The 59,761-nt window shown below is 47.0% G+C and overlaps 1 protein-coding gene across 1 annotated transcript; it reads right to left on the reverse strand.

Moving 5' to 3' along the window:
- Positions 1-765: 765 nt before the first annotated feature.
- On the reverse strand, positions 766-12,413 carry STC2 (stanniocalcin 2). Its single transcript, XM_061188481.1, has 4 exons — positions 12,215-12,413; positions 10,009-10,151; positions 6,996-7,207; positions 766-1,909 (listed from the first exon to the last, which is right to left on the reverse strand). The coding sequence occupies exons 1-4, from the start codon at positions 12,363-12,365 to the stop codon at positions 1,507-1,509; spliced, it is 909 nt and encodes a 302-aa protein (XP_061044464.1). The 5' UTR covers positions 12,366-12,413; the 3' UTR covers positions 766-1,506.
- Positions 12,414-59,761: the final 47,348 nt, after the last annotated feature.

The following is a 59,761-nucleotide window of genomic DNA, read 5'->3' on the forward strand; positions in this document are numbered from 1 at the left end:
CACACAACGCGCCAAACCGAAAATAGTGTATTCCCTATCTGGTCCTTTATAGAGAAGGTTTGCCGACCCCTGCTCTAGAAGGACCTGGCCCAGCACATCCATCCATTCCTTGCAATACTGGGCTCCTGTCTGAGTACTGGCTGCAAGAAAGGATAAGCTTTAATTTGTAGCCTGTTGGGAAAGAGAAGTAAAGGCTTATCTCTGAAACCTCTTCAGTAGCCACAAGACATCCACTGCTGACGCTTTCTGTTCTAATCTTCTCCCTGTATCTTTACTTCTGTCTCTCCTCTCTGCCTTTCTTTTGTTTACTCTGACTCCTTTTCTTATTGCTAAATTTTCAATCTGGATCTGGGAAATCTCGTCCCTCAGCGATTTTCAGCAGTCTCCTCCATTTATGCAAAAGGTCGGCATTCCTTGGTGAAAATTACTGAGTAGTCCTTCTGTGTTCCCCTTTTCCATCCTCCAGCACGGAGAGGCCAGCTTTCCAACTTGGCCTCATGGAATCCAGGGTACGGTGCTTTATCTGTCTTGGCTGAGGGTCAAGGTGAGATACCGAAATGCAAAAGGAAATCTGTCAAATGCACTCCTCCTGTGTGCATTTTCCTCCAGGTGTGGCTTTGCCCTAAGTGGCAATGAGCCCACGTCAGGCAGTCAGATGTACGGCTACACTGCTCTTTGATTCCTTTTAAAATAGCACTAAAAACAATTCAGCCCCCAAAGATGGGTTGTTTTTTGTTTTCCCTTGAGCTGGTTTTAATGACCCAGTTGCTTTGTTTGAAAGCTATTTATTTAGACGACAGATATGGAGATGTAACTGGATAAATAAAAAAAAAGTGAAATCGAGACTTGAAGCAGTGGTTAAAATACAAACACACAGGGGCCACTCCCTCGGACAGGGTGCCCCAGACAGAACAATGGCTCAGAAATTACACTTAGAACCCTCACCCGCCCCTTCCCAAGTTGCTCCAAACCTCAAGGTCCCATGCAAGAAACTGGATTTGGTTTGGCGCCAAGCACCCACACGGCCCCTGCTTCCTCTCCACCCTTCTCCTGATTCCCAGGGAGATTTTCACACCCACTCCTGCACCGGAATCCAGCTGCCCTCCACCAAGACAGCACCAGAAGCTGCGGTCTGGGCCGCGATCCAGCCCCGGGGGGTCACCCCCGCCCCTCCCCATCGCCTCCCACAGCAGAGGGAACCGCAGGCTGCCGCCCAGGGGCTCCGCGGATGGAAAGAAGGCAAAGTTGCAATGAGGACGCCGGGTGGCTCCCTCCCTTCGGGATGTGCAGGTGCGGGACCCAGCGGGCACAACCGAGCCCTCGCTGCTGCCCAGGGAGTCTCCGCTTCACCTGTTCATGCCGCTAACATACACCTCCGTCAAGTCCGCAATCCCCATCAAATCCTGCGTGTGACATCCCCCCTCTTTAATGGCAAATGTTTTGGAATGTCCAGAGAGAAGAAAATGGACGGCGTGGAGGAAAGATTTCCCGGCCGGGCCTTTCGTTTCACCTCCGGATGTCAGAAGACTCAGCCTGTTCATCCTCCCACTCGCTGCTTCCAGAAGTTCCCTGGGCCCCGTGGCCGGCCGCTCTACCCCGGGTGTGGGCGTTTGCGTGGCTCTTGCTACCTCGCTCGCCCTTGGCACCTCGGCGGGTCTCCTGACTGCTGGGCTCCGAGAGGTGGTGACCTGCTTCGCCGTGGTGGCCCCGGGAGACCTTGGCCCTGTGGCCCTGGAGCTGGCGCTCGGGCGGCGCCGTGGGAGGCGTCTGGACGCCGGAGGTGCAGAAACTCAAGATGGAACACAGACTCCCCCAGTTCTGTTCACACTGAGCCTGGACGCTGCGCGTGACGGCCGCCTTCACCTCCTCCCCGCACGTCAGCAGCAGGTTCACCAGGTCCACGTAGGGTCTGGAGATTGAGAGAGACACCCAGGATGCAGTACGCCTGCAGAGGGCAGGACCGATACACCAGGGGAGAGGGACGTGACCAAACGCTCGGCTTGGGTTTGGTTTGCTGGAAGATCTTTCTGGAACTACTTGAAGCCTTTACCCGTATCCTTTCGAGTACTGGTCTCAACCAACATTGACTGGGTGGCCATTACGTACCGGGCTCCATGCCAGGCATTGGAGAGAATTGGAGGCTGGGGAGAGAGCCTACCACAAGAAGAAGGGCCAGTGAGGGACTTCCCTGGTGGTCCTGTGGTTAGGAAGCCGCGCTTCCACTGCAGGGGACCGGGTTCGATCCCTGGCTGGGGAACTAAGATCCTGCATGCCATGCACAAAAAAAAAGGGCCAGTGACAATTCACAGGTGCATACGCTAGAAGTCTAGGAAGAATCTCTGCGGAGCGGGGCGGGGGGGGGGTGTGTGTGGCAAGAACGCCAGCTGTGTGAATAAGAGGGCAGGGGAGCTCCGGGTCTGTTTAGGGTGTGCTAGCTAGGAGGATTTTAGCGGGAGTGGAGATGGGTTTTGGAGCCAGTGGGATACTTAGGCAAATGGTGAAGGGCCTTAAATGGCAAACTGAGGAGTCTTTATGGCAGGGAAGCGAGGCTGGCTGGCTTTGCACGGGGTGCCCTTCTCCTAGGTGAGCTTTGTAAGTGAGGCTCCCAAGAAACCATCTTACCCATGGTCTGTGTTTGCCCCTGGTTTGGGCTCATGGTGATAAAGGGTGTTTTGGGAAGTTTCTGGAGGCACTCTCCTCTGTATCTGGAGGAGTCCGGAACAGGCAGAGAAGGGTGGGGGGATGTGAGTTCCCACGGAGCTCTTCCCCTCCTTGGTAGCAGAGGCTGAGGTGGGGGAGCGGCTGTCTAAGTATCTCTATGCTTCCAATCTGGGCTTCCCCACAACGGGAGATGAGGGAGGGGAGAGCTGGCTGAGAGGGGTCTACGTGCTTGGGACGAGAGCCAGCTGTCTGTGAAATAAGCACGCTGGGATCCCAAGGGGAGGGCCAGTTGCTCAGGCCATCCCAGCGGCCCCGGGTTGTTCTTTAGGAAAGTGCTGGATGACCACGTCATGCAAACCTTCCTCCTGCGGGTGGGAGGTGTGTGCAGAAAACTGGAGCAGTGTGCCTGCTTCTTATATTTTGGGGCCCATCTGGCAAAAGGTACCCCCCGGCAATGGGCTCTCCTGGCCCACTCACTGAGCCTTTCTTACATCTCACTGGCCTTTTAAGATCCCTGAGGTGGGAGAGGGGTATGGAGTGTTCCATGTGGCTAACCAGCTTTCTTAAGCAGTCCTCACTGGCAGAATTTCTGGATATCTCTGATCATGAACATTGAAGCTCTGGGCCGTCCCTTTGGGCAGGAAATCACTCTGGAACGTGAGATCATTTGTAAGAAGAACAAGAATTTTTTCCTCTGTGAGCCTGGACCACCTGGGGGGCTGCATTATAGCCCATTTAATCTTTTCTCTGCAAGTTGACAGTTGTCGCCAAGCAGGAAGAGCAGATTGTGTTTTGAGACTTGTGAAGTAGTTTACTGCCATTTTTATGAATTAGTCCTCAAGTTGTAATTGAGTGAACTGTCCTCATTTCATCGATATAAAAAAGGAGACGAGGCGGGGGAAAAAGTGGCTTTGGAAGCTTCTGGGCTGGGCTGAGAGTAGAGAGGAGGACTGTTCTGGCTGATAGAGATCAAGCTGCCTTTTAAGGCCTACTTGATGCCTTCAGAGTCAGAGAGTCTGGGCATGGCTGATGGGCAGGGTGCTGAAACTCTCTAAGGCAGGCCCCTAACCGTGACAAGGACAGCGATGACCCATGTCTGCTTGAGTTAAGAGACGAGGGCATGGGGCAACACAAGGGAAATGCTCCCTGCATGTCTGTTTCCTTCCATCTTTTGAAAACTAGCAACTGACTGCCTCAGGGAGGTCAGGGTCACCGAGTATGTCTGCTAGAGCAGCATCGGGATTTTAGCACCTGATCCTACCTGCCACCCCCTGGCGCTAGATGGGCAAATCGCGGAGGCTGAGCATCTGTCCTTTGGGGATGCTCTTCTTCACGTTTCTTTCCCCAGAGTAAGGGGAGGGCCCTCTTGGGAATGTACAGACTGCCGCTTGGCCTCCTTCGCCAGGGCGTCCTGCCCACCAGAGGAGCTCTCCGAATCCCGAGGCGGTCCCGGAAGGCTGGACTAGCCCACGCTCTCTTGTGCCCTCAGCGCTGTCGGCTGAGGAGAAAGCTGTGAACTGTGGGGAGGGCTGTGTGTTCATCTAAGCTTGTTTCGAGCTGGCATGGTGCCTTCTCCGGCTGCTAGCTCAGCCCGTGTCTAATGACAAAGCCCAGCTCTCTCCACTGGGCGTCAGCAAGGCTAAAAGATTTTTTAAAATACTTGGAGCGGGACGTGCCTGGAGGCTGCCAGCACTCAGTGACAGGGTGTGTGGTGGCCAAGCGGTTGATAGGGAGGAAGTGGGATGGGAAGGGGTGAGGGGAGAAGAGGGGAGTGGAGAGTTTGAAGGAAGCCCCTTTAACTGAACGTGTTTTGGGGTGGATGAGGACCAGGTTGAGGGATGGGGGAGACGTGGATTCTGGAGTGACTGTGATTTCCTCCTCTCTAGAGGGAACAGCAAATTCAGTTTTCATTTTCTTATCTGTGGCCAATGTCACACATTCTTAAATGGTCTTCTTGATATTTGGGGACTGATGGGATCTTTGGTGCCCAAATCAGTTAAGATAGTTAAAAAACAAAAACCTCAGTTCAGCTTGAAGTACTAGTTGCTGCAGTGTGTAGTCGTGGCTTCAGAAGGGAAGGTAGTGGGGATCTGCGGGGAGCTAGAGGTGCCGGCTTAGCAGGAGGCAAGATGACTTGTATGCAGCCACACTGAGAATTTAAGAAAATGGCCCAGGTTTGCTTTCGGGATGGACCACCAGCATTTCCAGAGCAGGCCTGGGTGGGGGCTATGTGTTGGCTCTAAATGATGTAAGGAGTCCTTTGGAAGTAAGGGTCCCGTGGCCCCATGGACCTTGTTTCCGTAGAGGAGATGTCAGAAAGCCACAGTACTTTACCTCTCCTTAAATTCAAGGTGGGGAGGGTGGCGAAAAACCTCAAAACCTTCATTTTCCCCACAGAAGACGTTTCTCCAGAAAGACAAAGTCTTCTTGGCTCCAAGAACGTACCATAGAATTTAAAACTAGTGACCCATCATCCATTCTTGAGGCCAACAAACTACCTCTAAAGGATGACAGTGGGCTGAGGACAAATGAACTTCATGAGTTTCTCAGCCATGGGGTGTCTGCCTCTTGCAGGGGCACCTTGAAGGAAGGAAATTTCACAGTGCTCTGCTGGTGTAATGGGGCTGTTTCTGAGAAAAGGGAAAAATCCTGCCACATTTGGGGACCACTGAGCCTTTAGCCGGTCTAGGGGGGAGAACGCAGCCTAGGTTACAAGGAGGTTTGAGGTCTATTCCTGATAACTGGCTTCAGAATCACCAATTCCCAAGTTGAAAAGTAGGAATTGAACCTCAGAGTAAGACCTTTAACCTCTTAGCTTCACTTTCTTCCTCTGTTATATGGGGACAGTATTCTCTGGCTTGTAGCACTGTTGGGAAAGGTAAATGAGATAATCCAGGTAAAGTCTCTGGCCAAAGGGCCTGGCCCACTCAGAAAATGATAGTTATTGTTATTGCTATTGTTGTTGATGTTATTGTTGCTTTGTTTTTCTATAGGGATTTGGAAGAATAGAAAATATTTTATCAGGCATTAGTGTAACTCAAGGAAAAGCCACATCGGTTTGCTCTTGGCAAGAGCTGCCGGCAGAGATTCATGGTGAATCTTATAATTCTAACACTGCACCAAGGGGTGCTGCAAGATACCTAGAGCTTCATAATCAAGTGGAAAGTGACAGGTGACGGTTGCCGTCCTCTGCGATCTAAGTGGTGTATGTGGGGGTGGGGAGTGGCCTGTTTAGCGACATAGCTGGGGGAGGCCATGGCACAACCTAAGGAGCAAGAGTTCATAAAATTGTACTGATTTGGCTCAATGAGTCACTGTGTAAAGACTAACAGTGCTATGACTTGTACTGGGCTGCTTAGCTAGTAGCTTGCTTTCTGCTCTAAGTTCCCAAGGAAGGCACCATTGTAACCTTCAGGGGCTACTGTGTTAGGAGCAACGATGTACCCACATGCTTTACTACTCTGCAAAATTTAGGATCCTATAGGGATGTTTTTTAAGGAAGGAGATGACCTGGGTTTATGATCGAATTGCAAGTCTTCCAATAAGTACGTTCCTAGTTCCTCACTTTGGCATAAAGGTGTTTAGCTGATTAAAGTTTTTGTCATTTCTTTTGTATCTTCTCTGGGAGGGCGTTAATGTTAGAGAAGGTGAATTGGACCTTCTAAAGGAAAGGAGAGCTTATGGAGGCAGGAAAAAAAGCTATTGGTATGTAAGAGTGTAAGTCCTGGAGCCGGACCGCCTGGCTCCTTATCCTGGCTTTGCCTTTCATTGTCTGTGCGACCTTTACCGCAGTGAACCTCAGTTTTCTCATCTGTAAAATGGAGATGAGAATGGTACCTAGCTCACGGCACTGCCGTGTGGATCAAGTGAAAAATTCCTATGAAGCCCTTAGCACAATACCTGGCACTTAGTACATGCTCAATATATATGATCAGCTCTCGGCCATCTGCCGGGGCACCTACATGGCTACTTGGAAAACCCAGCACCGTTGGGATCTTGGCTGAGGGGAAGACGAAAGGTATTTCCGAGCTCTACACATCTCATGCTCGGTGAAAAGATTTCCTGTGGCTACTGCTTAGGATTTCGAAACCGATGGTGGAAATTTCTTTTGCTTTTCCTGAAGGCCAGCTGGAAGGGGACTCCCAGGGAGTCAGTGCGCTGCTTTCTGAGGTAAACCACAACCTTCCCGGTTTGACAGGAGAGTTCAGCCTCTACAAGCCAGCCCCTCAAACCGAGGAAGACTCTCCTCCAGCCCCAGCAGGCCTCCCCTTCCTCTATCCTAGTTGCACCATTCCCTTCCCCCCACCCCCCTGCCCCCAGAGGGCAGCACTCACTCGTGCAGCAGTAAGTCCTTGAAGTGGATCATCTCCACCATCACCCGGGTGTTCTCCTGGGCGGCAGAGCACAGGTCGTGCTTGAGGTAGCATTCCCGCTGTAACTGGAACACCATCTCCTTGATGGCCGGGCACTTCCGGCTTATGCAACTGAATCTGTGCCGCAGAGCGTGGGCCTTACACTTCAAGGCATCTTTGATGAAGGACTTGCCCTGAGAGCAGAGGGGACAGCGGAGGGAGAGGGTGGCGGAAGAGACCAGTCCTTGTTACACACTTCGACTTTTTTACCCTTTTTTGGGCTTACAAGGGATTTTTCTGACAACTGAACTCCAAGGCCCTGCCGCACACGGACACCCTTGCAGGTGACAGGCTGAGGCTACATCAGGAGGTCCGTCCAGAGTGACGTGATACCCCCGCATTCGGCCCCAAAGGATGTTACTTGGGAGACAAACGCATCGGCCTCCTTCCTCCTGACCTGCTCTGCTAGCCTTCCTGGTCCTGGGCCTCCCACGGCCCTCCATCCTCAAGGTGGCCCACTGTTGGCCGTTTGGTGGCAACGCTTCTGGAACACAAAGGGGAATTTGGCCAGGCATAAATCCAGAACTCCTTGGTGGTGCCCAGCAAGAGTTTTTCTCAAGTAGAAAGTGCCTGCTTGTCCAAATCTCACATCTTTCCTTGTTCCTTCTAGTGATGTCAAGATCGGGTGCTAGCTGGGCCTCCCTTCTCTGTCTCAGTGTCTCCTGCCACCCCCAACCCATACTCTCTCTTGCCTCCTCCTAGCCTTTAAGGAGGAGCATTCTTTTCCTTTTTGAAAGCAATTCGACTCCTTTAAACTGTTAGGGTTATTGCCTCTAAAAGGCCCGCCTGGCACACTGCCTGGCAGCATCTGGAGCCTGAACTGCCCAACTGACAGCCCCTCCCCCGTGCTCCCGGCCTCTGAGTGGCGAAGGCAGCCAGGCATACATCTGGCCTACAGTTCTCTTTCCTGGCAACCCCATTAGATTGCTCTTATCCTAGAAAGGAGACAGCTGTTCGGGGTGTGGAGGCGAGCCCGGGCCGGCAGCTCCCTTATCAACCTCTCGGGGCAGAGAGGCACTGTGGGATACCTACCCAGGGATCCCCGCACCCCACTTACTATAGAAACAAGCTGTCGTTGGAGAGGTCACCCCCTGTTTTTAGACAGGCCCGGACGTACCGGAGTTGAGAAAGTAAATGGGTTTAGGTTGGAAGTGGGAAGCCAGCCAGCATGTTTATTTCAGTTCTCTCCTTTAGAAGCAGTTGAAATGTCTACAGATAGTGTCTGATCACTGAAAAACCACCTCCCCATAGCCCCCTTTCCTCTGACTCTCCAGTGGGAGCCAAATAGGATGGAGGGTAGGGTGTGCCAGTTTATTAAGTAGTTATGGGCTGAGATCTGACTTGAAAGGGATGCTTCTAACTTGAGAACACACTGCTGTTGGTTGAGAAAAAAAAGGAAGATTAATGTATGCGAGGGCTGCAGTAATATGCTCTGGTATTCTTCCCTGACATCCTGTGGGATTGCCCTGAAATACACATCTTTCCTCCGGATTTCCTATTACGTTTCCTAATTCCAGTTAATCCAGAAGGGATGCTGTATTAGGGAGTCTCAAGGAGTTCAAACGTTCTACTCCTCTTTCCTTCCCCGGTTTCTGTTTCCCCTGCTGCCACCCCACATCCTCTGTAGGGGAGGCTGCCAGCCCTGTCACATTGCTTTCTGGTTCCCAGGCGTTGCTTTGTCAGGCTCTCTACAGGATGTCAGTACAGGGTGACTGGTGATGTTCATAAATCACACCTAAACTGTTGGCCTCATCCAAACACTGTCATGGCTCTCCAATGAAATGGGAGAGGAAGTCTGTAACCACTACAGGGTACTTCATAGTGCATCTACGGGCTGGGGAGGACATGAAGGAGATGAGGCTAATGCTCCACTCCATCTGAAATGTGTTTGGATCGTGGGCACTGGAGCCATAAAGTTGCTTGTTGGGTTCTTTTCCTGCCCACACAGCAACTGGGCTTTACCCTGGGGACCCTGGGATAACTGAAGTGGGTCAGGCCCTGACTATATTCATTATATAGAGCAGGACTCATTCAGGGTTCCGACTTCTCAGGTTGGGAAAGGAGGATCTGCTACTTAGGAGGGAGAAAAGTCTGCTCTTCTGGAGGCCCTGATTTATCCATGCTGCCTGCCCACATGCCCTCTAAATTTATTTATTTATTTATGGCTGTGTTGGGTCTTCGTTGCTGCACGTGGGCTTTCTCTAGTTGTGGCGGGTGGGGGCTACTCTTTGATGCGGTGCGCGGGCGTCTCATTGCGGTGGCTTCTCTTGTTGTGGAGCATGGGCTCCAGAGCGCAGGCTCAGTAGCTGTGGCGCACGGGCTTAGTTGCTCCGCGGCATGTGGGATCTTCCCTGACCAGGGATTGAACCCGTGTCCCCTGCATTGGCAGGTGGATTCTTAACCACTGCGCCACCAGGGAAGTTCCCCACATGCCCTCTAGGACATGATGAATTTCTACAAATTTTGTGTCTCTTTTATTCTTGAAAATAGCTTTCGGCATGGTCAGTTGGAGTCCCTGCCCTTCCCCCCTCAACCTACTGCTCCTAAATGTGATGGGCCTTGCAGACTGGGTTCTGGGTAGCCAGACATCCTTAGGTGTCCCTTAGAAGGTGTTTATTATTTATTATGACTTTTGTCTTCTCTGCTAAGAATCCTCAGATAAGTGTTCAACTTGGTCTCCATTCCACTCTGTGTGTGGAGACACAGTTGAAGAGTGGAGAAAGATTTAGCCTACATGACAGGTCCAGAAAGCTGAACGCCAGGAGTGGAGTGGGGAGTCATTGGCATCCTGCTGTTCACCTAGAAGGTCTCTGGCAAGTGCTAAAACCCACCATGACGATCAGCTAAGAAAATCTGTTAACAAGTCTTTCCAATGAACATTTCGATCACGCTACGCTAACACAAAACATTCTTGGTGCTCAATATGGTTTTTTACCTGGGCATCAAATTTTCCAGCGTTGTGCAGAAAAGTCATGCAAATTCCATGTAAGCCCCGTATCTCACAAGAGTTGTTCTCGAAACATTCAAACACGCCACACCCCACATCGCCAGCGTTGACCAAGCAGTGCTGGATTTCCGCTAAAATGAGAATTACATACAATCATATACAAAATTCTCAGCCATGCTGGGGAGTGCAGAGAGGCGGGTTGAAATAAAAGTAATGACTAAAAGAAAATTTAAGAAACAAAGTTAGAAGTGACTATTTCAGGATCTAAAAAACCAGGGAAAGAAAATTTCATCACTTAATCTACTTATGAAAATGTATTTGTAAATATTTGTAAAAAATTAGCCAAACCTACATTGCGAAAGTCACAATTCGAAGTTAGGTCTGAACACTCCATTCTTCATCCTTCTCATCTTATTAAAGTATTTGTGGGAATACTTAGTTTGAAAGCATAAGATATTCCAGCTTTCTAAACCCACAGACAAAAATAAAATTTCAACCGATTAGCTTGCTCTTTCCCTTCTGTACTTCATCAATGAAATACCCTTCTCTACTTGGATGAAGCTGCTGCTATTAAATCAAGGCCATTTCCTTCCTGACCCCCAAATGAAAGCGTCCAAAAAGCAGTTTCAATTCAGCTTTATGATTCAACATCTAAAAATCAAAACAAAATTCCTATTAAGGCAGCGCCTCCAAACCATCCGCATTAAAAATACCAGGCTAGGGAAGCTGCGGTTTGCAAGCAAGCTCAGGAATAGAGTCAGATGGGGGCTAGTCTGCAGAAACGCAACCTTCGCAGTTAGAGGCTCCTTTTAAACAGAGATCCGGGGTGAGATGTCGCTTCATCCCCTAGAATTCCCGCGACCCGGGAGTTTGCTGCCCTCCTTCGCAGAACGTGGCCCTAATTCGTCTCTGTGAAAGGACAGGCTGAGAGGGAGTTAACTGTCAGGCTGCCGCGCGCAAAGCCTGTCTTCCTTCCCTCCCCCTACCCAATTCCTTGACTTAAACCAACCACAAAATTACATCAGAAAAGTATATTTTGGAAGAAGGGCGGGGTCGGAGGAGATAATCCACATTCAGATTAAATCTGCGGAGAGAATGAGGGGCGTGTATTTATTGAGGGTCACCAACTAGCGAAAATCACGTTCGATTCTCAGGGAAAGCTCTGGGACTTTCCCTGAGGAGAGGGTGGGCGAGGGTCCTAGGATGAGCGGCGCGCGGGCCGCGGGTGCTGGGACCCGCCTATGGAGGTGGGAGACTCCCGGATGACCCCACGCGCGGCCCCGGCGCGCCGGCCAGGAGCGCGCAGGGCCGCGAATCACTCGCTCCGGGCGTCGCTAATGGGCACTCGTGCATTCCTGCTCGTGCGGTGAGCGCACGCACGCCGCCCCCGGGTTCGCAGGCCCCCTTAATAAAGGGAGGGCCGGGAAGAGCGAAGGAGCTGTAGGCAGATTTTCTTCCTCTCCAGGAGGCTGGGAAAAGGGCCAGCCCCGAGCCCTGCACGCCTGGCTGTGTTCGGCAGCTTGTGGGTGAGCGGAGAGCCGGTCGAGCAGCTGCGGCGCACGGTTCGGGCCGTGTCACCATTTCTTCCCTTGCTGACCTGCCCTGGAGCTGGGGACGGCGGCAGCACCGCAGAGGTACGCTTTTGCGCCACCCGCCCCTACCCGTTCCGAAAGGAATGCCCCCTAAGGGGAAAGTTCAAAATGCAATTTGTCTCGCCTACAAAGTTCTCGGATGTCGGGCATCTTTTGAGGAAGGGGAGAAGCGGTCCTGCCGCGGCCCGCCGGCTGGGAAGAGAAGTTCTCCGGGTTCAGGGCGCAGCCCCGCTCCGGGGACCCTCCGTGCCTCCCGCAAGCCGGTCAGGATGGAGCAGGGAGCTTTGAACCGGACCGGGGACTCCGGAGCCGGCACTGGCCGCGTCAGGCGCTGCTTCATTTACCCTCGACCCAGGGAGGACAGCAACAAGTCCTGCCCCAGCCATTTCATCACCCTGCCAGCACGTGCGGATTCCGGGCGCGCGGAGCCCGGCGCGGACCTCGCTTTGCCTCGCGCTTTCCTTTGCACGTCCTACGCCACCCCAAGAGTTTGCGCGGCCCAGGGTGGGCGCCCAGTTCCGGGCGAAGCGCCCGGGGCGCTCTGCGTGGGTGCCGGGTGTCTTCTCCCAGCAGCTCCCCGCCGCTGGGGCGCACGCACTTACCTGTGTTCTGCAAGGACAGACGGCCTTTCTGCTGGGATCCCCTGTCTTGGGGACCTTCGGGCGGATTGGTGGCGTCGGTCCCTCGCGCCGGGTCGAAGGTAGCCAACACCAAAGCCAGGGTCACGAACTGGCGCAGCCGCTCGGCACACATGGTTCTTGGTGTAAACCTCCCGCCCGGAGACCCGGATTCTTTGTGCTCCCCTCCTCCTCTTCCTCCTCCTTCGCCGCTTCCCCTCCTCCTCCCACTCTTCCTCCTCGCTCGCCTTTTCCCTCCTTGCGGCCGCGGCTCGGATAGAGGTTACCCAGCGCCCTCCCGTAGCTCTCTGGAGAGCATGTGACCAGGCCGTTAGCGGCGCCGCGAGTGCCCGGCAATGGCAGGGATGGTGCCTCAAATATCCCTGGAAGCTCTGGTGTCACTTGAATGAAGGAGTCGAGCAGGTGTTGTCCCGGCGGCTGGACCAATCCGAGACCCCCGCCCGTTTGACAACACGGTCGGGAGGCGTGGCCTGTGCCCAACTACTACGGGAGGAAGCCGAGCGCCGCTGGGAGCGCCTGACAAAGTTGCAGACCTGGCGGCGGCCACGCGTTTGCGTGCGTGTGTGAGTGTGTGAGAGCGCGGCCGGAGATGCATGCGCGTGTGCGGGTGCTCGAGGGCAATGGCCGAACGGACTTAAAAAAATAAAAGCGAATTCCAGCTCCGGTTGCAGCTAAAGAAGGGCGAGAGCGGACAGTTTGCGCTGGGACAGCGTCCGCCCGGGCTCCTGACTCGCATCACACCCGCATCGGGCTGGGAAAGTTTCCTCTTTCTGCCTGTTGGAATTCACTTGAGATTCCCAGCCCCGAGGATTGGAGAAGCTTCCTGGATACAGTGATGCTGGGGCCAAACTGGGCACATATGGGAATTCCTGGCGTTGTGACGCTTTGCATTAAAAAAAAAAAAAAAAAAAAAACAAACCTCAAACTATTTAAGATAGGAGCAGAGCACTAGATATAGGACTTAGCCTGAGCGACTGCCCCATCTTCCTCTTTTCGCCCCTCTTTGGTGGGCCTTGGTGCCAGATGCTCGCCCCTCCCTCAGTCCAGACGGATTCCGGGCTGGGCTGCAGGGATCCAGGTGACTGACTGGACCTGCATCATTTCCAGGTGGGGGGCTGGGAGGCCCAGGCAGCCCTGAGTCAGCCCACCGAGGAGCATCGCGTGCCCCAGAGGCTGGAGCTTGAAAGGCAACTTTACGCGTCTCCAAACATACTCTTGCATTTTCCCAAAGCGCTACTCGCCACCCCATTCTGGTTCCCTTTATTCTTCATTCAGCGGACGGAAAAGGTCAAAAAATTCTCCCCAAACCCTAAAAACAAAACCCGAGGAAATTCTCTCCGTCTGTTTTCCTTGTTCGAGCTCCCTCCCCAAGCACGGCCGGGGCTGGATTGCCCCCGACCGCTTTCGCCCCCGGCCTGCGGAAGCAGGGAGAAAGTTGGGCGCCGCTCGGAGCGCCTCTTCCCCCGCTGTGTGTGTACGTGTGCACGCTCACGTCTCCCCGGCGCCTGGGCTGGGGACAGGAACTGCTCCGGGCACCATCAGTCCGACGGCGCTGCTCTAGGGGCTTGCAGGGCTGGGGGAGGGCGGGGACGCGAGCGCCGCGCCACTCACCCCGGGTTGACGCTCCCTCGCCCCTCCCCCGCCGTCTCCATCCTCCTCCAGGAGAACAGGTGAGCCCGGGTACCAGCTCCCACCCCCCGCCCCGGCCCCGGCCCCGGCCCCGCTCTGCTCCCTGCCCTCTGCGGTAATGCGCCGGGGAGGTTTCATCACCCACTGCCCGTGGCGACGCGGCCCTGGGTCTCCGCGGCGGGGCGCACTGCGAGCCTCGTTGGGGCAGCCATGTGACACGGTTGGGGGAGGGGGTGCGGAGACGCTGGGGCCGGGTCATCCTCCGGCCGCCGTTCGGCTTCCAAAGCTCTCTTCCCAGGGTTCCGGATGCACGAGGGCGTTAGGAAGGGGGGTGGGGGCAGGGTGGGCGCCTCTGGCCGCGGCTGTCCAGCGCATCCAGTGGGCTTGAGGTGGGAGGAATGAAAGGAGGAGGGGGGGGTCGGGTGGGCTCTCCCCGGGGTTGCAGCGCCTGGGACCTGCTGTCCACCATCCCCACCCGATTTCAGAGCCCAAGGAAATGGTCACTTTGAAGGTCCGAGTCTGCAGCAGTGGCAAGAAACTGACCACTCATGCCCATGATTCCAATAACAATTACTTCTTGCAGCCTCAGAGCTTTGGGGGAAGGAGGTGGCGTACAAGTACATTAAAGTAGGTGGTTCGCGTTTCCCACCCTGCTTTTGTTTGCGTAGTTAACTTCCTTTATTAGTTTATGAAACACCGTCTCCTGTAGATCCTGAAAAGACAAAACATAACAAAGAAACGGCAGCAGTCTGGCCTCCCACGAACTCCATAAGCCTCTGAATTTCCTGGGTAGGCTTTCTTTCCTTGGAGAGCCTTTTTTGTAGGTGAGAACATGAGCAATATTGGCGTTAAAAAGGGCATCTGGTTTCTTGGTTCTTTGAGCCACGGAAATAGGAGAGGTCCAGGGGGTGGGAGCAAGCCGACCTTTGTTGGATGCAGACTCTCTGAGTCTTCTCGGCCACCTGGAGCAGGGGCCAGGCAGATGGAGGTCTCTGGGCTCCTGCCTCCCAGAGCTGGGGCATGGCCTTTTGCCACCATGAGGACCTGCATGTAGAAAAATTCATCTTGGGGCTTTTTGCTCCAGTCTCACAGGGGACATTCTTGTCTCCAACCTGAGCCACCTGTCCCTTTAGAACTAAAAGGAAAGTAGTTAGCTGTATTTGAGGTGTTGCAAGTTACAGGTACCAGTTCTTAAAAGTTTGATCTTCAGGCCACTTGGCCAGGGCCAAACATCCAGAGAAGAATGCCCATCCCAGTTCATCCCATCAGGGCTGAGAAAATTCTGCAGAATCAGGAGGCAGTTTCCTGGGATTACCAGTCTAGGCCCCAGGCCTGGGGTGGAAGTGCGGAGGGGAGCTCAGGCCTGTGACTGTGTTGTGATCTCCCCTCGTTCCTTCTTTTAGCTTTGTAACTCAGGCCTGGTTTGGCAGACTGCGGCTGGTGACAGTAGGGAGTGGGGAAGGGGCAGTAATAATGATAGTAATTATTATTATTATGATTATAAAGGAAACATGAATTGAGAATAGATACTGTGCCACGCATTGTGCTTGCAGCTTTGGTGTCTCTCTAGGTGGGAATTGAGACTTGGGTGATGCAAGGACGGTCCAGCTGGTATTGCCCTGAGGCTCAGCAGGGAGTCTTGGCTGGACGGACCCTCCTTCTCAGTTTAAGACCCAACTGGCAGTGGAAAGGATGAGGCAGGCTCACCTCGTGACATCCTGGGGCTTCTGTGGTTAATATGTGGAACCCAAGTTTTCCTCTCTAACTCCACCAGTTAAATCCAAACAGTAAGTAGGTTAATTTGGGTTAGACTTTGAAAGGGGAGAGGATACTGACAAGTAGAAAAGGAACAGAGGGTATCACAGGAGGGAGGACCAGCAGGGGTAAATGAACGGAGGAGATGTGGTGCGTTTTGTGTCGGGAATAGGGGTTGCCCAGTTTGGTATTCAAGTGGAAGATAAAGCTGGCAAGGGCATCTGGGGCCTTGTTGTGGGGCCTTTGTGACAAATCTGTGCTCACCGGAGATCTTGTTTTCACATCCTGATGGCATTTAAGGATGAAACTCCAGGACGCTCTTAGACTAGATTCCCTTTTGGAGTTAGGAAAAGGTCAGGGGCCCAGTGCTGACACTGTGAAGGAGGATATGGATGAGAGGAATGGGAAGTAATTAGTTGGAATCTTGATGTGGGTTGCTATGCCTAGAAAAGTGTTCTTGGAGGATGGGAAGGTATGAGCAGGTGGGGCCTTGGAGGATGGGAAGTTGTTGGATGATGAGGCAATATCGCATAGGTTGATACTTGGTGTCTGGTCCAGGCTTTCTGAGTTCCAAAGCCAGAGTGGAAAACGTGGCTTCCTCGTGGAGAGCTCTTCCTCCTGCAAGCCACGCCCCCTTGGGGCCGACTGTCTGGGCTGATGGCACCACCTTATGGTTAGAGAGGGAACTGTCTGACCAAATAGTGGGCTCTCCTCTCTCTCTTCCTGGCTCAAGGGCCTAGGGCACTAATACTGGGTCTTCCACCTTCTCCTCAATTTCCTTAGCAAATCAGTTAATACCGATTTAGGCAATCTCCCCCTTGCAACGACGTGCTTTAATCGCCCCATCAAGAAAATCTCTTTCAAACTTTTTGCTTTTCCTCCCCCATCCTTTGCTATGAGCCCCAAATCTACCCTCATCATGGCTCCTTTGTGTCTTGCCTCTATGAGGGAAAATGAAAAAAAGGTATCCAAGTGAAACTGGACAGGCAAAATAACAATAGAATACTGCTATAAGGCTCCAAAATTCTTATAAGTAGAGGTCTCTCCCTAAAAAGTCTCTGTCTTTCCCTTTATCTCCTTTCATTAAACCAGTTGTTTCATTAAATAGAATTCAGGAGAAAGGAGACTATATCTTCCATATTTGAGTTTGTTTATTGGTACTACAACAAAATTGCTCTCTACTAATTTTCACCGTAAAAGTCCAGGGCCTCAACAACATTATGAGTTAAGAGAGCTTTTGTGGGGCTGGTCTGGAAACCTCACCATCATTTATAATATTGTTTATTTAAGGAGAAAATATCCTGAGTTCCCAAAACAACCAACTTCCAAAGGTTTGGAATACACCACTTTTGTGAATTGGACATTTCCTCTATGTTGTAGATTAACAGTCAAACCATAGTCATGGACTGACTGGAAACACAAAAGATGAAAAAGAATTTAAAAAAACCCCAAGAGAATAGGGCCACTGTCTCCTCACAATAAATCCATTTACTGGAAAGAATGTAAAGCAGTAAACTTCGGTGTCTGATTCCAGAAGCCATCTCTGTTTTCCTCGGGTCATGATTTTTGCTTCCTCACTGTGTGTGGAGACAGACTCTAGGAGAAAACGTCCCAGGCCAGGAGCAGCCTGATCTCCATGGGGAGTGCTGGTGGAGCCCAGAGGTGAGCATCCATGGTCTTGGAATACTATGGAGCTTTCTCTCTGACTGGGTTTGGTCCGAGAACTATGGGTAAAGGAAGGGTCTTTTTGTGGGGCAATTTACCAGGGAGTCAGATTTTGAAAATTTTCACGAAACGACCAAATCTATTAATGTGATTTAACCATCAGTATACCATCCGGGTCTATGGGACCCAATTTTAGTTTTTGAGTTTTTTTTTTCTGAGCAGTTCTAACTATTTGTAAAGTTTGATATATCATGACTTTGGTTCTTTTGAAAGGAAATTTTTCAAAAATCAAAGAGAACATTTACTTTTTAACAAGAACAGAATAAAACTCATTCTATCTTGAATGTACCATATGGGACCATTGGAGCCATTTACAAATCTAAGACTTCACGGGATCTTAGTGATCTGATTTTTCTTATATCTTGAAATGTTTTCCATTTTATCATCCTAGGAATTATTTCATCATTACCCATCAATTATTGCCAATTATGCTAAAAATACTAAAATAATAAGAAAATGGAAGAATGATGGAATCACCATCCAGAAGGTTGATGCAATAGTGAAATAAATCATCACGATTGCATCACCCTTCAGTTTTCTTATTACATTTCTTAGAGTATTACATCATCTTTCAAGAAGGTATAAAAGAGGATAGAGGACACCATCTTTTTTTTAAAATAAATTTATTAATTTAATTTATTTTTATTTTTGGCTGTGTTGGGTCTTCGTTGCTGCACGCGGGCTTTCTCTAGTTGCGGCGAGCAGGGGCTACTCTTCGTTGTGGTGCACGGGCTTCTCATTGCGGTGGCTTCTCTTGTTGTGGAGCACAGGCTCTAGGTGCACGGGCTTCAGTAGTTGTGGCACATGGGCTCAGTAGTTGTGGCACACGGGCTTAGTTGCTCCGCGGCATGTGGGATCTTCCCAGACCAGGGCTTGAACCCGTGTCCCCTGCATTGGCAGGCGGATTCTTAACCACTGCGCCACCAGGGAAGCCCCAAGGACATCATCTTTGTAGTTTTATTATTATCACTTTCATTGCATGCCATGGAGAATACAGAATTTTTCATTGCCTGAACAAAATGGTAAAGAGAAGAAAATTGACAAAGGAAAATGTTTTACAGTAGTTAGACAAATCAGAAGAGACAGCAGCGATGTTGACTCTGATGATAACAGTAAAATTCACCCTGTAAACAAAGTCTCAGACTCTGAGTTTTACCATACAACAATCTGGATCAATTTTCTCACACTCCAGAATCGATCAATAAACAATATATTTTTGAGGACAAAAAATATGGTATTCTCATCCAGTTAGTCATTCAACAAGAATGATTTCATCACCCAATATTTTGCAACAAGAACCTGGACTATCCTGTTTTGCTCAAAGAAGGGGAGGCCAATCTTCTTGTACCTTTTGTGGTGTTTGTTCAGCAAAATTTCCTTGATACAGTTTGAAAGGGACAAATGATGAAGTCAGGTGTGTTTACAAAGGTGATCCAAAGAATATTCTTACTAGTGTTTATAAATGTAAGAATGAAAATGCTTTGCAATTACGAAGAAAAGAAGATGACCCTCTTCTCTTTAGGAAAATTACAACCCATCAAAGGTTTGAAAAGTACTAGTTTTATGATGCAAGTGCAAGAAGAACCAGAAATAACAATAAATTAGAACTTATTAGAGATTTACTTGAGATCTGGAATTAGTATTTGTGAGATGGATCTGCCCCCAGTTCATGTTTGACAGCTGATGAATAGTTAGTTGCATGTAGAGAATGTTGCTCATTTTGAGTTTATATACCTTCAAAGTCAGGAAAATAGGGAATGAAAATTTGCTATGTTTATGTTATTTATTTATTTTTGAACTATTTATTTATTTTGGCTGCGCCTGGTCTTAGTTGCAGCACGCAGGATCGTCTTTGCTGTGTGCGGGATCTTTGTTGTGGCGTGCGGGATCTAGGTCCCTGACCAGGGATCGAACCTGGGCCCCCTGCGTTGGGAGCGTGGCGTCTTAACCACTAGACCACCAGGGAAGTCCCTGCTATGTTTAAATTATTCAATTTTGTAAAAAAAATTTAAAAACTGTCCCTTTATTATTGTTTCTGTAAATTACTCAGAAAAATAAAAAGGCTTCATTGGACCAGATGATGATGACAACTTTTTCCTGCTGTACTGGGGGCTGAGGTTACAGACGAGAATATTAAAACAAAAATCAAGTAAACTCCTTCAGGCAAGCAGGAGCCAGTGTAGAAGGAGCCAGTGAAGAAGGAGGAGGAACCAGGAGCCAGTGAAGAAGCTGTTCCCCCACCCCATCTTCCTTAAAACTCCCTGTTAAGGATTGATGACTGTTTTACAGTGGGGTGCTTTGAACGAGAGACGTTGTCATATAACCTCTCTGTTTATTCTCCCCTTTAGTGGAACTCAGTATTTCTCAAAATTCAGTGGGGATAAGAATTATGTAGAATAAAAACATGGATACTGTATTTTAGTGTGTGGTAGGCAGGATTTTTAAGATTAATTTTGACCATTCAAGATTTTTACTTCGTTTGAAGACTTTAGAACCTACTTGTCTTAGTCTGCTGGGGCTGCTATCACAGAGTAGCATCGACTGGGTGGCTTAAATAACAAATATTTCTTTCTTTCTGTTTTTCTTGGCTGCACTGCGCGGCTTGCAAGGTCTTAGTTCCCTGACCAGGGATTGAACCCATGTCCTCGGCAGTGAAAGTGCAGAGTCCTAACCACTGGACCACCAGGGAATTCCCACAAATATCTCTTTTTCATAGTTCTGGAGGCTGGAAGCCTGAGATCAGGGTGCCAGCGTGTTTGGGTTCTTAGTGGAGGCCTGCTTCCTTGAATTATGCATAAAGAGAGGGAGAGAGGGGGAGAGAGAGATATTGAGAGAGAGAGAGAGAGAGATCCATCTCATATCTCCTCTTTTTATAAGGATATTAATCCCATCATGAGGGTCATAACCTCATAACCTATCTAACCCTACTTACTTCCCAAAGACCCCACCTCCAAATACCATCACATTGGGGGTTAGGCTTTCAACATATGAATTTTGGGAGGACACAAACGTTCAGTCTATAGCACTAACCCACTCTGACATTCAGTCATTCAGTCAACTCTTGTGTGTGTCTGTGTGTTAGATCCCGTGTTGCATACTGGACGGCAAGGAAGAGATAAACCCAGGCACTGCCCTTACAGCAGTACAAATTTAGAGAGGAGGAAATAATAATTTTTACAACACTGTGTGGTTGGCATTATGATGGAGATGAGGGCAGGGTACTCTGGGAACTAAGAGAACGGTTGCCCTCAACCACTGACCCCTCAATGGTTGACACCTCATGAAAGGTGTCAAAGATGAAAAATTTTTAGTTTTTATGTTCACTTAAAAAACAGGAACTGAAGAGTGGCTAAGAGAATGGTTAGGAGGCATTTAGAAGGTGGAAACAGGGAGAAAAAGCATCCCAGGCAGCTGGACCAACATACGCAGAGGCTCAGAGGAGTGAGCGAGAGCAGGCAGGATGGAGAGCTGGGTGGTCTGGTGTGGCAGGGAAGGATGGTGTTTTGGAGGAGAGGACTCTTGGCTGAACGTTGGCTGGGATTTGATCCCGAGGGCCTGGTGTGTCTGTCTTCATCTGCAAGTAACAGAAAACCCAATGCAGAAGTCTTAAACAATAAAGGTAAGTGCGTTACTCCCCATTCCAGAAAGTCCTGAGGATGTGGGGCTAGTGAGGGTGCAGAGATGTTTTGGAGGTGGAGACTTCCAGGGGCGAAACACATTGAGAAGTCACGTGGCAAATTGGAGATGCGAAGGTAGAGGCGATTTTTAGAAGCTTGTGGGGGACAAACTGGCAAGATAACCAACTTTTGCACTTGAGGGGTAGGTGGGGAAAATGATGGAAGTTTAAGCCTTTCTCTCTTTTTTTTTTTTTTTGACCGCACCGCGTGGCATATGAGATTTACATGTTCTCCAACCAGGGATACCGAACCAGGGATCGAACCCATGCCCCCTGCATTAGAAGCACAGACTCTTAACCATTGGACCGCCAGGGAAGTCCCTAAGCCTCTCTTTTACCAATTCCCCCTTCACCTGCCCCGTGCTCCTCCACTTCTATTCCATCTCCCACCCCCATCTCAATCAGTGCTATCGCTACTTTTCTGGTTGCTCTAGCAAAAAAAAACCCAGGAGTCCTCTTTGATATGAAAATGAGCCATTTTCTCCTTCCCTTCACACCTCTGTATGTAACTCATCACCAATTTGTGTTGTTTCTGACTCCAAAATACCTGTCGATTCTGTTCGCTTCTCTCCATTTCCACCATCCAAGCCTCAGTCATCTCTGTCTCGTCCTACCGTGGAGCTGACCATCTGCTCTCTTGCTTCCACTTTCGCTCACCAACACTCTCTCCAATCCTAATTCTCTGCACTGTGGGCAGACTGATACAAAAAAAAAAAAACCAAACCAAGCAACCAACAAAAATAAACCCTAAACCCAATCCTATCACTCCATCGCTTGACTCCAGAGGCCTCCTTAGAATCCAATCCACACTCCTGACCACAGACCGGAAGGCCCTGTAAGATCTGGCCCTGCTGATTTTGCAGACCTCAGGGGATTCCACTTCCTCAGGGAATCACTCATTCCCTTCCAGCACCTTTTTTCTATACTACAAATAAGCCAACCTCTTTCCTGCCTTAGGGCCTTCATGCAGGCTGTTCCTGCAAATCAGGGGCCTTGATCAGTTATTATCTTGTTTATTTATTTATTTTCATTGTTTGTTGTCTTACTGTTTCTCTCATCCAAAATGGATTATAAGGGCCCTGAAGGAGAGGATGTTGTTCGGCAAGTTCAATGTCCAATCCCTAGCACCCATTGCAGCCCCTGACTCACAGAAGATTAAGTGTGTGTGTGTGGTTATTGAATGATGAAATGCCTCCTGGTTCCATGAGCGGAACTGGGACTTCCAGAGAGGAAACCCAGTTTGGGGGAAAGGTCGTGGATGTAAAGAGTTAGTGGGCCACCCAGGTGCGATATCCAATGCACAATTCAACAGCATCCTCCCCTTTCTTGTGGCATTTCGTAGTTAAGCCAAGGCCCTGATTCCGTACTGCTTTATGCTGAAATTATTTCTAGATTGAAAGTGCTTTCATATACATGGCTTTTTAAAACCTCTCTACAGCCTTGGGAGGGAGTAGAATTATTATTCCCATTTTACAGATGAAAACCTCAAGCTCAGAGATTCTTGTCCAAGGCACATACAGCTGGAAGGGTCAAGTCCAGATTTGAACTTGGGTATTCAGATTGCCAGATCTTTGTATTTTATTATTGTTCTGAAATCAGAACCCACTTCGCCATCCCCACCAGTGAATAATAAGTATTATAGATCATGTTGCAAAACACTTTCATTTTGATGATGAACAAAGTGAACTTAGCCTGATGGCCAGAGGAATCCAGTGCCCATGTATGTGCATATATATATATATATATATACACACAAATATATATATATATACTTTTTTCTCCTTAAGACCTTAAAACCTTGAGAGAGGTAGAAGAAGTAGGAAGAAATAAAAGAGAGAAAAGTAAAAGAAAGTCCTCAGAAGAAAGAAATGCACAAGAACTAAGGTAAGATTACAATCTAAAAGGAAGCCAAAGAATGTTTTTTAGACTCTTCTTGTTTTTTTTTTTAAGCTTTTTAATCTTTTTTTTTAAATGAAAGCTTCTTTTTATTTATTTATTTATTTATTTATGTCTGTGCTGGGTCTTCGTTTCTGTGCGAGGGTTTTCTCTAGTTGCGGCGAGTGGGGGCCACTCTTCATCGCGGTGCGCGGGCCTCTCACTGTCGCGACCTCTCTTGTTGCGGAGCACAAGCTCCAGACGCGCAGGCTCAGTAGTTGTGGCTCACGGGCCTAGTTGCTCCGCGGCATGTGGGATCTTCCCAGACCAGGGCTCGAACCCGTGTCGCCTGCATTGGCAGGCAGATTCTCAACCACTACACCACCAGGGAAGCCCATATCTTTTTTTTTTTTTTTAATTTATTTATTTATTTTTGGCTATGTTGGGTCTTCGTTGCTGTGCATGGGTTTTCTCTAGTTGCAGTGAACGGGGGCTACTCTTCGTTGCGGTGCGCGGGCTTCTCATTGCTGTGGCTTCTCTTGTTGTGGGCTCTAGGTGTACAGGCTTCAGTAGTTGTGGCTCATGGGCTTGGTTGTTCCATGGCATGTGGGATTTTCCCGGACCAGGGCTCGAACCCGTGTCCCCTGCATTGGCAGGCAGATTCTCAACCACTGCGCCACCAGGGAAGCCCACTCTTCTTGTTTTTTGGCTAGGTAACAAACAAAAAGAAGTGGGTAACAAGATAAATTAGGCATACAAAACTAAAGCAAGAGGGCTGATAATTGATGAGAAAAGAGCCCTCGGGGGATAAGACAGAGGGAGAGAGAGGCAGACCAGAAGGGGATGCTCTGCAAGAAGCCTGGGTCCATCATCATCAACCTCGTGAAGTTCACTGCAGGCTGGCACGTGCTGGGTGTTTAGTAGGGACAGAAAAGAGGAAGGTGTTGGTCCCTTGATGTCAGTTACTGATGGTGGGGATGAAGAAGAGTAAGGAGAGCTAATATATGGAGTGTGGAGGTGAGGGACAGCTCTTGGGTAGGTAGGGATCTAGGCACTGTGGCCTTCAAATCTCAGCCTTGATGCCGATTAGCTGTGTGATCTCAGCCAGGTTACTTAGCCTCTCTGTTGAGGCTTGAATTTATGTTGAGCAGCGTCAGCCTGCTCAACATAAGTTCAAGGATAACACTGTGTGCTTCATAGGGTTGTTGTAGGATTACGTGAGATAACGTGTCAAATGCCTTGCTTTTGGCACCTGGCACTCACTGAATAGCCACTGTTTTCCCCAGTGATCAAAGCAGGCAGTGGTGGCTGTGGCCACTCTCTGACCCACATCCAAGTGTGAGTAAGAGCCGTGACCTTCTGTTGCTTTGGACACTGTCAGGTCCTCAGAGGACAGGAAACAGAGTTGGCGAGCTGCCCCCTCCTTCTACCTTGATTGATGGTGAGATTGGGGTGGGTTTCAGCTGGGGTCAGCTGTGTGGGTAGCAACTGGGTCCATTTTTATTTGCAGGTTATGGTGTGCCGTTACTTAGCACATTTGCTTTTTCAAAATGCCTTAATGGAATGCTATAGTAAAAAGAGAAAAATCTTTCATTTGTATGTGTGTGTCATCCAAATGATATTTTTAAAGATTTATTTTTGTGTGTTCACGATGTTCTTGAATAATCTTTCCATAAGTACGGTCAAAGATAAAACACGTGGTACACAAAATCTGGTCGTGCATATTTTAGAGTATGACTGTCTTTTGACCAGCCCTGGGCTCCATTTCCCGAGTTCTGCACTGTGTTTCCTTAGGAGGGCTTGCGTGAGCTGGTTTGCTGACTGGGAGACTTTTGAATGCAGACCAAGCTAATGGTGGTGCCCTCTGCCAGTGTCACCCTTTCCCCTTTTCCACCCACAGCTTGGCTCTCTGTCTGGACTCGTGGAGGCCAGACTCTTTGTGTCTCAGTCATTTATTCAACAAATATCCGATGAACACCTTTGCTGTGCTGGGTGCTGGGCTGGGCTTTGTGGGATATAGTGGAAAATAAGATGGGCAAGGTAGCTGGTCTCATGTTGCACATAAAGTAATGAGAAAATAGAGTGTCTAAGGGCCTATGTCAATGAGGGTGGTCTGAGAAGGCTTCTCTGAATAAGGATTATTTCTATAAAAATCTGAATGACATGCAAAAGCCCACCGTATGAAGACAGAGGGAGGCTACTCCCAGCCAGAAGCAGAGTAAGAACCAAGGCCCTGAGGTTGGAACTAAGGTTGACTTGTTTGAAGAACTGAAAGGTGGTTAGTGTGGCCGAGGTCTAGTGAGTGATGGGGAAAGTGGCAGTAGATGAGAAATTTAAGGCCAACGGCCAGGACAAAGGCCTGCTGTAAACAAAATACCATAGACTGGGCGGCTTAAACAACAGATATTTATTCTCTTACAGATCTGGAGGCTGGGAAGTCTGAGATCAGGGTGCCAGCCTGGCTGGGTTCTGCTGAGGGCTCTCTTCCTGGCTTGTAGATGGCCATCTTCTTGCTGTGTTTTCACATGGTGGGGAGAGAGAAAGAAAGAGGGTAAGCTCTATGGTCTTTTCTTATAAGGGCGTTAATCCCATCATGGGATGCTTCACCCTCATGACCTCATCTATCCTAATTATCTCCCAAAGGTCTCACCTCCAAATAACCTTTCCACCAGGGGTTAGGGTTTCCACATATGAATTTTGGGAGATACAAACATTCCGTCCGTATCAATGAATTTCACTGTTAAGCATTATGGAACCCTTGAGTCCTGTGCAGTTATCTTAGAGAGGGAGGGAGAGGAGGGCATTGTGGCAGCAAAAACACTTGGCCAAAGGCTGAGGGAGAGCATGGCTTGTTAGGGCTTATCTCTTTTTGCCTTACATCTCTGCTTCTCTCTGCGGATCCACTTTCTCTGCATTTCTGGGCCACGTGGCCAAAGATGGCCTCACCTAACTGTAGAGTTTTGCATCTCTGCCATCCAGAGATCAGCCCAGAGTGAGCTGGAATCTCTCTGTTGTAATTCCAAATTCCAAAAAGTTCCTGATTCCAGGGGGAGAATCTGATTGGCTCAGATCTCTGCTCTGATGCTTCGTGGTCAAGGGGGTAGGGCCGTGGGATGTGATCTCATGGACGGGTACCCACCCTGGGACTCTGTGGATATGGCTGGGGGAGCAGTTCCCTAAGATGAGCCTCACTGTCATCAGGGCACCAAGAGGTACCCAAAGGTGTCAACTCTCAAGAGTTGGAGGGAAACGCAGCAGTTGTGAGTCTGCCTCTGTTCCCACTCAGCTACACCCAGCTCTCTGGGTTCCTAGGTCAGCTTCAGACTGGGAAGGGAGATGGTCCTCCCCAGGCACCACAGAGAAGGCAGCATCAGGAGTTTGAGAGCCAAGAGAACCACACAGGAAAGCAGGGAGTAGGCGGAGCCTGGCTAGAGGGTGCCGAGGTCCTCGGTGCCACCACAGAAGAGCCTTGCTGTGTGGACTCCGGAGGTGGTTGTCAGGATTATAGAGCCGCCCAGGACGAGACTTGCTGGTGGACACTTGCTGGTCTGCCCTTTCCTCACACCTTTAAAAGTGAGGTCCTCTGGTGAAGACTTTCACTGCCACAAGGTCACCAGGGTCTGGAGCGACTCTTGGGATCCAGGTGATGAGGTTGGAGCGGAAGGAACATTCCAGGCTCCTCAGAACTGATTGAGATCTCCATGACCCATCCTGAGCCTCACCTTGGAGTCACCCCAGTGAATCCTGGGCTCCCTTTTCTTGTTCCCCTCCACTGCTCAAGTCTGCTTCCCTCTCTTACACGCTTCTGTTCCATTCTCTAGACGTTTCCTCGAGTGTAGACCTGTTCTTTCCGACGAGTTAACTGAAAGCTACCTGAAGTCAGGGGTGGCTGTGGGAGGTTCCCTTTTCTGTGTGACTCGTACGGTCCTGGACACAGCAAAGGCTCTTGGCAAATATTTGTCCACTGAATTGAAAATGGTTTGTGAGGGGACTTCCCTGGTGGTCCAGTGGTTAAGAATCCGCCTTCCAATGCAGGGGACGCGGGTTCCATCCCTGGTCGGGGAACTAAGATCCCACATGCCGTGGGGCAACTAAGCCCACACGCCACAACTACTGAGCCCGCGTGCCACAACTACTGAGCCTGTGCACCACAACTACTGAGTCCACGCACCACAACTACTGAGCCCACGTGCCGCAACGAAGACTCGACGCAGCCAAAAATAAATAATAAATAAATAAATATTAAAAGAAAAAAAAAAGGAAAGAAAATGGTTTGTGAGTCTGACCTATTCTCAATTAACCAAGGACCAAAGTGGGTCTATGGGATGGGTCCATATCTATGCAGTAGATGTCAGAATCACCAATCATCAGTCATTTACTTATCGCCTTTGCGGCTTTTGCCATATTTGCATTCTACCCATGCAATTACTAATTACTTTCTGCTTTTCTTTAAAGTGGCGCACATTTTTCACTTAGAAAATTTATTTTAACAGGAAACTTTCTTCCATGACCGTGCATGAAAACGGGTATTTACCTTCCTGTAAACAGAAGGTGATTGTAAAAATAGATACACATCTCTTAAATAGAAAGCACGTGTCCATTGCCCTGTGAATCATCTTGAGAGGTCCAGTAACACACACATCACACTCTGGGGAATTCTGATTTATATGATGGGTGAGGATGCGTCCAGAAAAATGCCAGCTGGCCCTGGACACACTTCTGGATCTTGGACAACCTGCCATTCTGTGATGTGTGGGCATGGCAGCCAGGGGCTGCCACTTGCTCTGGGCCTCACTGAAGAGGCAGCTTGGGTTACCAGCAAGAGGGCTCAAGGAAGGCTCTGGTGCCTTTCTCTCATCTTTGGGGACTCCCTGCTGCTTCCCTCCTGCCCTGGTCCAGGCTCCTTCCTCCTGCCGCAATAGAACTCACTCTTCTCCTTTCCCTGTCAGCTGCTAGCCCTGAGAACAGCTATGGTGGAGGAGGTGAAGGAGGTGGAGGAGGAGGAAGAGAGGGGAAGGGGGAGGAGGAGAGGGAGGAGATGGAGGAGGGAGAGGAGAAGGAAGAGGGGGATGAGGAGGAAGAGGGGGAGGAGATGGAGGAGGAGAGGAGGGGGAGGGGAAGAAGAGAGGGAGGAGATGGAGGAGGGAGAGGAGGGGAGGGGAGGGGTAGGAGAGGAAGAGAGGGAGGAGACGGAAGAGGGAGAGGAGAAGGAAGATGGGGATGAGGAGGAAGATGGGGATGAGGAGGAGGAGATGGAGGAGGAGAGGAGGGGGAGGGGGAGGGGAAGAAGAGGAGGAGGAGATGGAGGAGGAGAGGAGGGGGAGGGGGAGGGGAAGAAGAGGGGGAGGAGATGGAGGAGGGAGAGAAGAAGGAAGAGGGGGATGAGGAGGAAGAGGGGGAGGAGGAGGAGGGGTAGGCCTCATGGCATGGGAAGGGGAACTGGGCCTGTAGAACAAAGGCTGGGCAGTTGGCTTGGAGGCAGAGAGAGCAGGATGAGGGGCTGGAAAATGGAGGGGAGGGGGCTGAGAGGTGCAGAGCGTTGACCATAATACTTTGCCCCAGGAAAGCGGTTTTGGCTGAGAACAAGAAGACAGCACAGTGCATATTTGTCTCTTGAGCCTTGAGCTGCTGGCTGCGTGGACAAGCACAAAAGCAACATTTTGGTTCTTATCTTGCAATGGGTAACCCTTCTGCAGGATGAAAGATTTTACAGTAAAAGGCAAGGTACAAATGTAAAAACAATAGGGTTATTTTTAGGGTGAAGATTCTCTCCCTCATTCTCTCTGTCTTGGATGTTTGGACTTGGCTTAATTACCAGTTTGGATTTCAGCAGGTTAAGAGGTCAAATGACACAGCAGATCATCAATAAACCTCCAGATTACAAATCTGCTGTGTTCTGGCTCACTGTAGACACAGAGGCTCCTAGAGCGGGCGGGGACCTTGGTGTGAAGCATCTCTTCAGAGCCCCTTGGCTGAGCTACTTCCAGCATACCCGGCAACTCCAGAATCTGACCATGAGTCTGGTGAGGGACTTTCCTGGCGGGTGACCTCCTAGCTTTTCAGGGCCCATCCAGCATTGTCCAGGCTGCTGATGCCTGAAGCTGCAGCCCCTGCCTTCTGGACCCCAGACCTCCGGCTCCTGTGCAAATATCATTGTAGTTTAGGACAAGTCTTTGCAAGGATGTTGGGAACCAGTTGCCTGGCTGAGGACTGGAGGGGCCCTTGCAAGCTCCTGGCGAGTATTCTTCTCGTGCCTCCAGATCAGGTTACTCAGAGGGTGACCCAGGCTGGTGTGCTTCTGGATGGGTAAACCAGCCACCATATGTATATGCTTGTGTTTGAGTTCTGAATTTATCTTTTTGCTTTATTTCAGACAAGTCATTTAACCTCTCACATCTAAGTTGACTGTCTAGTTTGAATGCCAGTTCCGCCACTTGCTAGCTGTGTGACCTTGGGCAAGTTCTTAACCTCTCTATTCCTCTATTTCTCTGTAAAATGGTGATAATTATTGTACCACATCTCTTAGGGTTGTGATGATTAAGAGGCTTGACATACATTAATTAGTATATAGAGGTCCTAGAGTTGTGTCCGGTGGGCATTAAGCACCACGCAGAAGTGTGAGCTGCTGACATCATCTGGGGCTCCCGCCTCCACTACCCCCTTTTTTAAAGTAGTCTTTTATTTTTTCAAGGTACAGGTGTACCTCTTTTTCCACCACCCCTTTTGTACTAGGCAGGTGTCTGAAGCAGTGTTGGTTGGCGCCCACCTCCTGATACTGCTGCCACACTAACCTTCCATCCTTGAGCCTGGGTATCCTGTATCCCACTGTGTGTGTATCATCCAATTTGCGTCTGTTCCCCCACCCTCCTTAATTCTGTCAAGTAACAAGGCTCTGTTCCCCCCTCTCTTCCTGCCCTCCCCCCATGATCACCTGCCTCACCTTTCTCCCAGTTTACTGCTGTCTTCATCCCTGTTCCTGCTCCTCCGCATTCAGTAGCCCTGCCCCACCTCCATCCTACTAGGTGTCCAGGTGTTAAGTAGGCTTCCACTGAAGTCTAGTGCAGATCCACCCATCGTCTCCTGGGGGTCCTCTGCTTGCCCCCTCAGGGCTCCAGAAGGGCTGCCTCCAGGGAGAAATTCTCCTCTCTGCCTCAGACCCCTCCTCGACCACATGGCCCCTGCCCTTGGCCATAAACTCTTCTCTCAGGTTCCCTTGCACGTGGGAGAAGCCCTGAGGGCAGCCCGTGTTGCTTCCCAGGGTCACTCCTAGCCGCTCGGCCACTGTGTTGCTTCTTCCATTTTGAAGGCCTTTCCTTACACCCTGGTCCTCACTGCGGCTCTCCACTCCCTCTGTGGCCTGGCTGGCATCTGTTGATGGCCTGTCTGACATTCTGGTTCTGTCCCCTTGGTTTCTGGGCTCTTTGGAGCCACCCTCCAAGGCTCAACTCTCCGACCTGTTCTCCTTTAGGTCTCTCCCTTGGAGACGTCATCAGTTACCACGGCATCAGCACCGCTGGTTTCTCTCTATAGTGACCTTGACTTCTGCTCTGCGTGTGGCTGTGTGTCCCTGCTGGTCTCAGTGCGCATACCCTCGAGACATCGAGACCCAAGCTCCTCAGCCTGCCCTCCAAGCTGGCTGCTCCTCTTGATTCCCTCTGCTAACCATGGGGACAGGGAAGTCCTTTCCGGCTCAGACCCCCAGCACTGTGTCCGCCCCTCCCATCCCTCTGGGCAGCCTGCCTCTTGCAGCTGTTCTTCCTTCCCCTCAGCTCCTCTCCCCTCACCAGCCTGGGATCTGGTCCTTCCCTTGGGTGGACTCGTGCAGATTTCTCAGTGGTCTGTTCTTCCTGGTCTATCCTCAGGCTCCCTCCAGATTGCAGTGCTGCCTGTATCATGGGAAACCTTTAACAACTCCAGGGGCCGGGACACGGGCCCCAAACCTCTCAGCACAGAGTTCAGAGTCCCCGAGCTGAATCCTAAGCAGCAGTTCCCTTCTTGCTCCCTCTCCGGAGGCATCCTGAGAGGTTAGTTTTATGTGTCAGCTTGGCTCAGTCCGAGTCCCAGCTGGTTAATCAAACACAAAGCTAAGTGTTGCTGTGAAGGTATTTTGTGAATGTGGTTAGCATCTACAGTCCTTTTACCTTAAGTAAAGAAGATTGCCCTAGATGATGTGGATGGGCCCCATCCAGTCAACTGAGGCGTCCCCGAGAAGGAATTCTGCCTGCACACTGCGGTATCAACTCCTCCTGCATTTTCAGGCTACGGTCTGTCCTAAAAATTCAGACTTGTCAGCCCCCATGATCACGTGAGCCGGTTCCTTACAAGAAATCATTCTGTGTGTGTGTGTGTGTGTGTGTGTGTATGTGTGTAAATATACATATACACACATATATACATATACATGCCTATAGATATGTATGTATGTATTCCTGTATGTTAGGGTTTGTTTCTTTGCAAACCCTAACTGGTATACCCCCTCTGGCTTGGCCCAGACCTCACTTTCTGGAACCCTTCTCTGAGTAGCCAGCCTCCAGAAGCTGTGCCTTTCAACCTATTCCGAGTGCCCTGACTGTCTGGATCCCTCCTTGACTTTGCTCACATAGTGCCTGGTGGGGTTACATAGCTTTAAGGTTGTACACTCACTATTAGATTCTCTTTTTTTTTTAAATTTTTCTTTTTTTGGCCACATCGTGTGGCTTGCAGGATCTCAGTTCCCCGACCAGGGATTGAACCCGGGCCACGGCAATGAAAGCCCAGAATCCCAACCACTAGGCCACCAGGGAACACCCCACAATTCGATTCTTGAGGAGAGGTATTCCTTTTGTGCTTCTTGTTGTTTTTAATTGAAGTATCGTTGATTTACAATGTTGTGTTAGTTTTAGGTGTACAGCAAAGTGAATTAGTTTTACATACATATGTATCTATTTTTTTTCAGATTCCTTTCCCTTATAGGTTATTACAAAATATTGAGTATAGTTCCCTGTGCTATTACAGTAGGTCCTTGTTGGTTATCTATTTTATATATATAGTAGTGTGTATTTGTTAATTCCAAGCTCCTAGTTTATCCCTCCCTGTTCCCTTTCCCCTTTGGTAACCATGTTTGTTTTCTATGTCTGTGGGTCTATTTCTGTTTTGTATATAAGTTCATTTGCATCTTTTTTTTTTTTTTTTTTTTTTAGATTCCACATATAAGCGATATCATATGATATTTATCTTTCTCTGTCTGGCTTACTTCACTTAGTATGATCATCTCTAGGTCCATTTTGTGCTTCTTTGACTCTTCCTCAGCTCCCAGAAGAACTGGGCATGTAGTAGGTGGTCACCAAGTATTTGCTGGATGAATGAATGTGGAGGGATTGGTGGTAAGTTGGGGATGGTGGTGACTCTAAGCTGATTACACTTTCCTGGATTTTCGGTGGGGAGAATCAAGGGTATCTAACCCAAGGTCATTCTTCAAAGAGTTGGTTTATTCTTTATGTGTTTGAGGCCTGAGGCTCTAAAATATACCCAGACTGCATTTCTTTCCCTTGTTCATTCTCTCCCTGCCCAGCAATGGTTTCCAGATCATAAGATAGAAGTTCAGACATAGCAGAGGCGATTAAGACTTGAAACTCCTGTGCTTCCAGACAGTCATTTGGTTGGTGGATACACCTTGATTTTTGTAGCGCTTAGAACTGCATCTTGCTCATGGTTGAATATCATTCTTGGATTTGCCTCCTAAGTGGCCATTCCTTGGGTATCTCCAGGGAGTTCCAAGTGGAAAACCACAGAAGTGCCCATATACATTCGGACAGCGGAGTAGACTGCAGAACCAGGGCATCCTCAGGACCTGGAGCCCAGCCTCTACCATGCAGGCTGACTCCTTCTGGGTCTCTGGTGATGTGTCATTCATTCAAGGAGTCCCTGCCTTGAGCTAGGGAGCTTTTCAGTTTTAACAAAAGCCAAGACCTTCCTGGAATTTTCTTTTAAAGACCTAGTACGCAACCCTGCTTTACCTCTGCTGGGACGTTTTGAAACCCTCATGCTTTCTCTTTTAACCAAAAACACCACTCCTGTTGGTAGGCCAGGCAGGGTTAATGAGCCCAAGGCAAATGACTTGGCAAATGACTTTTGAAATGGCCCAAATGCCTTTAATTTTGTCGTTTTATGGAAAGGTCAAATAATTGGGAAAAAAAGCCTTCGATGAGGAGTTATATTTAGGGTTTACAAAAAAGCACACTTTGTTGATAAAATATGAACTGTTTGAAAGATTTATAAGAGTCTAAAATCCTGCATAGCCCTTGAGAATTTGAAGCAGCAGGAAACCACTGTGATATTTTTAAAACAAGTATTTATAAAAGTAATTGGGTACTCTTGATGTGGAATAAGGAGGAAAAAAAAAAACTGGTAAGGAAGCTATATTGGACTTGACATAAAAGCGAGGTATGTAATTTGGGAGCAGAATGAAGGGCGAGGTACGCGCACATACAGTACCTGCGGGCCTCTCTTGCTCTGAAGAGCTGGTGGCAGGGACAGAACGGTGCTGGGAGGGAGGAGGGCCCTTTGGGGCCTGCGGGCAGTGCCCAGGTATTGGAGCTAATTTCTGAAACCCCAGTTTAAAACTCCGAGGCCCTCTAAAACTGATTACATGCAAACGGGACAGAAAACACATGTTTCTGAGAACATTTTGGTTAAAATTAAAAATGTGGCAGAGACCGTGCCAATAATTTACTTGAGAATATCCCAACCAGATGCTGCTAGCCCGTAATTCCGAATAATTTGCCAAAATTATGTATTTACTTTAATCCTAGAGATGAAGTTAAAATATGCATGGTTTTTGTTATTTGTGATGCAAAAAAAAAATCCCATGTGATTTCTGCTAATACCGGATGGAAGACAAAGAAATGGGCAGGACGTCTATGAACTACTACTCGAACCCGTAGTGGAGCAAAAATGCTGTCAGATCCTCAAAAAGTGCAAGACCCTAGGAAGTTAGGCAAACATTTTTGGGTAGGACGTTAATTCATGAAATGACAACCTTGCATTAAGAAAGACAGTGTTTCTACTGGTAATCGAGTTCTAATTCCTGAGTGGCTCCCACTCATGGACATATCGTATTATGTGATGCCAAACATTTGGATGAAAATGGAAAAAAAAACTTCTGTCAGCTGTCTGGATTTCTGTTCTCTATAAAGCCAAATAACCAAATAGTGGGGCTAGCTGGTCGGCAGACATATTTTTTGGTTCTTATTTAGATATTTAGCATCTAACTGGACAGAGGCAATTTAGCATAGTGGGTAAGCATGCAGGCTCTGAAACCAGATTACCTAGGTTCAAATCCTGGCTTTGTCACCTATGAGCTGTGGGGTAGTTACTTAAGTTCTCTGTGTTTAGTGTTCTCATCTGTAAAATGGGTGTAATAACAGTATCTACCTTGTAGAGTTGTTCAGAAGGTTAAATAAGTTAATACTTGGTATAGTACTTAATATAATACCTGAACACAGAAAAGCCCTCAATAAATATTATTCATCTTCATTCTTTATAGTATTTGAGACCTAGGGGAGGGAGTCCTTGCATTTATGCCCTTTGTGCCTTTGACAAACGAAAAGTGTTACTTGGAGGGGGAGAGATTTTTAAAAAATTGTAAAATATACATTTACCATTTTCACCATTTTTTAAGTGTACAGTTCAGTGGCATTAGTATATTCACATTGTTGTACAATCATCATCGTTACCCATCTACAGAAGAGGATTTTTTATTATAAAAATACCATCTGGAATCCATGGCCACCTGTCCACACCTCAGCTTGGCCCTTGTCCTCTGTCTCCCGAACTATTACAGTGACCTGGTAGCAGGCTTCCTGCTCCCTCTAATTCGTATGTAGCTCTAGACTCGTCCTTCTAAGATGCAAATCTGATCTCTGTTAGTCCTTTAGGGTCTTTCCACAGCCTCCCACCCCCTATACCATTCCTACAGGATAAAGCCTGGCCTCACTAGCATGGCATTTAATTAATTAATTAATTAATTTTGGCCATGCTGCGCGACATGCGGGATCTTAGTTGCCCCACCAGGGATCGAACCCGTGCCCCCTGCAGTGGAAGCACAGAGTCTTAACCACTGGACCACAAGGGAAGTCCCGAGGCATTTAAAACTTCATGCCTGAGAGCCCGGTACTTGGTACACAGGCTCCAAGAAATGTTTGGAGGTTTCTGAACACGTGCTAGCTATTCAGATTGGGAGAGGGATAGAGGGATCCAGGAATCATGCCCATTTTATGGATGAAAGGTGGTGTGGGTTTCAGCCTGGGATGGAGCCCCAGTTATGACTGGGTGTTGTTCGGCGTCTGTCTTATTGCACACAATTTGAAGGGCACCAGGAACCAGGCAGCATTCTCTGCTCCAGTCTCCTGTTTGGGGTTGGTCCATGCATGTAAAATGGTACCGCCAGTGAGTTGGGTCTAAGGAAATCTGAGTTCCAATTCTGCCTCTGCCCCTCATTTGTGGGGGGACCCGATCATTCTTCCCTCGTCTCTAAAGTGAGGTTGGGCCTCGTTGGTCTCTGCGGGAGTGGATGAGGCCTGGGAGGGTGCAGGGTGCTGGCTTCTCTCCAAAGGGTGGGGAGGCACGGTCAGAGGGAGAAGGAGGGGCCTCCTTATTTTTCACTTTGCCTAGTGAGTTGCCTGGCTCTTGGCACCTGCTCGCATTCAGAAAATGTGCAGCCCAAGGTCTGGTCCAGAGCAGACCCCAGTTAGGTGTCTGCGGATTGAAGGAATGATTTCGGCTGTCAGTGACACTTTTGATGGTCCTTCACTTGTGAACCGTACTCTCTTTCCTTCGGGTCTAATAATCAGCACCCACCCGCCATCGTCTCCCCTCTGCGTTAGCTAGCATGCCTTACATTAGCTATCCACTGGCCTGTTCTTATTCCACAGTTCACCTTGGGGAATTGACACGTTTCTTCTGGATGCTTCAAAAAATAACCTAAGTGCTCACTAGGCTCCATTCCTGCAATTTGCTGTTTCTTACCCTTGCCCCATTGCTTTGGAAATGATCCCAGAGCTCTCTTACAGATGGGACAAGGATCTCCCTGGAGGAGTGCAACTTCTATACAGCTCCTCCTACACCCCCAAATCTGCGGAGAGGCTGCTCTTTAGGGCACCTCTCCTTTTGACCTGTTTTCTGAGTGATTCTCATTCTCACATGAAGGTGGAGTCTCGTGCAAGCTGCCCCCAGGGAAGGCTCTGCTTATTGTCTTGAGTCGAGGAAAGGTTGCAAAGCTGCTTTTTTTTTAGTATCTGCAGTGTGATCTGAGGGTATGGACGATGTTAGGATTAGGCAAGGAAGATCCCTGCCTGCTAAGATGTTTCCATCAAATCTCCCTTTTCTGCTATTTTCCTGGTTTCAAGAAAGGCTCAAAAAGCTCCTCCCTCCACACTTTGGGGGCAAGAATAGTACCATCTGTAGGATACACTTGAGAACTTGTGGTCATTGTCACAGCCAGAAGAGCCCAGCCCAAGAATGTGTGGGTTAAATTGTCCACCCCATCAGAAGGAGGGACTGGGGAGGTGACCTCTCTCTTGGTGCTCAAGGGACGGACCACGCGGGGCTGCCGGTACTGTGCTTGACAGTGCTGGTCATTGACAGACGGTGCATTTGCAGGGAGAAAATGGACTAAGCAAGCTTTTTTCTTCTTTCAAATCTGAGGAATGTGTGAAAGGTGAGAGTGTCAGGCCAGAAAGGAGTGGCCGCTAACTGTGCCTCTGGCAGTCCCACCCGGCCAGCCCAGGCCACTCCCCGGCCACAGCCCCATTGGCTGTCAGTTTGTCAACAACTCGGACTGAGGTGCTCTGTCCGTGGGGCTCTGCTGGCGCAGGGGAGACTGAGGAGCAAGGGGTGGAGGGTCGGCTCCCAGGAGACTTTATTTCTGATGAGGAATTTTGCTGGCAGTTAGGCCAGGTTGCCGCTGGGAAAACACAAATGCGTTAGTGATGGTCTGGTGCTCGCACGTGCACCCATGCACACACCCTTGCCCGTGCGGACACACACGTGCACCCGCACCTCTGTGCGCACACACTCATGGGCCTTCGTGCCCCTACACACGCCATCCATGCACGAACACGAGCACACACTCACACACACATGGACACACCCTCACCTCGCAGCTCCTCTATTGAGTAGGAGAACATAAGCATCAAACAACACCCTATTTATAGAAGCAATAAGCCTAGCAGAAATTAATACGATCAATGCCAACCCCAAATCTCATACTTTACTCTTGTAACTGAATACTTCATCTTTTTCTTTCTCTCTTTCTCATTCCTCTTTAAGAAGAGAAGCCACTGCTTCTCACTCTTACTTTGGCTTTGAAAGCTGCCCTTGAGCCTTATTTTCGGCTCTGACCAGAATGAAAGCTCTCACTCTGCCTTTTCTGGGTGTGGTGGCATTTTGTGGCATCCGGAATCAGCCTGCCTGGGTTTGTAGGGCAACTCTGACACTTATTGGCTGTGTGAACTGGGGCAAGTCACCTAACTCTTTGTACCTCAGTTTCCTTGTCTGTAAAATGGGGATAATAACAGCACCACCTTTTGGGGGTGTTTTGAGAATTAAATAAACGCTGAGCCCAGTGCCTGGCACAAAGATGTATCTGATAAATACTAATAATGATTAGTTTCCTCCTGCCCCTGACTATTCTTTGGAGAGGCTCTTGGCTGTCTTGGGCTCTTGTACTCCAACACCCAAGTATTTGTGCTTTGAGGAACAAACCGTCTTTCTTTTCCATGTGAGCTGGAAAAGAAGGAGCCAGCATGATTAGACACAATCTTCATGATTCCTTTCTGCAATCCGTAGGCTTCTGTCTACCTGATTGTCTCTGTTTTTACCCTTTTGAGCTATAGTGGGGATTATTCCTAATTTGCATCACATGGTTCCTTAGCAACCCTCACTAATATAGGATTAGGTACAAAAATACTTTTGGTTAGAATTTCAAACATCTTAATTTATTGTAGACCATTGCTTTAAAAAAATATTTTCTTTGATTTTTTCCTACCTTATTTCAAAAGTAATGCAAATTCATTGTAAAACATTTAGAATAACCAGATAATCTGAACAAAAATCACCCTCCTGTCAGCATCTTGCTGTACATCCTTCCAGTTTTAAACATGTATATACATATATATTTGTACCAAATGGGAATTGTTGTGCCATTCTTTTTGTAAATAGCCCCTACCTCCATTTCATAATGTCCATCTATCCATAATGTTTTTTTTTCTTCCTAAATAAATTTGTTTATTTATTTATTTTTGGCTGCGTTGGGTCTTCGTTGGGGCACGTGGGCTCTCTCTAGATGAGGTGAGCGGGGACTACTCTTCGTTGCGGTGTGCGGGCTTCTCACTGCGGTGGCTTCTCTTGTTGCAGAGCACGGGCTCTAGGTGCACGGGCTTCAGTAGTTGTGGCTCGCGCACTCTAGAGCACAGCCTCAGTAGTTGTGGCGCATGGGCTTAGTTGCTCCGCGGCATGTGGGATCTTCCTGGACCAGGGCTCGAAGCCGTGTCCCCTGCATTAGCAGGCGATTCTTAACCACTGTGCCACCAGGGAAGTCCTATCCATAATGTTTTTAAATGATTTTTTTTAACTTTTTAAATTTATTTTTTATTGACATATAGTTGATTTACAATGTTGTGTTAATTTCTGCTCTACAGCAGTGATTCAGTTATACATATATAAACATTCTTTTTTTTTTAAATATCCTTTTCCATCATGGTTTATCACAGGATATTGAATATAGTTCCCTGTGCTATACAGTAGGACCTTGTTATCCATTCTATATATGATAGTTTGCATCTGCTAACCCCACACTCCCACTCCATCCCTCCCCCACTTTAAAATTATTTTTAAAAGAAGATAATATTTTAAATCAAATGAGATGTGGCTTCTCCAGGAAAAACGCAGTATCTGTGTACACTCTAAGTGGAGAGGAGGTGGCTGTGTGGTGGCAGTGAGCTGGATTGACTGCACCTAGGGGTGGCCCAGCCATGGACTCCTGTGGGAAGGGCAGGGAGGATGCAGTTAGAATGTGGGTGGGAAAAGCATCTCCCCATCCTGACTTTTCTCTTGCAACCAGAGATGGCTTTCAGCCCAGGTGCGAGCGGATAGATCGACAGCCTGCTGCCACTGGCATTTACCGACACCAGGGTAGTTACAGGGAAATATGAGCCCTTTGGGACCTGGCCATGGGGCAGAGTGATGCAGGGCTTGCTTCCCAGGGAAGCAGGCAGTGGTTCACATAGAGGCTGGAGCCAAACTGTCTGTGTTCAAGTCCCACTACTGCCGCATGTTAGCTTTGTGATGTTGGGCAAATCTTTCTCTGTGCCTCAGTTTCCTTATCTATGAAATGAAGATTATGAGTGTATCTACCTCATAATGTAGTTGTATGGATTAAGTTAACATACACAGACAAAACACTTAGAACAGTGTCTGGTCTATAATAAGTACAGCATGAACTTTGCTTGCAGATATTACAGTTTTAGGGCAGTGGCTCTAAAATACCACTGGTGGCTCTGTCCCACCCAGATCAATGGAATCAGAACCTTTGTCATCGTCGTGGACCCCAGGCAGAAGGGCTTGTTTTTTTTCTCCCCCGGATGATCCTAACATGCAGCCGAGGCTGAGAACCATACAGCGGAGAGGGAGCCGGCTCCCCAGCCCAGTCTTTGATTGACAACAACACTTCACTGTTAGGGGGGGCAGGTGGCAGTAGTTGGGAGCTGCCTATTGCTAAGGTAGTTTGGTAAGGAGGCCACTAGACTGGGGTGGCCTTAGCGACCTTGGTAGCCTGCATAAGCAAACCCAAGCTTAAGCCAGAGTCAGTGCACCCGAATCTAAGAAAACAAAATCCAAGAACAACTAATTATCAACAGCCAACTAGATTTACTTGAATCTGAGAAAATGAAACTCAAGAACAACTATCCTATCAATCAAATAACTAGATTTTCCCAATTAAGGTAACTGTTTAAGCTACAGCCAATTAAACGATTGCTTTGCTTTGCTTCCGTCTCTCCACCCTAGCCCCTGCCTTCCTTGCTCATATAGTCTTCAAAGTTTCACGTGCCTCAGTTCACCTTTTTTCACTCTGCAGAAATGAGGATTTGCCCTGGCAGCTCAAGGCTACACCGTGCAGTAGTCCCCAAGCCTAGCCCCTGAAGAACTTGGAGAAGAGATTCTTGGGTTTGATTCTTGAACTTGGAGATTCCTGGAGATTCTTATTCAGAGGGTCTGCAGCAGGGCTGAGGAATCTAGATTTTGAAAAGCTCCCAGGGTAATGGCTGGACTAGCCGTTGCCAGTTACAAATCCTCCACTTCTCTGAGCCTCAGTTTCCTCAACTGTAAAATGGGGATAACAGTACACCTTGCAAGGTTGTTGTGAGGATTAGGGGCATGAGGACCCTGCCTTTATTCAGACCTGCTGGGGCCCCACAGCTGACAGGGTGGATATGGAGACAGTAGTGGCAAGCAGCTGAGTAGGCCTCACCCCTGTGTCCTCAGGTTGGCCGTGCACCCAGGCCAAGCTGGACAGGGCCGGGATTCACACTCAGGTGTGGCCAGTGCTTGACCACCACACCCTTGGGGCCTCTTTCTGAGCCCCCAAGTCTCCTGTTCTCCTGTGTGGGGAACGGATCTCTATTGTATTAGATTTGTGTGGCTTCTGTAACAAACTCGCACAACCTTAGTGGGGTAAAACAACACCAGTTTATCATCTTACTCGTGTAGGTTCTATATCCAATATGGGTTTCACTGGGCTACAATCAAGGTGTCAGCATGGCTGTGTTCCCTATGGAGGCTCTAAAGGAGAATGAATTTCCTTGCCTTTTCCAGCTTAGAGAGGCTGCCTTTCTCCATCTTTAAAGCCAGAAAGGGCAGGTTGAGTCCTTGCTGAGACAGCATTACTCTGATCTTGTCTTCTGCCTCCCTCTTTCACTTCTAAGGATGTTGGGGATTCCATTGGGCCCTCCTGAATCATCCAGGATAATCTCCTTATATTAAGGTCAGCTGATTAGCAACCTTCATTCCCCTTTGCCATGGAAAGTAACATATTCACAGGTTCTGGGGATTAGGATGTGGACATGATTGGGGGCCATTTTGCTGCCCACCATTTCTATTGTCTTGAACAATTTTTTATTTTTTTAATTAAAAAATTTGTTATTGGAGTATAGTTGATTTACAATGTTATGTTAGTTTCAGGTGTATGGCAAAGTGAGTCAATTATACATATCCTATATCCACTCTATTTTAGATTCTTTTCTCAGATAGTTCATTACAGAGTATTGTGTAGAGTTCCCTGTGCTATACAGTAGGTTCCTAATAGTTATCTGTTTTATATATAGTAGTGTGTACATGTCAACCCCAATCTCCCAATTTATCCCTCCCCTGCCCTTTTCCCCCTGGCAACCATGCATTTGTTTTCTACATCTGTGACTATTTCTGTTTTGTAAATAGGTTCATTTGTACCATTTTTTTAGATTCCACGTATAAGTGATATTATGTATTATTTGTCTTTCTCTGACTTATTTCACTAAGCTTAATATTCTCTAGGTCCATCCGTGTTGCTGCAAATGGCATTATTTTGTTCTTTTTTATGGCTGAGTAATATTCTATTGTATATATGTACCACATCTTCTTTATCCATTCCTCTGTTGATGGACATTTAGGTTGTTCCCATGTCTTGGCTATTGTAAGCAGCGCTGCAATGAACATTGGGGTGCATGTATCTTTCTGAATTATGTATTTTTCCGGATATGTTCCCAGGAGTGGGATTGCTGAATCATATGGCAACTCTATTTTTAGTTTTTTAAGGAACCTCCATACCGTTCTTCATAGTGGTTGGTACCAATTTACAATCCCACCAACAGTGTAGGAGGGTTCCCTTTTCTCCACACCCTCTCCAGCATTTATTGTTTGTAGATTTTTTTCATGATGGCCATTCTGACTACTGTGGGGTGATACCTCATTGTAGTTTTGATTTGCATTTTTCTAATAATTAGTGATGTTGAGCATCTTCTCATGTTTGAACAATTTTTTAGATCGTTTTCTGTTATTGATTTCAGGTGGACTGCTTACAGATGTAAACTCCCTATCCAGATGTAAACTCCCCAAAGACTAAAATTGTAACTCGTTCTTACATGAATTGCCTAAGACTTGATCTTCAAACCCAGACTCCTGGTATCCCTGGGGGTATGGGAGAACTTTCCAAGGGGATGTGAGCAAAGGTAGTTCCAAAGGAATCCACTTAAGCGTCCTTTGCTCAAGCACATCTGCCTGAGAACGTACCCACTGTGGAGGCCAGTTCTCCTTTTCTCCTACTCCTTCCAGATGCTTTCTCTCACTTTCTCAAAGAAAGACTCAGCCCTCCCCCACCCTAAAGTGCCAAACAGTGACATTCAAAATACTGATGTCTGTGAAAACCTCATATTGATTAAGACTGTATACACCAACATTTGTAATATATCTATAATGCCTTGATCATATGTGTAGAAATAATACTTGCAATGATAGCTCAATCCAAAGGAAAAATTGTTAACATTCAGAGCCTAATGGTTGCAGAAATAAAAAAGTAAATTAGAATTTCAATTTATATATTTTTTCCTGCATAAAATTATGATAGGATGATTAATAAAAGACTTTCTAGCATAAAAATTACAATACAATAAAATTCTGTGAGGAAAAGTAAATATGATTTCAAGGAGGAAAAAGGAAAAATGTAAACTTTTCTGACTCGTAAAGAAGAGTTTGTTCATGTATTTTTTCAAATAGCTGATGGTGCGTATCAAATTACCATGGCATTTGGATTCCATTGGAAACATTTAAGAGTGATGTAACAGTTTTATATTTTATAAAATGTCAGTATTTACAATACAGTGGGAATTGCATGTTTTGTACTATTTAAATTTATGATGAAAATGTGCAAGGGCCTCCATAGGGTATCGAAATTCTTTTAGGAGTAATATGAGCTTAAAAGTTTAAAGGCCATCGGCCCTATGGCACGTTATATATAGTGGGTGCTTAAAAATGTTTGTATTTGAAGAGGGATTTAAGTGAAGTTTGTAAAACATTAGAAAGAATACAGTTAAAGTGGTCACACAAGCTTAAAACGAGAACGTTTTCACGAATAAGATTCTCTGATGGATGGCTTGGATGTGCACCTTTTGACAGCTGGTGAGCATATTTGGGGTCTCTGTGTGTTTCATTTTTCCAATAACAACTACTTCTTCCATTCTCTGCCACCGGTTGTGCTACAGTTCAGTTCAGTTCTGACACTAACTACCCAGAGTTAGCACAGACCTCATGCTTAAGGGCTCAGTCCCACAAGACTGCCCCCACTTCAGGTGCCAGGTGTGAATGGGGGCCCCAGGCTACCTGCAGTCTGTCTGGCCAACTACAGATTGGGGGTTCCCATGACCCCCATCCACACTCAGGTTCCATAATTTGCTAGAATGACCCAAAATTCAGGAAAGTGCTGTACTTACAATGATAGTTTTATCATGAAGGATAAAACTCAAGAACAGCCAAATAGAAGAGATGCATAGGACGAAGTTGGGGGGAGACAGAGCTTCCGTGCCGTCTCTGGGGTGCCGACCTCCTGTCACATCCGTGTGTTCACCAACCTGAAAGCTCCCGCAGCCTCGTGTTTCAAATTTTTATCCCAGTTTCATTACATAGGCATGGTTGATTAAATCATTGGCCATTGTCGACTGGGCTCAATCTCTAGCGCCTCTCCTCTCTCTAGAGGTCAGGTCTGTGCAGGGTTGGGTGGGGCTGAAATTTCCAACCCTCTACTCCTGTGGTCGGTTTCTCTGGCATCCAGCTGCCATCCTGAAGCTATTTAGAGGGCCTGCCAAAGGTCACCTCATTAGCATAATTTCAGGTAAGGTCAAAGGAAGTCATTAGGAATAACAAAAGACATTCCCATCACTCAGAAAATTCCAAGGGTTTTAGGAGCTCTGTGCCAGCCACCTAGGACAAAGACCAAATACTGTATATATAATTCTATTATACCACACTGGCATCCTAAGAAATCAGGAATCTTCTTTCTCAGTCTGGGAAGTTGGGGGATGGCTTAAGGGAGCAGGGGCATATGTGACCTTATGGCCTTTGTCAAGTCTCAGAGGAACAGCACTTGGGAAGCCTCTTGTTAGGGATTTTAGTTGCTCATTTAACCAACCATCCAACCAACCACACCACCAACTTCACAGGGTGCTGGGTCCAAGGCTATAGGAGCCTAGGAGCCAGGAGATGGAGTTTGGAGAGGGGGCAGGAAGTACAGAGTTGAATTAAGCACAGTTCCTGCCCTGAAGGAGCCTGCAGTCCATGGAGAAGTACACAGCCTCTTGGCCTTTCCAAGCTTTTCCTGGAGATCATCTCTCTCTGCTATCCTCTGCTATCCTGTTAGGATTGTGTCTCACCGATAGAACATGCTTCTGGTGGAAGGGGATTTTGCTGTCCACACTGCCTGCCATTGGGAGCAGGGTGCCCAGTGTGGCAACTGCCTCTCTCTCTCCCGCTGCACATCCCCCTGGATGACCCCTGTACCCTCCCTCACCTATGCTCTAGGCCGCCTTGGTCTGTTGATTCCTCCGTAGCAGGGACAAATCCATTTTTAGGAGTGATGAGTGGATGGAAAAATGTCACTAGTCACTCATGACAGATGTCGCCAAAGCTTAATTAAGACCAGACAGTTTCAGCTCAGGAACTTTATAGATGATGTGGGAAGAATGCTTGATCACAAGGGTCTCAGGCAAGCTCCTGTTATGCATCTGTGTGTCCTTTGTGCAAAGAGGTCAGCTCTACAATGTAGGGGCTGCAAAATGTGTAACATGTCGTTTCTGCCCTCGTGGAGGTTACAGTTAAATTTTTTAAAATTGGTGTGTGAAGAGAAAGAAGACGTTAAATTATATTTATATTCCTACTGCCAATACCTCCTCAGAGAGAGAGAGAGAGAGAGAGAGAGAGAGAGAGAGAGGGAGATTGGTTTTTGGAGTCTGTCCCTGGTGCTCGGATTCTGCCTCTCTCTGCTAAGGGAGGCTGTGGGTCTGTCTGCTGGGTTTAGGAGGTGAATAAGAGCCTTAGGTTAGGATTTTGGGAGAGATTTTGATGGGGAATTAGTCAAGACTGGGCATGAGGAGGGAGGTTGCTGAGGAAGCTGTGGATTAGAAGAGATCAGAGATGTGAAGGAGAGAAATGGGGAAAGAGGGTTTGATTAAGTGTGGTATGGATTATGAATTAGATCCCCTTTGATGTTCTAGAAGAGATGCCAGCAAAGATTGGAATTCTAATTATTTCTGATCTCTAAACTGTACTTCCTGAAATGGGATATCAGACACTGGACCACATGATGCCCTGGTTTGTATTTGGGTTATATGCATTTTTAAATTAAATGAGTTAATGCATCTAGTGGTGTAAATGATAAAATACTATGCATTTGTTATTGCCAAGACTCCAGTAAAAATAATAACTCCCAATTTAAACTGAGGCCAGCTATGCTATTTGAAAATGTCTTCAAGATGAAATGTAAATTTAATCATGCTATTCTTATGCTTAAAGCTCTTCAATGGCTCTCCCTTGCACTTGAAGTAAAATCCCATCTCCTTACTGTGGCTTCAGGCTAGGCCTCTGCCCACCCCTCCCAGGACATCTCAGGGCGTTTTACTTACTCTGCTCTCTGCTCTGGCCCTACTGGTCTTTCAGTTTCTGGAAGGCTGTAAACTCAGCAGCTTTGGGGGCCTTTGCATAGATTGTGCCTTCAGTCAGCAATGTCTTTCTTCTTATGCCCATGCGTGGTATGGGAATATCATACCATATCATACTCTCCTCCACTTTGCATGATTTGTTTCTTCTCATCCTTCAAGTCTTCTCTTAAATCTCACCTCCTTAGAGGTGACCCCCCCACCCTCTGATCTAAAATAAGTTATCCCATTATTATTTCTTATAGTGTAGTAGATTGAAAGGTGACTCCCAAGTTCCAGGTTCCACAGGTCCCCTGGAACTTGTGAATGTGACCTTATTTTGAGAAAGGGTCTTTGCAAATGTAATTAAGTGAAGGATCTCAAAATGAGATCATCCTGGACTATCTGGGTGGGACCTGAATTCAGCAACAAATGTTCTTTAAGAGACACACAGAGGAGAAACTCATGGGGAGAAGAGGAGACAGCCACATGAAGATGGAGGCAGAGATTGGAGTGATGCAGCCACAAGCCAAGGAGCATGTGGGACCACCACGAGATGAAGGAGGCAAGGATGATTTTCCCCTAGAGCCTTTGGAGGGAGCGTGGCCCTGCCCACTCCTTGATTTTGGACTTCTAGCCTCTAGAACTGTGGGAGAATACATTTCTGTTGTTTTCAGCCACCCAGTGTGTGGTGCTTTGTTACAGCAGCCACAGGGAACTCATACACACAGCATTCTGTTCTTTTCCGTCATATTGCTTACGACGAGTTACTTTCATGTTGTGAACTTGGTGATCTATTTATTATCTACTTCCAACTCCTCAACATCACTCGTCACTGTCACATTCGGATCTTTTCCATTTCCTGCTCTATCTTCAGTGCCTAGCACAGTATCTGACACACAGCAGATGCCGAATAGATATTTCTTGAATGAATGAAAATAAATAGCACGTCTCCTTTTTTAGAATCGCTAAAGAAAGGACTACCTTCTGGAGAGCCTTGGACTCCTTGAGGTTGGAAAGCGTGCTTCTCAAGTGCTTGACATCACCTGAAGATGTCAGGTGACAAAGAGCTGCTCCTCTTTGTAAGGGTTATAACCATTCCCTCTGAAGTTGAGCCCATGCTTTTAATTCTCCTTGCTAATCCTTTCTTTATGGAAAGGGGAGACACTTAGCTTTCCAATGACTTTGTCCGAATGACCCCAGACACCGATGGGGTTGGGGGCAGCCTAACTTGGAGCCTAGAGGTAAATGCAGAAGGCCCAGGCACATCAGGTTTCAGCAGGATTCAGTGCCAAAGAAAACACATTCTTTAAAGAGAAGGGTAATTGCTAAAGGCTTTGTCTAATGTTAAGGCAGAGGGGATGGACCATTTGAACTGGTTTAGTATTCATGATAATATATGGTTCAGGACTCAATAAAAGGGTATAATTCTATTCAGGGATTCCACTGAGCTCATAAACCACGGGAGTGTGGCTTGTCAGCAGAATGTAGAGATTGGGTTACCACGGAGCTTGTCAACAGGGACCACTCAGGGCTCTTGATCACTCCCGAGAAAAGATTATCATGGGGCTTCTCTGGACTGCATGCCTAGAAAAATCGGTGCCCAGATAATTCCGTTAAATTGTGTATGTGTCTGTGGTCCCAAAGTATACCAAGGATCACAGTGGAACAAACGGTTTCATTGCGTGGTATTTGTTAATGAAATTTATGTACAAAAAAATTTGTCCCCAAAGATGCCATAAATAAACAAGTGAGTGTTTCCTGGAACTCTGGGTGAAACAACCTTTACCTTTACTCAAGAGTCATGACAGTAAATGTGAGAGTGCCATGGTGTGGGGCAATAGGGAATAGTGGGGACTATGGTCAATTAGAAAGTGAATATCTTGCTTACACCCAGGGTTTGGCAAACAAAACATGTCTGCAGGCCACTGTGAGATTTTGGTTTACATACTTATCTTTCCACTAGACCAGGGGTTCACAAACTATAGGACCTGGGGTCAAATCTGGCCCACCACTTTTATAAATAAAGTTTTATTGGAGCACAGTCCATTTGTTTACACACTATCTATGGTTGCTTTTGAGCTACAATGGAAAAGCTGAGTAGTTGTGCAAGAGAACAAATGACCTTCAGAGACTAAAATATTTATCATCTGGCCTTTTACAGAAAAAGTTTGCCAGCTCTTGCACTAGACTGTGAGCTTCTAGAGGGCAACTTGGCACATATTCTAAACTCAGTAAACTTGTTTACTTTGAGGAGGAGATTTTATATTAGCCATGGCAGGTGCTGTGGGTTGTTTACCCAACAGCAATTTCCCTCTTCTTCCTTGCTAATGGGGTAGCGGTGGGCTTTAGGAGTAGGGTATGGGCTTCTCCCCAGTCCCAGAGGGCGAATTTTGGTTAGTTCAGGCCAAATATGGTAATCCTACTCCTCCTACTAGTTCTGTGCTTTAGGCATAGGTTTTTTTTTTTTTTTTTTTAAATATTTATTTATTTATTTTTGGCTGTGTTGGGTCTTTGTTTCTGTGTGAGGGCTTTCTCTAGTTGCGGCAAGCGGGGGCCACTCTTCATCACGGTGCGCGGGCCTCTCACTATCGCGGCCTCTCTTACTGTGGAGCACAGGCTCCAGACGCACAGGCTCAGTAGTTGTGGCTCACGGGCCCAGCTGCTTTGCGGCATGTGGGATCCTCCTAGACCAGGGCCCGAACCCGTGTCCCCTGCATTGGCAGGCAGACTCCCAACCACTGCGCCACCAGGGAAGCCCCCTAGGCATAGGTTTGTGATGGGATTATGGCCACTGAGAGGCAGGAAGTGTAGACTTCCCCAATGATGGAAGTCTACTGGTGGTTTCTGAGAAGGGAAATCTAAGGGATGGTTTCACATCCTTCAAAAGGGACCCAAGGAGTGCTGGGTACTTCTGCCTTCTGGACATTGTTGAGGAAGGATTTAGCATTTGCAGCAACTGTAGCATCTTGGGACAAGCCCAAGGGCAAAAGCCAAAGTTGAGGATTGCAGAGTGAAAAAACATAGAGCCTGGGTTCTCAATGACATAATGAAAACCAAATTAATCAATCCAGGATCTATCTTATTTTTTTTTGGTGGTTAAATGTCCTTATTGCTTATTCCCTTTTAATTGGGGTAAGAAGCTTACACCTTAAAAAATTAAAAATATTATGTTGGTGGATCTGGCTATTCTTCTGGAGTTTCTAATTTTTATGCCTGCTTACTAGGAAGGTCTCCTACAGATTTTATAAAAATGTTCCTCTGATATTATTTTATTTTTAATTTAGAACTTTATTAAGAATTAATTTTTTTATATGGTATGAGGTAAGGGTCTACGTTTTTCTTCCAGATGGAGAAATAAAAATTTTTTGAGTGCGTGAAGGTGAATGAAATCCAATGTACTCATAGAGTTTTCATAAAGATAATATGCTATTTTCTACACTGGAAACTAATATGACAAGACTGGTTTCTTAAAAATATCTTAGAAAATGGCTAACTTAGTTGATGATTTTTAAGTGTGATATTGATGTAACTAGAGTGTTCTCTAATTTCCAAGAAGGAACCTAAAGTAACATGCAGATCCTTGCCAGAAGTTATCAATTTTAAGACAGACCATATCATGTCAGGGAAACACGCATCCTGTTAAGTTTATCCAGTCTGGCCCATCCCAAGGAAAAATATTGGTTTGTTTCCTAGTGCTGATTTAGAATGTTGAAGAAAAAAGTCAGAGTAAAAATTTATCAGTATCTTGCATTGACATGAAGGAAAGAGTGATTTTGAACTGCAGAAGGTCCTCGAATCTGAAGGTTATTGGTACTGGGAAACAACCTTTCAGGTAAATCTGCTTAAAATAGGGGCTAATATTTCTTATTGAGTCTAAAACAAACACATAAACAAGCAAACAAAAACCCTTTGACATATGCTTTGTTAATTAAAAGAGGCCTTCAATAAATTGAACTGATAACTTAGTAGGAGAAGATGTTTGCAATACACACACCAAAGATTAGTATCAAGAGTATAAAAGGAACACCTACAAATCAATAAGAAAAGAAAGTAGAAACATGGGCAAAGACAGATGTTTCTCAGAAGAGTGAGCACAAGAAGCCAATAAGTTTATTAATTCTTGTTCATATTATTAAGGTCAAGGTCGAGACCTCAATGAAATTCCTCTTCACACCCATTTAATTTGGAAAAATGTACCATACACTTAACCAAATTTAGTTTATAATTGCAACTGTGCACTAACTCTTAGAATGTACAGAGTATGAGTCAGATGTTTATATTTTTAGTGTAATTAAAAAAATCACATCATAAGATGCATTACTTGATATCCAGAGTCTTACTGTAAAAAGGATCAATGTTGACAAAAATATTTGAGGAAGTCAAATTTTGATGTTTTAATCATTCTTTTTGAAACTCTTATTTTCGCATCATCCCTGCAGACTTTTCCTTTTCAATTATAAGCTGTTTGACTTTGGCCATATCCTCCTTTGCCAATAATCTTGCATTTGATTTGAGCAGCTCTCCAACATCACTCTCCTGCAATTCATGACTTCTTGCATCTTTGGAATGATTGTCAGTGTCACTTTGCAGTCTATTTGCACTGAAACGACATTGCATTGTAGGGCCTTTGCAGCTTCCTTGGAGATTGACAAAGAATTTGACTTAGAATTGAGATTGGGGGATGGGAAGATGTTTGCAGCTAGAGTGGCTCCTAGTTGCTTTTGTCTATCTAGCAATCATTTCCCCCTTTTGGACATAGGACTCTAATTTTCTTGGGGAGACTTACCCTTCCCAACTCTCAGTCCATGTGATTTGACTGAGGCTGCTCCAACCTCCACCACCAGAGGTGGGCATGTGTCCCAGGCCTGGCCACTCAGAACACTTGCATTTCCATGACCACAGTGATTGGTTCAGAGGTGAGCATGTGACTGAAACCAGGCCAATGAAATTTCATTCTATGACTTTTGATGGAGCCCTTGGAAAAGGGCATGTCCCTTTCTCCTGGGATTGCTGAACTGCTGAAATGTAAGCCTGGACATGCTGTGGTCATCTTTGCTGCCACTTGGGGAAGGCAGATCTGAGAACAGAGCCAAAAAAAAGACAGCCGTGTGCTGTCACGGAGGGAGATAGTTTCTTCTTGACATTTTTTGAGAACCTGGAGAGGTTTTTGTTTTCTAGTTTTTTTATAAATTGTGTGAGTTGGGTTTCTTTCACTTGCCCTCAAAAGAAGCTGGTGGACAAATATGATATCAGAATTGGGATTAGAACCTACATTATTTAGTCTTAGTTCACTGTATTCTCCACTTGGGTGCTTCTCCCATAGTCACTTATTCAGTTTACCTTGCTTCTGGATTTGTGATCTAGTGAGAGGTAATGTTATCACATGTGGAAGAAATTGCCTTCTATGTTGAGTGAACGTTGTTCACATGAGCCAAGCTGGTTATCTGGGAAAACACTCACCCTCAACAGGCTTGTATAATACCTCCAAAAAGAAACTTCACAGGGGAAGGTGATTGGGAGCTAGAGCTGGTATGGAAAAGTGTAGGCCTTTGGGGGGTAGAGAAACTTCTATGTGGATCCCACTACAGCTCATATGTGGCTCAGTAAGAAGCAAGGAAATACGATTGGGCTTTCTTTCTCTTCTTCCTGTTTTACCAAATTTTGTGCCACTGAACATGGCTAGAAATGGCATAAGAATGCTAGCACATTAGTTTTAGGTTTTGGGGGGAAAATGAGCACTTTGACAAAACTCTTACAAAATGCTTCTGTTCTTGCAAAGTGCTGAGGGGTAAAGTGGATTAAACTAGGGTGTATGTATCAGAGAGGTTAGGCTAGGTTTTGCTGTAGTAACAAACAATTCTTAAATCCCAGTGGCTTTTAACAATGAAAGTTTATTTCTTGTTCCTGGTCCATGTTCATTGTTGGGTTGGCAAGGGCTCCTAGGCAGATAGAACAGCCACCATCTTCATTATGGTCAGTCACCATCCCAGATGGGAAATAGAAATTAAATGATACATGTCACTCTCACTCACAACTCGTGGGCCAGAACTAGGCCCCACCTAACCATTAGGGGACCAGAAAGTACAATCCTACCATGTATTGGAGGGATAGAACTGGAAATATCTGGGGAAACAGCACTCCTGATGTCCATGGTGGCTAAGTTCCAGCCTTGTCTTTGATGGAGGTGGGGGAATAAAATGTAGAGGGGGTATAAAAAGGACACTGATCGCATGGAGGTGGGAAGAAAGGTAGAGGTGAGAGGATGCTGGGGTGGAATGAACAGTCTTCAGGGTCCCATGAGTGTGTGATTCAGTCTTCTGAAACTTGAGTTACCGTTTGTTGCTTAAAAATACAAAATTTTAGATCTCACCCCAGACTGGACATAATTAGAATCTGCGTTTTAACAAGATCCCCGGGCAATTTGTATGCATGTTAAAGTTTGAAAAGTTCTAATATGTATGACAAATAAGAATATTTTAGGTAGCCTATGGACATATTTTTATCTTAATAATGATTAAACAATTAATTGTTTTAATAATATTTGATAATTTTTTGTTTTATTACATTCTTTCTGTTTTTCCTTTTATGGAATTAATATCAGATAAAACAACTTATTTCACCAAGAGTTAGTCAATTTGAGAAAAATATTAACTTAAGAGTAGCACAGGTAGGACACCAATATGGGACAAAGTGTTAAAAATAGTACCTGGATGCCTGAAGTCTGGGAAACCCTGCCCCACAGGAGATGCTCCTCCCAACCTCCCATTTCCCCACCCTGGCATCCCTCCTCCCAGATTTCCTGACCTCACCCATCTCCTTATTTGCTTGCAGAGTCCCCTGGGACCAGCCTCTTAGTAGTCACAGGTAGGAGGAGACATGACAAAGACACAGATGGAGTTTGGGCGTGGAAGGGGAAATAGTCATTCAAATTCACAATATCTGAGTGGGAGAGGGATTTATCTGGAAATATCAGGCCTAATAAATATTAGGACTCTGAATCATCCAGCTATTTCCTCATTTTCCCAGTCGCTATATATACATATGTGTGTACAGTCTCAAAATTCTCTCTGTTAAAAGTTATCAAACTAAAATTGACAATCCCGAATGAGAGCAATGATGTTCAGCGTATTCTTTTGCTAGTTTCCATTTTAAGCTGATCCATTAGAAACAGTGTCTTTCTCAGTCCTTACTGGTGGGGGATGATGGCTTCATAAGGTGATGCCTTTTTTTGTCCCTCATGTGGTAATGCCCACCCCCACCCCCCCCCAAAAAAAGATGTCCATGTCCCGATTCTCCAAACCTGTGAATATGTTGCCTTATATGGCAAGAGGGACTTTGCAAGTATGATTAAGGATCTTGAGATGGGAAGATTATCCTGGACTATCCAGATGGGTCCAATATAAACACAAGAGTCCTCTTAAGAGGGAGGCAAGAGGGTCAAAGGCAGAGAGGAGATGTGACAGTGGAAACAGATGTTGAGGTAATGTGCTTGGAAGATGGAGGAAGGGGCCACTAGTCAAGGAATGCAGGCAGCCTCTAGAAGCTGGAAAAGACAAGGAAACAGATTTTCCCCTAGTGCCTCAAGAAGAAATAGGCTCGATGACACCTGGATTTTAGCCCCATCAGACTCATTTTGGACCTCTGACTTCCAGAGCTGCTAGATAATAAATCTGCAGTGTTTTAAGCCACTAAGTTTGTGGTGCTTTGTTACAGCAGCAAGAGGAGGTCAATCCACCTCAACTCCCATTGCAGGGGCAGTGAAGTAGATATGGACTCCAACAGCCCATGGGGAAAGCCACAGGGACACCTTCTCAATTAAGACCCCCCAGATGGCTATTATCCCAGGAGTCTCATTGACCCCAAAATAACCTGTGCAGTCAAGTGCCCCTCACAAGCAAAACTCACTTAAGTATATATGTATGCCCATCTGAAAGACAGACAAGCTGGGCCAAAAAGATATCTCCTTTTCAAAGACCCTGTTAGCATAAAACAACCTCTTAAAGTCACTCTCATAGTGATGTCCAAACATGACAAGCTAGCCCTGGGTGGGGGGAGTGGGGGGGGTCCCACTTTCCTTCCCCAAATCTAAGTAAAATTTTGTATATTTAGGGAGAAGAATGCATGGTGGCTTCCTACTAATTCCCCCAATTCTTCTGGTCCCACTTTGCACTTTATTTTTAAATTTTAACAGTGTTTTTTCCCATGGACCCAGAGGGTGAAGGTCATTTATTTCCTACTTTTTGACAATGGTATGAGATCCACATGAAATTAACTCACACATCCTACTTTTGTTTTTCGAAGTATAACAAACAAGATGTTGTGCTGGAGCTTTTTGCACACAGAAATCTGAGTTCGTTGTTCTAGTTGTGTGATGACTTTAAGTCAGAGTACTGCTCAGAGCCTTGTTTCCTCAGCTATAAAATAGGAGTGATAATTCCAAATTCTAGGGGTTGTTGTGAGGATTAAATTATTAAATGACATGATGTAGGGAAAGTACCTACCTCCATGTTGCTCAATAAATAGCAACTGTTATGACACTTTTTTTCTTAAATTAAATGTGGTGATCTCATATTAGAGTTTTGACTTGAGATATGGCATTTTATGAGATTTTCCCCCTGGCATCCTAGGCACAGTAGTTTCTTATTGTGCATCCCCTGCCCTCCACTGTCTTTGTGGGATGGGCATTGTTGGCTGAGTACTTAACATCTACTTTTTCTTTCTCCATCCCAACAGAACCTGGTTTTCTGGTTTCCACTTCTCCCCTGAGGCCTCTGGGTCCCACAGAATCTGATTCCATCCCCGCCCCAAGGCCCTGATTGGCCTAAGGGTGATTGTCAATAATTGGTTCAGGAATTTGGATACAGTCCAGTGATCACATGGCATTGCCCCAGCAACAGTTATTGGATCAGGGTGGTCATGTGGCCTAAGCTGGAATGAGGTACAAAGTCTTCTTTCTCTTCCTAGATATAAAAAGTAAGCAAGTGCATTTACTACAGGCTGCAGTATGCCACAATGACTGAAGCCAGCTTGAAGTGCAGAGTCAGTGTGTGGAGGAAGGCTGAACCCAGAGAGCCAGAGGAGTTCAGATAGAGGCCTGATCATATCATACCTGAAGCCCACACCATCTCTTGACTCCCTGTTGCAGGAGATAGTGTGTCTTCTGATTGTTCAAGTAAGTCTGTGCCAGGGTCAAGCTAGAGGTTCTTTGTGGAAGAATTCTCTCCTCTATGTAAGTGGGCATGTGCTGTATAAAAACACTGTTCCCTATGTTATTCCCAAGCCTACAGAGCACCCTTTAAGGGATCAGGGCAGATCTGACCACGGCAAGGCTAGGTGAGTTTAAGGAAAAAAATTTAGACTAAGGATCATGCTTTCACCTCATGGAGGTAAAAAGTCCATTGAAGATAGGGTGATGAGTCCTGGGAGTGCTTCAGTGGGAAGTGAAATAAGACACGAATTTACCCCTTTCTACCAGAAACTCCAATTCCCTGTGAGAAGTAGCATGACTCTGAGAGGCAGCATGGCATGGTGGGAAGAAGCATTCAGAATTGAGACTCTGAACTGGGTCTGGATCCTAACTCCCCCACTCCCTAGCCGTCTACCTTTGGGCAAGTCACTCAGTCTCTCTGATTTATTATTTATGTGAATGCCTCCGAAAGTCTCGTATGTGCTGAGCACCATGCTAGGTACTTTTTGTGGATTAGCTCACTTTATCTTTAAGCCCACAAAGTGGGTATGTTTTACTAATGGGGAAATGGGCTCAGAGAAATGAATAACTTACCAAAATCACAGAACAGAAAATGATGAGACTGGGATTTGAAGCCAGATAATGGGACACTGGAGACATCTGGTCAACCCAAACTACCACATCGTACTGTCTCTAAGCTTCAAAGGAGCAGGAGTGGCTGGTTGCATGCAGGCAGGAAGCTGAGGATAGTGACAGGGAAGCTTTAATACCCATAGCTCCTCCATTCTTTTATTTTTAACTCACTTCTACAGCCATCCCCAACACTATGATTAGCTTAACATTTTACAACATGGAACATTTGCTAGGGGCCTCCTAAGTCAGGTATTAGGGATGCAGGAAGGGTTGGGAGCCAAGCTTCCTTAAAGTTACACTTCCCCAATTCCACTAACACCACTAAGTAAGACCTACACGCACTTGACAATGGAGAACTCTCCCGAGAGCCCCCTGGTGAGGCTGAGAGACCAAGCTCTTCCTTTAGAGGATCTGAGTTCCCATGCATCTCATGTGCCTGGTCAGTTCCAACCACGATCCTGCCCTCTGGCTCCAAGTGGACCACAACCTGCCAGCCCCACACTGCAGACCAGCAAACTGAGTCCCACACCTGCCAGGAAAGCCCCAGGTCATCACCTCCAACTGAAAATGAGACCTGGAAATGCTGGGCCCACCCTCACCAGCTCCCAGCCAATCATTTGATCTGAGTCCCACATCTTCATCCAATAAATGGGATGGATGATAGAGGGTCTGCCCACCTCACACTGTTTAAGACCAAGGAGGGCATATATGTGAAAACACTTTGTAGACGGTAAAGTGTTCTACAGATGTGATGGTTGCATGATTAGTAGTAATGTGATCATTTTATATTCCTTCTCCTCATTTTAATGCCTCATGAAAAATGCCAACAAAAAGGCCGCCAAATCTGTGTGAGATAGTAGATAACAATGGTAAAGGTACAGGCTCTGGGGCCCCCAAAGAGTTGGGCCTATGCACTTACCAGCTGTGTGATGTTGGGACATTCCTTACACTCTAAGGCTCAGCTTCTTTGTGTGTAAACAGCAGGAGGGTGATACCCATGTTATGGTTGCGAGAATCCATTTGGATTTAAAGTGCTTTTAGGAACATCTGTTTTGCCTGAGCCATCATCAATCACTCCCCCTTGTTCTAGAAGCAGCACCCTGATTTCTCTCTGGGAGATGTCCCTATTGCATGCAACCTTAGTGGGGTTGCCAGTCAAAGAGCCCTGGCCTCCCCTCTCTGATGTGCATCCGAACCTTAGCCATGCCGTACATAGCCTCTCTGCAGGGAATCTGACACCTGCACAACGTGAAGACAGGACACAGCTGGAGCTGATGAGGATGTGGTTTGGTCTTGCTGTCGAGAGCCCTGGAGCTGATCTGGTTTCCACTGGGAGACCTAGTTCATCTGATTTTCCTTCAGTTCTGTGAGCGCCCTTGGAGCCTTCTGTTATCACCCATCTTTGGCCAGAGTGGATTTCCTTGCTAACCTTCTGAGCATCCTAACTGATCCAAAAGCTTAGAGCAAGAGCTTACCAGGTACATATTACACATGTAACAAACAATAGGTCTAGACTCAGCGACTTAATCATGCACTCATGGGATCCTGAGGCCTGTTCATTCTACCCCAGCATTCCCCCTGCCCCCACCTTTCTTTCCTCTTTTGTACGATTGATGCCCTTTTTATTCCTCCTTTACATGTTATTCCTCCTCCAACAAAGACAAAGCTCAAGGCCCAGAACTTACCTATTATGGTCCTCATGAATGCTGCTCACCAAGTATTTTTATGCCTTCTTGGATGTTGACTAACCTTATTTGAGGTGGTTGGCTGCTCTATCAGCCTGGATACTCTTGCCAACCCACAGTGGATGTGTACCATGAGCAAGAAATAAACCTTCGTTGTTAAAAGTTACTGGGATTTAGGGATTGTTTGTTACTGCAGCAAAACCTAGCCTAACCTGACTGATACATATACTCACTTTTCCTTTCAGCTCTTTGCATGTTGGAAGCACTTAGGAAGTGATTTCTCAAACTACTTATTTTCTTCTTCAGACCTACAGCCACCATAAGGGCACTCTGATACCATTTTGAGCCATGTTCAGTGGCACAGAATTTGGTAAAACAAGAGTAGGAAAGCCCAATCCTGTTTCCTCGCTTCTTACTATGAGTCATGAGGATGTACACCGCACTTCAGGAAGCACTGCAGTGGGGTCATGAGGATGATGAGGTTCTCAGGTGTAGACGTATATCCCATCATTCAAGTGGGGACTCATTCAGCCAACATGTGCCAAGCTGGAACTCTGTGTTGGATGCTGTGCTAGCTGTAGGCAGGTGGGGGAAAATGTGGGTGAGAAAGCCAACAATCTGAGCCCAGCACTCTTCTGGATGTGAGCCAAATGGCCTGGGAGTAGAGAGGCAAGAATGACTAATCCCAGTTTTGGAGATTCAGGTGACACTTGAGTCAAGTCCTTAAAGAGAGCAGGACTTACCTGGGCCAAAAATAGCTTGGGAGCAAAGCCAAGGGCATGAAGCGTGTTGGTGGGGAGAATTTTTGGCTCCCAGCTTCCTGGGGATATTAGACAGTGAGCCCCCTGGAACTGTGGTGTTCAGAAAGTTTGTGCAGAAAAGTTGGTAGGTTAGCTCTCCCAGCACTTTTTTTGTTGAGAGACGGGGATTTGGGCAGCCAAGGAAACAAGTTTTCAAGTGTTTCGAAAAGAGCAGGCACTTGATCTCAGATGATGCCGAAACGAATGGGAACCACTAAAGCCAGACATTCTCCATGGTGCTTGGAGGAAATTAGCAGCCCCAGGAGCCAAGAGGGTGTCAGGTGGGGACTTGGGGGTGAAGAGTATGTGAGATGAAGGGGCTTGGGCATTGCTGTGGTTTCAGTTTTTCAGGTGGAGTTGAGCATGGGTAAGGCCACCACGAAGTTACTATTTTAGCAGAATGCTTCAGGAGACCGACAGATCATCAGAGAGAAGGTCTTGTGCCCAAAGGGGAGGAGCCTCTAATTTTGGCAGATCCAGGACACCCCCTAAGTAAATATATATGCTCTTCTCATATTGTGCATGATGAACATGAAGGTTTTCAGTAAAATGATGATCTTAAGACCCTTTAATGATATAAATACCATGAAAATGAAATGTGCTCAACCTTGTCAGTAATCAGGGAAATGATGAGCAATGATTTGTACTGGTGTTGTTAGATTGAATTCCCAAGTTTGTGCAGGATCTACCGAGATATAAGCTACATCCTTTCCTGCTGGACTTAAACCTGGAGGGATACAGGCTGATGCTGTTGCAGCCATCTTGCCACCATGAGGGGTGAGCTTGTCTGAGAGTGGAGCTATGCCGGAGGAAGGAGAGATGAGATGGAGAGAGAGAGAGAGAAGAGAGAGAGATCAGGGCCTGACAGTACCATTGGAGTCCCAGGATCAAGCTGTACTTGAGGCTGGTACTCCCCTGGGCTTTTCAGTTAAGTAAACTAAGTTTGAGACCGATTTTCTATCTCTGGCAAGAGTTCTAGCCAACACAAGCATAGTAATGGGGGAGGAAAGGCTTGTGATATTTGTCAATTATTGAGTGTTTACTACATACTGTTATAAGCACTTTATGTGTATTGCTTCATTTAATCCTCCCAACAAGCCCATGAGGTAGGGCACTCTTATCCTCATTTTACGGACAAGAAAACTGAGGCTTATACAGCCCAAGATCACAGAGCCAAGTTTGGACCTAGGTAGTCTGGCCCCAGAGCTCATACTCTTAACTACTGTCTCATCAGAACTCTTGGTGCTTTCTCTGCGGTTGATCAAGGCTGGCTTGGCCTGAAGGTCTGTGTATGTGGGCATAGCCGGTGGGATCCTGGACATTCAGTCTGTAAGGAAAACCCACATGATGTTTTCAAATTCATTGTCTTTCTACATTTAGAAGATGATGATGATTTTCCATCCTGCAGTACAATGCTATGGGCTTAATTTGGTAATTAAATGTTTGTTGCTGGGAGTGAGTAAATTGTTCTCCATCACCAGGAGATTTTGTCATGTCACTTTGAAGTCGGAGAAGCAAGGCGCCTGCTTGTTCACGGCGGCATTCACTTCCACATTGTAGCCTCATGTAATATATGCTGATGATCTTTCCCCATTTGTAGTCTCTGGGAAGATGTTATTTACTATCCCTGATGCTAGAGGAAAAAAATTAGGTCACTGCCTCACACATCTTCCTTAAACCATCCAAACATGTGCTGCTTTAGGCAGAGATACATTTTCTGAAGAAGAGAAAACCGGTGCTTTTTTTCTCTTCTAGTCCAACTTTTCTAAAACCAAGACTGCTGTGTTCTCAAATGTTTGCAGCAAGCGTTCTGAAATGACGTCAGATGTATTTCTTTTTCTTTTATGAA

This window comes from Eubalaena glacialis, chromosome 4 (genome assembly GCF_028564815.1).
Source record: "Eubalaena glacialis isolate mEubGla1 chromosome 4, mEubGla1.1.hap2.+ XY, whole genome shotgun sequence".
NCBI lineage: Eukaryota > Metazoa > Chordata > Mammalia > Artiodactyla > Balaenidae > Eubalaena > Eubalaena glacialis.

Excerpts from the sequence above, each read along its gene's own strand:
- STC2 (XM_061188481.1), bottom strand. The coding sequence starts at position 12,365 with ATGTGTGCCGAGCGGCTGCGCCAGTTCGTGACCCTGGCTTTGGTGTTG. Across the intron at positions 10,152-12,214 it reads TCTGTCCTTGCAGAACACAG|CGGAAATCCAGCACTGCTTG; the intron begins GTAAGTGCGTGC and ends TTCTCATTTTAG. Across the intron at positions 1,910-6,995 it reads AAGGACTTACTGCTGCACGA|ACCCTACGTGGACCTGGTGA; the intron begins GTGAGTGCTGCC and ends CTCAATCTCCAG.